Raw genomic sequence first — 72089 nt, 5'->3', positions numbered from 1 at the left:
GAAGCGCTACATTCATGCACCTAACTGAATCCGTGGGGATGTGGTCAGGGATGGTGGGTGGCATCTGGTTTCATTAATGCTAGTGTTGTGTCAGGGACCAAGCAGTAAGGCAACACGACGCAGGATTTGGTTAAAGAAAACGGGGTTTTTATTTACCCAAAAGCCCAAAGAAAACATTATAAACCAAAATTCTCTAACAACTAGGCCTATAGAAGAGGTCAACAGAAAATACCTCAAATAAACTTAACATCACCTTAACAGGCATTAACTCAACAAAATGACCTGCTACAATGAGCGATGCTAGCCACCCCGCACACAGACTGTTCAGCCTCCTGCCCTCTGGGAGAAGGTACTGGAGCCTCTGTGCTGGCACCACCAGACTCAAAGACAGCCTTATACACCAGGCTGTAAGGAAACTAAACGCCCTACCCTCAGCTACATCCAGGATGTCAGAACACTGATACTGCCCCTCCCCCCCCCCAAAAAAAGGACTGTTTGCACTATTACAACTCTAACCATACAGACTGCTGCTACTTACTTACAGATACACTGTGAACTCTGATACTTATACTTATTGCATTGTGTATTTAGCATTAGCAAATGTCTGCATCTGCTGTGCACTTTATTACTTTGTGTTACTCAGTGTTAGATAGGTCTGTCTTATCTGTTGTGCCTGTGCACTTATCGTCTACTTTAGTGTTAGGAAATGTCTTTTCTTATCTGTTGTGCCTGTGCACTTTACCTCTTCACTGTGGGATAGGGAGAAACGTTTTTTCAATTCCTTTAAATGTCTGGTACATGTGGAGAGGTCGACAACAAAACTGCCTTTGACTTTGACAGACCAAGGAAAATATATAGTGGCTCGGCCAAACCAAGTAGAAACCAAGGGGTAAATAAGATTAGCAGCATACACAAAGAAAGGACTCTGACAAAACCCAAATCCCCCTTTGACATGGAGGCCGGTGGTTTGTCCCAATCCGTCCCAATTGGCTGCTTGGAGTATTCATGAGTCCTCAGTGCTCAGCCACACCTTTTGCTGAACCAGGAAGTAACCTCCCCATTGACCACGGTAACTCAAGACAAAGCAAGTAATTAACACAAACAAATACTTATGTTAACTGTGCTAAAATGTTTGAAGATAAACGAAGTAATGTCCGATTACAATCAAATAAAGAGTTTAGCATTCGAACCAAATGTGTGCTGTAAATTGGCATGTTTTACTGCAGCTGAACTGAAGTGAATCTACTGAAGGTGAGGGTGCAGTGTAATTGTTTTACCCTGTGTGGCTGTGACCGTCACATGTTGCCATATAAACAGTATGTGGACATGTAAAGTAAAAACCAAGGGTAGCTGGTTTCGAGTCCTGATCAGACCAAAAACACAGAGTGTGGACTGGTAAATAGAGAGGTGCCATTCCCTCCTGGGCACTGCCAAGGTGTATTGAGCAATGTACCTAACCCCCAACTGCTCCCTGGTGCCTGAACACTGGCCCCCTTTGCGCTGACACCTATCCAATAGTGCATGTCTAAAGGTCCGGTTTTTTGCATATGTTTTGGTCAGATTTGTTGGTCAAATAACAGAAGGACTACGTTTCCCCTCGGGAGTTAATACGTGACCTCAATCTCATTTGTAATCGTCTTGGTTGTTCTTATATAGAGTACAAGACAAGGGGAAAAGGCTATTTAAATTATGAATTTCAACATATTGATTGATTCTTATTGTAGTTTTCAGTAACATGTTGGGAGAATTCATTACAATTTTGAACAACTCTTCGATAACTCCAGACAGTATTTGTTCGTAGTTGTTAAAAAGTCATTAGCAGAAGTAAAATAATAAGTACCAAGTTGCCGAAAAGTGGGTATCTCCAAAATAATAAGTTCCCCTTATTTTTATACAAATCATCAGAATTAAATAGCAGGATAACTTATTTGTGCATGCCTTCTAGAACGAATCATAGAAGTGTTTTCTGATTTGATGCTCCTATCAACAGGACAACAGCTGGATGAGAATGTTTAAAGCGTGACCAACCACAAATGTGAACCAAATTAACACTTTCACAGTGTCTTTTCACTTCAAACCGCAAAATATCTCATTCATTATTCTGTTCTTCTCAGCTCCACCCGTTGGTTTCACTACTGGTTCCGACAGCAAACACAGCAATGTGTGAAACCACAATAATAACTTCGGGTTCTCATATACAATCTAGGATACTGTCTTTCTTATTTTTATGACAGTTTCTTTTTATACACGTTTCATTGTTTTGTCAAATATATATATATTTTTTTGTAGCACATATTGAGTTCATTTTCAGGTTCATATTTGTATTTTGTGTCTCTCCTGGGACATGTCTCCTTGCTTTAATGTTCAAAAAGCTCTATTTTTGTCATACTGCCTGTGCTGCAGCACATCTTTTCACCCTCCGTCTAAAACCAGAGCCCAGTCTTCTCTGATTGGTTAGCTATGTTGTGATTGGTCAACCCCTTAGAGATGTCCCGCCCCTTAGCCCATCACGTACAATGTGTAGGAGCGCAAGCCAGTAAAAGCGTGAGTGTTACATAATGGTCTCACTATATTCCAAAAGTAAATTAAGTAGTCCGATGTAGGCGTTTCATGCAGGGTGTGGGATTTTAGCCCTTGCAGACCATGTATATGCATAAAAACCTATGTATAAAAGGGCCTCTTTAAAGGTGTCATTTGTTTAAATGTGCCATGCTAGAGGAATCAATAGCAACGTGTTTGTGTTCATAATAAAACTATTATAAGTGATTTGAACTGCTACCACCAAGAAACTGCTCCATCTTAGTCGTGTTCATCTATGAGCTATGGTATTTGGGGATCTTGAACACGTTCTGCTTGGTCGGAGCTTTACAGCATTCAGGCGCATGAATAGCCGTAATATGGGATCCTATTGTTCCTTTGAGGCAGCATCTGATATAACCATGGGTGCATCAGGGTTACTGCTGCATGTTCCAGCTGCTCCTCGCTCAGTCAAGGCTCCTTCGAGTTTCAATGTCCACTGGAAACGTTTCATAAGCAGAGCATCTGTGCCGCAGCCACATTTATAATCACACTATGGGTTGTGTTGCTAACATTTTTCTGCATAAACAAACATTTGCAGGTCGTTCTGATGTGGTAGCAGGTTTGGAAACAGATGCTTTGTTGCTTCTAACCTTGCATGTCATCATACTAAACATCAACAAAGTCCATCTCACAGCACAGGTGCTGCCATTCATGTATTTTTTGAGGATGTTCTGATCGTACACAACTGAAGCACCGACTAGGCAGACGTAGTGGCACAATGTGAGGCAAAGAGACGGAAAAAGGAGGTAAAAAAACATGAACAATGAAAGCTCTTGTTGTATTTTGACTGTATCTCTGGAGGCCCAAACAAATCCTAGGGGAATTTATTCTTCTGAACCAAAGTGAATCCATGGTGTAACCTCGCCAACTAGTGATAAGACAAGTTGTTTGTGTTGATGAGATTGAAGCTTTTGCCAGAGCTGTGTAAAGAAGCTTGTTCTGGTTTTAATTAATACCAGTGGACCTCCAAAGGCCTCTGAGTGATAAGTCACAGAAGACAGGCGCTCACTCATCCATAGAGTTACAGAGGTCTGCACGTACGAGATAATTGTAACGGTGTTTTGGTAGACTACACAGTGCTGTATACAAGTTGTTGGTGTTTTCTTTTAATCATTGTTACACGGTTATCTTTTGATTAATAGTACAATGGAGTACTTATTGTTGGTAATTAGTGCTAAGGCCAAACCATTTAGCAGTCGAGCTCTGCCTCTGGTCCTTGTTGGATCCATGTGGTCTCTTTACCGACAAATGTGCTACTTCCAACACGTTCCATTAACCTAGTCTTATTGAGATTAATGTTGTTGTGATGTTTATTACCTGTCCCATTTTACGGGCTCAGAGTGGACCACAGAGGAGGGGCAGTTTGGAAAGCAGTGCTAGATTTTACAAAGTCTGAAAGAAGTGTTGAGAGGCTGTTCGGTTGTTAACCCTGATACTGACCCTGACACCCACCGTCTAACAGCCAAGCCATGTTTCTACATTTCTCCATCAGTGAAAAGCCCAGTGGCAGAAGGAATACTTAGTTAGATTGCTCCTTTGTGTCCAGCTGTGCAATATTGTCTTGGCTGACTTTGGCTTAGATCAGTCGGCATTGCTCCAGGACAATGTTTAAGAGTCGGTGTAATGAGTGTCTGATCAGTTTTTCATTTTCTCTCCTTCTACAGTTGGACACCCAAATTGTACTTCTAATTTGAATTTTTTTCAGTGACTGATTAGAAACAAGATAATGTAATTGCACCTCTGTTAGAGGGCTGCCTTCTGCTTCTCTGTACAAGAGAAGGATGTGTTAGATTCTGGCAAGTTTCTCTTTAAAAATCTTGTTTCTTACACTTTCTTGCTGAAGCTACACATGCCGAGCTGAGCAGAGATTGCGGATAAATAACTATATTCAGCCTACAGAGAGCTGTGAGGCCTGGGGGCCAGCATGTGCCTTAATAGATGGCTGGTGATGTACATAATATTTCAGTTTTGACAGCAAATCTGTTCTTAAGTTGCTGTGACAGCCACTCAAAATCATGCCAGGGAGCTATCAAATGGAATGGATTATTCCCTGCGTTCCTTGTCTACACACCAAACTGAGCAGGGCATGACACAGTTCCTCTGGCAGTGGTTTGTGGGGTGGCATGCTGCCAAGGAACAAAGGCCCCAGCTTGGCAGGGCCATGTGACAGAACAACAAGAACATCTTTATAGCCTCGGCAAAACTTTCTAAATCGTCCAGGTAAAGAAAAAAACGCTGTGCACAGTCGGAGGCGCCAAGGATCGCGGTCTCGCTCCAATGTAAAAACACAGCTGCTTATTGTGCTCGACGCTGGAGTGAATCATACCAATTAATGTCCTCATGATCCTTCCTTCCTGGCAAATTTCGTTGAATGCCGCCATCGGTTCTCTCTCTCGGAATCACTTACAGTACATCTCCGAATATCAGTGTATCAACATCTGCAGAAAAGACCATGTGTGATCACTAAAAGGCTCTCAGCTTCATGCACTATTTAGATATCTCCCTAAGAGGTCTCCGCTTTTTCTTACCATTCATGGAAATAAACATTCAATTCATGCTGCTTTTCTATGTGTTATTCACGATTTGACTATCGTTGCCGCTACGAGACAATTTCATAAACACATAACAAGACTTCTGTTCAATTCAGTTCATTTTAAAGTTAATTGCCTGCATAAGAAATGTAGTTTGCAGACAGGACTGGCACAAAACATCACTAGACATCGGGACATGAGCAGATAAAAACATGGACCAAATGCGAGTCAGCAACATCAAAAAAAAATAACGTGTTCATAACTTTTTTATTCAAAATGCCTCATACTTGAAAAAGCAAGCAACCGCATTCCCGCATGTTAAAATGAAGCAGTCTGCAAGATTCCTTTAGTGCCATATTAACACCTAAATTGGCACCCAGGGGCTGTCAGAGCAGAATATAGCATTAGCTTTCATCACCACCACCATGTTCCTTAAAGACTTGCATTAAAAATAACTGGCTGTTTTCACCAAGTTCCTCCTGTTAAGTTAGATTAGTGCTTTCAGGAGAAGGCTGCCAAAACAGAAGACACTACTGCTTAGCAAATTCAAATGACACGGTTTTATCACTGTTCCTCTCCTGCAGTGGTGCAGAATTGGCAAACATTAGCCAAAAATGTGATAACGAAAATTAAATATTAAATATCCAAACATGTAGAAAGAGCATAACCCATTGGAAAGGCAGTAGATGAAACCAGCCAACATGAAAGAAAAACCCTGACCCAGATACAGTGACATCTGTCAGTACACAGAACCCCAATATCTTAACCATAATGACCATATCTGACTCATAGTTAAAGTCATTTATTGTCAGTGCTCATGGTATGTTTGAACTTGTAACCATATTCCCCATGTGTTTGTGTCTAAGTGACTAATAGGACAACACTTTTTGAAATTGGTCCAGTGTTGGGCGAGAGTGCTGCATCCTCCAAACTGTAGGCAATGAAATCCTTTTTCTGCACCAGATATCCAATGAAATTGCAGAGGCTGCTTAGAGGCTTGATGATTGTCATGGACAACACTATGATTATAGAAAGAACCCTACAGCGAGATACAACATTTTTTTTTTAAACCATCCTATGGATTCAGTCTGTTTCAAATGTGTTCAACCCTGTCTCACAAAAATATCATTTCTGATGTAGTTTTGCAGACGTTTAGATGGAGGGAAAAAGAACTTCGGGCTCTAACCTCCTTCTGTAGGTCGTCTGCTCACCCATGGGTGATCAGGCCCATTACAGACCTTACATCAGATAGGTTATTAACATGCGGGAGCTATGAGTGGTCATGCAGTCCATACTTTAAGTGCAGGAGAGGGCCGAGCAAGCAGCCCTGAGGGACTCCAATCTTGAGAGTTAGGCTTAAGGACAGCCTGGGTTAGGGGTTAGGGTTCTTCTGGTTCTGTGTTGGGAGAGGGCTATGTTGAGTGCTCAAACTATGTGGCCCATAGGCAAATTGATATAAACTTGACCTGATGTATTATTTAAATAAAACAAGTCTGATCTCTTTTTGTAATAACTTGAAACACATTTTATATCTCACATCTCTGTAAAAGAATATTCTTGTTAATCTCCAATACACTAATTTGAGCCTGTGTGTTTCGCTCTGCATTTCATCTTTACAATCTCCCTCGGCTAACTCCACTTCCTGCCTGTAGTGATAGACAGACGTTTTTAAAGGCTGCTCGAAGGAGTTTCATTTGTTCACATTTTATTTCCCTCTTTTGTACCTCCCTAACTTCCCAGTCTCTTACTTAGTACAAGTACAGTTTGTACTTATTGATGGTACAGATTGTGATTGTCATGACTCTGCAGAAGTTTTCTAATTCAGTGATCATTAAAGTCACTGAAGTGCAAATGCAGGTAAGTAAATGCATCAATGTTACTGAGTCAGAGGTGAACATCTTTTAGCCTCGAGCTTTAGAAAAACGAGATACAATACTATTGTTGGAACAACGTGTAGCAGAAATATATGAAAGACTAGCTGTTTATTACAATAAACGTGGTGTTACATATTCAAATTGAACCTAATCAGAATTGTAACTTTCTGACATCTGTTTCAGCATTTAATAAAAGACTAAATGTGCAGAAAGTGCAGAAACTACAACAGACAACCAAAAGTTGGCCTTTTATACTTACAGTATGTCTGGCTCACAGTTGCATCACCTTTTTGGTAGCTAATTAACACCATAGTCATTTAGAAACATTCAAAATGACAGATAAAGCAAGTGTTGCTAGAGTTAACTAGCTTAGCAAGAGAAGCGGTAACTGCTGTCTGAGCTTCTGTCCGCTAAAAGGCATGGAATTAAAGCATAACCATATTTCTATTTGTTAGATATTCATCGCTCAGTCCGAACACTATCATACTGGGCCTTTCAGTGTGGTAAGATGTTAACCCTGCTTTAAAAAGCCAACAGTCAAGCTAAAACACAAGTGTCTGTGGTACACTTTTGCCATAATAATGAAGCTGTTGCTACAAATAAGCATTATGTACTCTACAGTAACTAAAAATAATCATAGTGTTGGTCCGTGTAAGCCTGGTCCTACCAGACTATTGTACTACATTTCATTGTACAGAGCGTCTGGGCACTCCCCATTGACAAGTGTTCTGTACTTGAAGGCGGGTAACTCTGTTGAAGTTTAAAACTATTGGATCTGCCCAGGGCCACTCTGGATCTGCCATAACCGATCGCTAACGTTTGTTCGTGACGTATGCTCCTTCACCACTAACGCCAAATTCACACTACAAGATTTTTAGCCCAGTCGGCCGCTCAGAGGGATTTTGGAGCTCAGGGACGATTAGAGACAAGTCGGCGTTAAGTTGGCGCTCGGCGTTTGATCGTTATGTGTGAACTGTTCAAAGAGCGAGGTGAGAGACTCCCCGAGGCCCGACAGATATCTAGCAAGCTAAATATCTGGACCTGTTGGCGATGCAAATTTCCGTCTCGTAAACGGCCGTCGCCTTTCAGAACGGTCGTTGCCATTTTGAATGGTCGATGCCATATCCGAGCCACCGATCTTGAATTCGGAATGCTCGTGGAATGTTCATGAAGTTTTCGTAACTTCTCGGAATTCTTAGAATTATGGGTAATCACATTTCTCGAAGAAGACAATCAATATGGCAGCCGAAGAAGGGTCAACTCCAGATCTTGTTCCGTTGGCGGCAGAAGAACAGCCAGGACCTTCTGAGTTGAGTGTAATTTGCAGTTTGAGATCTTTTCCTAAATGCTCTAGCAAAGTAAATATTTACACCAGATAACAATATAAATATTGAAGGTCGTGGCTGTGCTTCTGCCGCCAGCGGAGCAAGACCCGACCCTTCTTCGGTCGCCATGTTGATTGTCTTCTTCGAGAAATGTGATTACCCATAATTCTAAGAATTCCGAGAAGTTACGAAAACTTCACGAACATTCCACGAGCATTCGGAATTCAAGATCGGTCACTCGGATATGGCATCGACCATTCAAAATGGCAACGACCGATCTGAAAGGCGACGACCGTTTACAAGATGGAAATTTGCATCGGCAATTCCAGAAGGGTTGTGCCTGGTAATGGGTGCGCCGACGAGCTACAGCCAATGAGAGCGCAAGACACGGGGTGAGGAAAAGCCTCGGGGAGGAGCTGCACAACTTTCACAAAAAAGAAGCGTTGTCCTACACAACAAGTGTGGCAATCCATTCCTTCACCCATATTCTTTTCCTTTTCCTTTCCTGTGTTTCTTCAGCACAAAGCATCAACTAATTACGGAGGAGGGCGGAGCCATGCAAGGTCCGTGTAGCCATATCAGACAAAACATGTAAAATGTTTCTCATCCGAGGTTGTGTAGTTCTGTGGTTCCATAGGCTATATTTTATAGTTACTCGATTTATGCAGACATTAAGAATTCCTTCAGCTAACTACTTAGTGTACATGTTACCACATTAACTTTTCATGGCTAGGACATGTTCCAGCATCTATTATGGGCAACTGCTGGTTTAGTAGTTGTGGATAATTAATAACAATTAAGACGTTTGTACAGTATAGTGTAATGTTATACTATCACATTGCCTGTTTTTTAACATGAGAAAGATGATGTTGCTTATCACAAAGTTGTTTATGCTCTGAAATATTTGACAAATTGGAAAACAAATAAAGAAAATAAATGGTAATAATCACATGATCAGCTGTAGGGACTTTGGCGTCCCAGTTGTTTCATTTTTAATAGGCTGGTAGTTCATGTTCCTTGTTCCATGTACTTTTAGAGTCATGTGACAAAGTAAAATACAGCTGGTTTTACAACCGGTACTTCTGTGGGTCTTCATTGCTTGCCTGGCATCCACAAGATGATAACAAGACACACGACAAAAAAAGGGTTTAACGAATAACCAAGCATAAAACTAAGCTATGCTAATTGCCGTTTGCCGCTTCATTGTTAGCATTTAGAAATGAAGTCATGCTGTCATTCTCATCAAAGTCTCAGGAAGAACGTGATTAAAAGTGTTACTCAAAAACTCATTGTTTAACATGATCATAATGTTGGATCTAATGATGTTTTCTAAATATTGATCCCCTCCAGGGCAGTGGTGGCGAAGTCCATAGGGGCTTGGCCTGGGAACTGGAAGGTCACCAGTTCAAGTCCCCGAAAGACCTAGTGCCACCGTGGTGTCCCTGAGCAAGACACTGGTTACCTACACTGCTCCCCGGGCGCCGTACATAATGGCAGCCCACTGCTCCTAACACTAGGATGGGTCAAATGCAGAGACCGCATTTTGTTGTCCTAGTACTTGTACTCTGTGCAATGACAATAAAGTTGAATCTTTGAATCTTTCAATCTTTCTATACATGCTTTAATTAGGAACGATATACATTCTCTGGTCTATCAGACACCAACATAAAGATTTCCATTTGTTCTCTTAAAGAAATTATACCAAATGGTGAACAATTGTGCAGGTGATGCTGTGAATCACTTCTTCTTTGCTGTGAATCACCTCTTTCTTTGCTTCAGCTTTACTTGAAGAACAAATTAAAGTTCACCTAGAACTAACAATGCACGACAAGGTTTAATGGGAAGCCTCACTACTCCGAAACTGAAAAAATACAACACATGTATTTGTGCATTGACTCACGGCAAGAATCATGCAATGAAAAGGTTTGTACGTGGAACCACATCGTGAGCGTTCAGACTATTGCAACAACCAACCAGGGACTGTATTTCCTAGGAATGGCAAAACCAGACAGAAAAATCGGAGGAAACTGCTGTAAAACTGATTAGCACTAAAAAGAGTATAATTCAGTCAATAATTTCACATCCTGACACTTATTTTTTGCCATTTTACACTGAATTGCAACACACAGTGTAGTCATCCTATTATAGGACACAGACAACGTAGATTAAAAAACACAAAGCATTAGTCAGTAGCACAGGCGCCGGTTTAATTGGAAGTGTGTGTGTGTGTGTGTGTGTGTGTGTGTGTGTGTGTGTGTCCGTTTAATTAAGAAACAGTCATTTAATTTAGAAATAAAGCTGCTCCTTCTTCATTAGGAAGATGGTAAACAAAGAATAAGTTTCAGGTAATTGCACAAACTTTTTAAACAAACAAAACACAAATAATATTATATATCATTATCTAGATCTGATGAGGGTTCTGTACCATTATTCTTTTTTGTAGCCTGTGGTATTATCATCTCTTAAAGTGTGGTATTCTTCAGAGCTAAGGCCTATCTCGTCCGTCATCTGGGAGCATGGGTTTTTTGGAGTGACCAATCAAATGAGGTAGCCATCGTCCATGCAGACCCTCCGCTAAAGTCTTGTTCGTCTTTCTTCTAGCCCCCTTTGCTATACCGGCAGTGATGGCGGGGGTGGGGGGGGTTAATAACAAGGATTGAAACGCATCCCGGTGTGTTTCAGGCTTACTGTGGGCTAACTAACCACATTAAGTCTGGCTGCAAAAAGGGTTGATGGAATTGTTCCCTTCTATGTCCGTATCGCATAAATTAGGAGAATAACTTTGTGACCCCTCCCAAAAATGCATGTTCCAGAAGCCCGTACCTAATAACATTTGGCAGAGCCACTCACAGCAAGAAAAAAGTGCATTATAATAAGTACGATAATAGATGTATTGCAGGTTGGCAGCACTTTGCCAAATGTACTTGTTAAGATGCCAAGATGCTTTCTTAGCTTCTGTTGTACTTGTTCTCACAGAGAATGGACTGGGTAGGCGTAACAATATAGATGGCTAATCAAAACGGTGCAAATTGTATCGACCTATTCTTTGAAGTTTTTAATGATTTCTATTAATACTTGGATTTGCAGAAGGAAGCGTGTCGAGGCATGAGAGTTCTCTGCAAAGATTGTTCCGACTTTTTGATTTGGAAAATACTATAAAATGATGCAAGAGGTTGCACTTTTTTAAATATGTGAGGAATGGAAGTAACCTCAGTAATACAAAGTTTCCAATTCAAGTTGTTGTTCATTTGTGTATCAGTTTAATTTAATCAGTGTTATTCAAAACAACTTCCTCCGACAAAAGTCTTAAACATCATCTCTCAATCTGCCTTCTATCACCTTCCTTGACATTTACCACAGTGTGACATTCAGGCCTGCTTACATGAGTCATACTTTTTCAAGAATTTGTTGTTTGAGTATTGATGTCTTTTCTTCGCTCTGTCGAATCCGGACTTTTAACACACCATCATGTCACCGGAGATAAACTAGTTAAAGGTGCCATAGAATGTAAAACTGTATTTACCTTGGCATAATTGAATAAGGAGAGTTCGGTACATTGAACTGACACACCGTGAACCTCAAACACCATTGTTTCCTCCTTCACGTGCACATCATGAATATGCATATCACAGCGGTAAAACGGGCGAATTACAACAATCCCTGTGTGTGACGTCACACGCGGTAGTCCAGCCCCAACATTTGCATACACCAGCTACTGGAAACACTAACGCTAACACTCACCACTCCGTAACGTTGCTCTCCAAATCTCGGACCAACCGGCTGTTCTTCAAATTCATCGGTTTCCTCCTCCGATAAAGACTCAAACATGTACGGTTGGATGCCTATAGCCTCCATGGTTCGTCTCTCACAGTTTTACGAACTTCACTTACTTCTGTGGGCTCTGAGGCAGCCATGGATTGCTCCTTGTGAACCAGCCAATCAGAGCAGAGCTCGTCATCATTATTTAAATGAGCCCCCAAATAAGGCAATTCAGCTTGTTTCATTCTAGGACCAAATCATAGGGTTATAAATGGGCCTGTAAAACCGCATCTGGACCTTTTTTGGATCAACCAAAGTGATATACCTTCTTTGTAGACATCAGAGAACAATTTAAAATACCAGATAGATGCTTTCTGTGGCACCTTCAAAGAAGTATGCAGACCAAAACTGACCAGTTTATTTAAGCCTTATTTTGACAATAAAAGATTGATTACATGACAAAACTAATAACTGCTACTCGAGTGTGTCTTATTCTTATTGTGTTTGTATTCATTGTACAATTATCATACAGTTTACACACAGTGGGGTTTCATTTACCTCAAGTTGTGCAATCTCTTCAGTTGTAAGGAATTAGATTTTCCTCCTTTGCACTTTTTGCATGGGATGGGAAGCATCATACAGGAAGTAAGAATGTCGGTTTCTCTTTCTTAGTGTTTTTATTTTTCTACTTTCTCCACTTGTTCCACCTTTGGACAAGTTCACTGTGAGGTGTTACCCACTTGGCTTTTCTTTGCAGCACGGACCCAAAGTGCACCAATAAAACATAAAGTGTTATTCTCGCCAATGGATGTTGTTACACCTCCAACTTTAGAGAACTGGCAGTAACAACAATGAAAGAAGTGCTGTGTGCTGCCAAGCCTAGAGCTCAGAAAACTCTCCGGAATCTCAGTCAAAGCTGTGTTGTATCTCTCCGGGAAGCACTGTACACCTTCAGGTGCATTTCATCCTTCAGATCACTATCCTATTGTTCTTTTGCCCTTACTTCTTTCCTCATTCAGTGTCCTTCAGAAAGTACAAAAAGAGGGAGAATTGATCATTATTACTCATGTTACATTTTGTCAGAGGAGCTACACAGCTTGATAGGATTTAGTATTGTGTTAAATAACAGCAAGTGTAAAGCTTCCAATCCTACACATCATCATAACTGATTTGCATGTGTGTAGGCCCATACGTGGTTTCTTCAAGAATCCCTTAATGATGTGCATCTAGTATTATTAGTTTGCTATTTATATTTTACACATTCGTAAGAAACAGAGAGTAACCCTAACCCTAACCCTTGGCAATGCACAGCAGAGGAACCCAAGAGATGCAATTTGAATGAAGAATCTCAACCATTGCTTTCAGATTCATAACTGAGTCAAACCAAACACACTTCATTCACACAAAATCAGGGATTTTCTTTGGTGTTTCTCATTTATCTGGGAAAAAGTCAAGTGAAAACTGTGCAATGTCAGATCTTGACTCAGGATTAAATAAAGACTTGAACAGTACTATCAAGTTAACATGATTGTGTTTTTTGTACTTTCTGTTTCCGGCGGCTTGTCTTCATTTGTTTTCCCGCCTTTTTTGATATCCTAGCCTAATTAGTTTCACCTGTTCACCATTAGCCCTGCAACCACCTGACCTCCTGTACCCCTACCCTTCATCCCCTCATTAGTCCTGCTTGTAGTCCTGGTTTTTGTTTGGTTTAGACTTTGTTGGATTGTTGTTTTTATCGTGTTCAGAAAGAATGTTCTGTTTGGTTTTTCCTTACCTTCTCTTGACCATGCCACGAAGGATTATCTCTTGTTATAGCCTACTGTATGTTCCTGTCTCCTGCATTTTGGTCCACCCTGCTCCACAGAAGTATGAAATGTAGACCCAGTGATTATTATGCCTCCAATGCATTGAAGCAAATGCTTGTACCATTATTATTTCACACTTAAAAATGCAATTTTGGGTCACAATTCATACATACATGTGTGAAGGCGGTCCAGGCCAAAAAAGACCGTACACATTGTGAATATTTTTGTTGTTGTTGTTAATATTTCTTTAAGAACACACTCAGCAGTACAACTGAAATGTAGCATCTTCAGGCAGCCATGTATTCTGAAAACAGCAATATGACACATGCTGTAATGACTTTTCCAAAACCACACAAAGAAATTGAGAGTTCAGAGGTTTATAAAACACCAGACTCGTTTGTGCTTTCATCAGAAATTGAAATGTGACACTTAAAAGGTTTAGAGGGAAAACATTTGCGAAATGAAGTGACTAAACAATCTTCTTTAAAGATTTTAAAGCTGGTTGAGACACTTCCGATCTGACTGATAATTCCTTTGAAATGTACATGGTCCCCTCAACATTTGAATGTTAAGCATCAGAGTTCAGATTCAGATATGTAAAAGATCCAGCCCCGGGTTGACCTACAGTGTCTTCTTCCAGGACACTTCCTCAGGTCTTCAAACGCTCGTACGTGCAGAATGTTTTCATTATTCATTTCCCCACCTTAGTTACCCGTGGGTGCGGCTGGATTATCGGCAGTGGCAGCCTCATATCGCTGCTGACCTTGAACTGTCATTTCTTTCAAACACAACCCCCCCACCCCCCACCCCCCCACTCGTTCAAACCTCTCCACAACCAATAAGATACGAAATGACCTTAATTAATGGCATTTCACCTCCTCTGCATTTCCCATCAGTCTCTGTGAATACCCCCCGGAGCGCTCCTGTGCCCAGAAACATTAAATATTCATATCTCCATCATTTTAATATTTAAGTCAATCAAATGGATTGCACTAGATAGAACTAACAGCAATTATCTTTACAGAGATAGGGAGATTTATTTAGTGTGATGAGTGACAGTTGGGGAAACATGAGGCTGGATGTCTGCGGCTCTCACTCTTCTCTCATTTTTTCGGTCTACGACAATGACTCTTTGAAGTGTTCCCTTGGCTTTAAACAAAACGCTTGGCACATGTGATGAGCAGTTTTGAAAAAGAGATATCAACTCTTAACAAAAAGTGTCACGAACCCTTTCACAGTTGCTGACAACATGGGAATTACAAACAGTTTTGCTATCAGAAGATTGTTGTGGATGAAATGGCTTAAAGAGCAGAAGTGGGAGACAATGAGCTTCACATTCAAAGGGTTCGTTGGACTTCTGCACATATCACAATTCAAAGCCACACATTTCAATTATATGCACTTCTTTTCCTGTGACAGGATGTGAGATATCTCCATTGGGAAGAAATCTTGTTCAATTTTAGCAGGTGACCCTGAAAAAGAATGGGCTCTTTCAATTATTCAGTATACTGAGTCATTATATTGCTTATCAGTATCAAATGTATTTAGTATCGGAACTGACTGCTTCACTTTCTTGTGGTAATAAATCAAGGATATAGACGATATATGCTGGATTAAATGAGGATCATGCAGTGAGGATCCTAGGAGCCTTACTGTTCATTACAGAAGCCCAGAGGGGCAAGTGGGATTTTCCAAGTCTGAACTTAATTGTTTTTGTTTCCTCGTCTGTGTATTGGAAAAGGTCAAAATGTGTTCTCGGGTTATTTAAATGAAAGGTTAAATACCATGGTATATATTAATATATTGAGACAATATTGTAGGTTTGATAATTGGTGCTTTCACAACATACTCCCACTATTACGTAATATGACTAAGGTGTAAAGTCAGATTAAAAAACAATCAGTTACATTCAGAAAAAAACTACATTACTGGGCTGGAGAAAGGGAAAAGACACTTTTGCAAAATTAACGAGATTTAAAATCTTTACAACAGCTTCAATGTTTCACAATATCAATATAACGTTAATAATAATAAGGAATTGCATTTATTTTTGCACTTTACATTACATATTTCATATTTTAGACATGTAATAACTCAATCCTGTGGACAACACCAACAGGAGCAATTTGGGTTGAAGTCCAGTTCACTTTTTTTTTTTGCTTCTTTGAAAAGACTTGCTTTTTTGTGTTGTTGTAATAACCATTTCGGTCACTAGAGGCAGTAGTGCGCCACTTTCCATTTCTCAAGACGATCAAAAACGTTCATAATTTCAGTCCTACATTCATGATAGAATTCACAACGAGGGTAATTATCTCCTTAAAATGAGGTCACATGATATATGTTTCAAACATGCATAAAAAGTTCTACTAGCTCTGATGTGTAACGTAAGCATTCATGTGAATAAGCATTTGACTGAACGCTGTTTCAAAATCACACTTAACTGTCTGTTGCACCATAGACATGTATAATGTGTAATGCTCTACCACACATTACCTACTATAATATTAAGTACATATTCTCTCTAACTCTCTGTCAGAGGTGGAAGAAGTACTCTTAGTCTTTTCCAAAAGTAATAGTAGGGTGCAAGTGAAAGCCCTGCAGTCGAGATTGTAATTAATTAAAAGTAAAACAGCATTAGCATTGGAATATACTTGAAGTACCAAAGTGCATTAATGTTTTCATCGTTAAATGTTGCTCTTGGGGCATGTGTGGTTTATTTGAACTACTTTATTTACTACTTGGTAGTTTAACACTTAATAATATATGAGAATGTATAAGTTGATTCATATCTTGTATGCATAGCCTAAATCTGCAAAGTAAATACTAACGAAATACGTAAAATATATTTAGTGGAGTACAAGTATAAAGTAGCATTATCTGGAAGTACAAATACCTCAACTAGTAACACTTGATTGCATGTACTTGCATTTGACCACTGCTCTCATAAAGGCTGTGTCTGAAGAATGCAATATGTTGTCTCATTCTTCATCTTACACAAATATGTGTTGATGTTTTTATTTGATTTTTAAAAGCCTCCTTCTTCTCTAATGCATCACTTTTTTCCATTATCCCCCCCATCTGCTATTGATCAGCAGCAGCAGCAGCTGCAAATCAGAACAGAATGGTACAAAATCCCCTGCATCAATTTACCCCCAACACACTGTAAAACTAAGATGAGACCGTTTGGTTATTGTGAAAAATAATCAGGTTTTGCTAATTTTCAGAATGTCCTCCTGAGATGTTCTCTTTATATGTCCTGTAATATTATATACACCTCGTGAAAAAAGACCCTATAAATAAAATTCCCCCTTGGTTTCTGCTTTTAATATCGACATATATCCGGGAGATCAAGTGTGCGCTCCCCTCCAGCATAGGAATGGCAGGTGCCCATAGGCTGGTGGCGCATTACTGTGCAGCGATGGGTGTTTTTTTTTTCACGCGTCACCAGTGGGCGCTTCTTCCTGCGTACAAAGAGAGCAGAGCCCGGGGATGCGCACAATGTGAGTGTCTCTCCGCTCAGAGGCTGTCCTCTCTGCTTCTTGCCAACATCTTGTGGAGTGTAATACGAGGAGCGTACCGGGTGCAGCGCGGATCATCCTCAACTCACTGACTCTGTGTGGGATTTACCGAGGCAGGGGCTGCAGTCAGTCCCATCCTCAAGGAGCGAGAGGCGCACTTACAGACGGAGCAGAATTAAGAGCAGAGCGCAAACCGGAGCATCAGCATCTCCTCTGGCTTCTGAGAGGACCAGAGTTACTGAGAGAAATGGCATCTGCTCACTAGAGTCACCAAAAAAAAAACTGACACTGGAATACAATCAAAGCAGTTTAATGAAGAGGAAAAAATAGACCAAGTAAGTATGCTTTTTTAAGTTCCCTATATTTTTATTGTAATGAACTTTGTTTGAAAATTAGTTGCAAATTCAAGTTGATTTGCATAATTAAATAAGCATATGTCCCTGTGGTTTTATCTTATGATCTACAATGGGAGAAAGGGCACTGAGACAGCGTGTGCATGCGGATAGTGGGCACATGAATGCTGCTGATAAATTCATTTCTACTCAAGTCTCAAATGGTTTGCATGGTCCCACTGGGAATTCTACTGTTGTGGCTCATTTCCCTCATCTAGGACAAAGTCCATATGGTGCCGCTCTGCTCAGTCACACAGTGAAAGAGCACCAGGAGGGAGGACTGGAGGAAAAGCTCTCTGTAACTTGTTTTAAGGCAATTATTTCTGCGGATGAATAGTCTATGTTTTAGGATTTCTCCCCAATTTGTGATTCTATGTCATAATTTTCTGATATTTCGAGTTTTTGAAGTCAATCTCCAACGGTGAAGTTGCAGCCTGTAGTGTTATTTAAGACATTAAAGCAATAGCTCAGCTCCATTAGTGTAATTTTGCCTGGAAAAGCAAATACGTTGGCCATCAGTGGTCTCTACACTTTGTTTCCCCTCCCCACCCAGACCGCAAAAAGGACAGACCCGGCAACAGAAGAAAAAAATAAAAATGCTTCAAAGTACCCCACTATTCAGCATGGTAATCACTCTCCCCCTGATCATGTTTATTTATAGATCCCTCACACATATTTTTGAGCAAATGAGAGGTGAAACGTGTCTTTGAAGACCTGCAGTAAATTATTCTATGAGGCTGTGCGGGGATGAGTTTGTGGCACCATTTGCTACAGAAAGCCCTTTTGATTTGAACCAGAGTGGCAATTACACCGCACAGCCAGATTCCTTTTCAACAGAGGTTGCGAAATGGATTGAATATCTAAAAAAAAAGAAATGTAAAAGAGCCTGCGTGAGTGTCTCCTGCTCCTCGTGCTTGACCTCCAGTCATGCCTGTGTCTGGGATGAGGATCCAGGGGATGTGCCTGGCTGATGATAGGGGGTTGAGAAATGGATCGCTGCTCCCCTCTCCTTTAAGTGCACTTACTCTCCTGCCCCTGCGTTAGGCAGCAGCTGAGGGATGCAGCCGTGTTTAACATAGGAGGAATCCACTGGGGGCGTCCGGCTGTCTTCCAGGGATTATTTTTTCCGCATGAAAATACACAGCTGTCTGCAGAGAGTCCTGCAGAGATGCTTATCCCTACATGTTTAGAATGTATCCAAAAAGAAGGTAAAGGTGAACAGTTTCTTGCTCTGTGTGAAGACCTTTACATTTGAGCCTAATGTTACGGCTCAGTAGAGCTGTCATCCACCGATGGAAAGCTCCTTGATTCGCGTCATAAGTAAAAGTAATATGAGCATTATGATAACTTCTATATGAAAAAGTGCTTAGAGGGGACTGGAAAAGCGCTATGTAAAAGCAGAACACTGAACGTACCTGCTTCTCACCGGAGTGAAATTTCACAAGCAGTTTATTCCACATCTATTCATCGCCGTGTGCTGTCCCCCAGCATACAGCCTTGACCTTAGTCACAGTTCAAATCATGCTATCCTATTCATACATGCGTCAGAAACATGTGTGAAGTGGCTACTTGCTTTTCTTTAGCTTGCCTGGAACATGTAGGAAACATCAGGAGAGATTATGCATACAGCTCTTTCATCAATGTTAATGTAACAGCTGGTTGAGTAGGGGGGTGTGCAATTACATGAGAAGCATTTTTGTTTTAAATGAGCCGTGGAAACATCTTATTCTCACCTAAGATAATGCAAAGCGATGACGCAACCAATACCCAACCATACTTTTCTTTTCACAGTTTTGCTGCACTGGTGAAACGCAGATATTAAGCCCTTTGTTTAGTTCCTAATCACCTCGCTTATTTTTTTCAAATCCACCCCTGCTCAGGTCTGTCGTTACTCTGAGTAAATTAGGCGGCATCAGTGCACAGTTGATTGTGAATTCTTCATTCATTGGCGAAAGCACAGAGCAGCTGTGTATTCAGATGGAGTCGGTCCCCGGGTGGCGGATCCTCGTCTCCCAGGTTCTCTTGCTGAGTGATTTAATGGAGATGGCATCAGAAAGTCATAAAGACAAGAAGTTAGTGGGAATGAATGCATCACATGCTGTAGTAAATTCATACCCTTTGTGCCACTGCTGTGCAATTTTGACAGTTTTTCTTGTGTGTGCAGGATCTCATATATCTTGATCTCCCAACTCTGTTTTGTGATCTGAATACCAAAACCTTGAGCCTGCACACCCTGTGATACAAACTGTCCTCGCCTCCCTCTCTTATTGGATTCTTTTTGCAATTACGCTGCCCTCCGGGGGCTTTAAATGGATGCCTTTAACCACCTTTCCTATCAATTATGTGCCAAACAACAGCCCCGCTAACCAAGAAGTCATCTCATTTACTCTGGAATGCGTTTAGCCAATGACATCCATTAGGTTTAGCTTCTGCGGAGGTGAAAGTGGGATGCCTCATTACATTTGGCAGAGCAATCTTTTGCTCATCATTTCGAGGGAGAAAGAAAATGCCATCTCACCTTCATCGTCCCACGAATCCCCGGAGGGAGTGGTTTTCTCTGCGTCCGGAGTTTTGTTGGGAGGGATTTTTGCTAAAGCTTCGGCTTATAGTTCCTCAAGGTTTGACACTGGTGCAGCTTTTTTGAAGGTCAGAAGTGATACAATTCTCTGAGCTCTGAAATGGATTTTGGAGCATCATGAGACTGTTAAGCTCTCCTGCGAGAGCCACTGAAAAGCTGTCCGCCGAAACTATAATTTTTTAAGGCAAGGGTGACCGTTCTTACACAATGATTTGGGGAAAAAATGGCATTCCTTTTGGCCTTTTAATGAACCATTAATGCTGACACGAATCAGCTACGATGGAAAACGCTCACAAATGAAAATGTCACTGCATGTTTTACAGGCTGCAGAATGAAGCTGTGCTTAGGGGCAAACATCCATCATATCAGCAGAGACACTGTGCTATGAACTGTGTAACAGCCAACTTGCAAAGAAAGTATTTCCAGGAGATTTTCTTCTCAGGATCTTGAGGCTTCTTGGAGTGATTTGGGATGACGAAGTCGGATCCCAGCAGAAACGAATGGCAGTTAATACTCCTCTCAAACTGAAAAATGCAGCACACATTTTTCTTTTTTCTGCTCTGGTAGAATTTCTATGCGTGTAATCCAATGTGATGGGGATTTAGAGTGGCAAAACGCCCCCGAAATTTTGAAAGACACCAGGAAATCCACTCTGAATCTCACTGTGCCTGCAATTACACCAGATGAGGAACAATTACCGGCGCCATGAGGGTCAAATACTCTCCATTAAGTTGTGATCAGGCAAATGTAGATTAAACTGTGTCTGCTCAGCACCACCAAGCTGCTTAGCACTCCTCCATACGGTTATCTAGTCATTCTTTCCACGTCAAACCACAGCCACAATCCTACAGTTACAAGTTTGTGAAACAACTGAGTGGTTTAATATTTTTCAAGAATTCTAAAGATAGCCCTCTCTTAATGCGCATAACAGAGTTGTGTTGTAAGGGGTCGGGATGAATTCTTAATCCTGAGAGGCGTATCAGTTTCTACTTATTGTGATGTAGGTCAGGGCTTGAGCAAAGCCCCTCCTGGGCCACTGATACCACAGTTACAATCTTATGGCTCTTCGTTTGACCTCCTTATATGGAAAGTTTAATGGCCATTTAGGTCATTGATCACCAGTTGGATTGGATATCTGATACAGCTATTCGTGGATGATGTGTCTTTGGGTGTAGGTCCAATTGACAATAATAGGTGATGGGGAGTGGGAGATATCTGCAAGGATTAAGATCTCCTACCATGAACTTAAATCACGATATATTGAAATTGCAGTATAACGATTGCAATGTATGTTTTTAGATAGAACAAGCAAATTAGTGACGGCCTAATACAACCGGGGATATTAAAGTGGCACTCCAACAATTAAATATCATCTTTCCACAATGTGAGGGAACAATCATTTTGAAAATCAGTTTGGATCGTCCTCATATGGGCCAAGCTTCAAAACCACTGCATACTACATTTCCCATAATGCGACCATAGCATACTTTCTACTCCACACCAACAGCCCGTAATGCATGAATTTATTTAGTTTCGTGTATTTGCCGTGCCTCTGGAGCCTCATTTATACGAAAAGCTAACGCTGCTGGATCATGGACAAAAATACTCATCATTATCCATGATTTTTCCATCTGTTGTGTTGAATGAAAAATGCTTAAATTAAACAGCAAACAAGCCTGAAAGAATAAGTAACTGCAATGTAATCACTTTCCTGTACTGTGTTACATACAGTAGGTCGTATGCATGTAAACGGTCTATCTATCTAACATTTGGCTTGCGCCTCAACGTATTGTACGGGATTGGCTAAGGGGGCGGGAAATCTCTAAGCTGTTGACAAACCCCAACAGAGTCGGGCAGCTAACCAATCAGAGCTGACTCTGCTCTGGTTTCAGACAGAGGGTGAAAAGGGGTGCTGCAGCACAGGCAGTATGAGAAAAATAAAGAGCTTTTTGAACATTAAAGCATGGAGACATGTCCCAGGAGAGGAATAAAACACAAATATGTAGCTGAAAACGAGCAAAATAGGGCCCTTTGATTTCAAAATTGAGCACGTTAAACTATGTGAATCTCACAGTGCATTGTCTTTATAACGGCCTAAATTGTAAACCGATGTCAGTGTGTAAAATTGTTGCAGAGCCCATGTAAACTTTGGTGGAATTAAAGGTTTACCAAGCACAGTAAATATTGTTATTTCAGCCCACATTTAGGGCACACAATGAAACCCATCCTCGTGTTTTAGTATGTGACATTATGTGTGCATACTAAAACAAATACAATCAGTTTGCTTACATAAAGCCGCCGACTAAAGTCTTTGTTAAAGTGTGAAGTGGCATTTTGTAGATTGCTGGAACACAGACTGCCGGCTCCTATTAATGGTTAAATATGAACACTATCTTTTGAGGTCAATCCCTCCTCTTCCTCACTTCCCTTTTAAAGCTGCACATTGAGCTTGTTAGGCGAGATGAAAAACATACCCATTTAGCAGCTGTTTCTTCTTCTCTGCAACTTTTTGAAAACACATCATCCTCAGGTTCCTGTCTGCTGTTCCCTTCTCAAGATTCACTTTGTCTTCATTTATAATATCTCCCGAATAATAAGAACCTATTATGTTACTAAGCAGTGCTATAATAATGTGTTTTTCCTAATGAATGCATGTTGTATTTGGATCAAAATGTCATATTTTAATCACATCCATAATTACTTTCCCTTCAGATTAAAATTCTTGTATTCAAGGGAGCGCATTCCAGTCGACAGCAATTGGATGAGAGTCTTATTAGCCCTCGGCAACTAAAGATGATGTTTCCATGGAAACAAATTGTTCTGCTATCAATCACCGGATGCCTTGCAGGTAAGATATTTTAACACTTATTATATTTCACTCTGACTGCACTTGTTTGTGTCAGGACAACATCTCTCCTAATAAATGTGTGTTTCCTGTTCCATATACATTACCATATCATGTCGCTTTTTTTCACAAACAGAAAACAAGTCGGTGAGATTAAAGGCTTCAAATTAGAAATCAACTCTGAGGAATAATTCAAGATCCTTAAATGTGATGGAAATGTAAAGAAAACTGCTGAAAAGACCAACCTTAATTATATTTAATATATCAGACACCCCTTTAGCAGCCTGGCTATTTATACACTCTTTGATCCTCTCACATTTTTCATAATGTATGACAGTATGGGCTCAAGCATCACCATCTACAATGAAAACTGAATGATACTGAAAATAACGGATCAAAGCCTGTCCGGTGGCGCCATCACATCCTAAAAAATACATATTCTGGTTGTTTTTTGAGAGCATTACTCATCGTTGTTGTCTAAAATTAGCTTTGAGATATATTAAAAGTCTTGCCCCAGATCCTATTTCCGCATCCAGTGACTAGTGTGTAACAATGACTAGGAAAAGGATGAATGGCGACTTTAAAATACCAAACTCTGGAGCCCATTACCGACTAAACTCGAATTAATTTCTAATATATAACACTTTACAGCAAAGGTTAAGAGCTGGCTGAAAGCAAACTATAGCTGTACTTATTTCTACTAATTAAGTTTTAATTACCATGGTGTATTTGCATTTTAATGACTCTGCAAACTGTATATTTTAATGGCACTTTTCAAGCAAAAGCCCAACTAGGGACAGGTTAAAAAATTAGCATCAGCTATAAATTCCCAGGGCCGCACATCAGTGTCATTGTCTGCATTTGCACTATGTTAAATTACATTGACCTATAAATAAAATGGGTTTAATTTAAAGAGCAGTTCTGTCTGAGTAGTAGCAGTGTTTATGAATGACAGAGTTTCATTCATTAGTGAGTAGAGAATCAGAACTGAAAATAAATAAAGTTTCCCAAAACAAAAAGGCTTCACTGATTAAGTAACAGTCATTAAATAAGCAGCGTTCGGGCATGATGTCCTTCACTGCTCCCGTCCTACTGAGATTTTTACGGCACGCTGTCAGGCATGACCGGGGAGTCCGATCCCATTCCTGTTTATGGCCTGTCCAGATCATTATCGGGATCCATGCGATGAATCCAGTCCTCTGCATTTTGGACACAATCCACTTGCCGCTGTGGCTTATTCTGCCCTTGCGTGGCCGCCTGGGATTCGAGCGGTAGAAGCACAGACACTCCAGCAGAATGTCAACCCTTGTTCAAGTGACATTGTAAATCCCAATGAATGTTATTCAAATTGGCTCATGGGTAATTCACGCCCCGGTACTCAAGGGACGCAGATCCAAGCGGGCTCACCTTCCTAGCGGACGAGTGTTTTGAACAGGGCTTTAAAGTGCAGTTCTTATTCAGTGTTGTGATGGAAACCCTTGAAAATCACTACGCCTGATAATAACAATCATAGTGATGTCTGAAGTGACATGTTGCCTGGCTCTATATTCTAGGAGATAACAAAATACAATTACACCTTACATGTGAGGTGGCATGGCATCCTCTCCGGATTCACACGACAGACATTTCAATTATTTTCTGCTTTGATTTCAGCACGTCTATTCACTCTGTTTCAACCTTTTATTTGAGGACAGTGACAGATAGAGATTAGGCTACACTAATATTACAGTTATTGTACTTTTATTAGAATAGCTGCGTCCGATTTGTGTTATCCCAATATTTCCGATAACTCCAGAGCATTATTTAGCTCACACTCTATCCAAACCAACTTACAATGAGTGGGTTCGACCATGAGGAAACAAAAGCAAGTATCCTGCAGGTGCAAGAAGCCAAAGCAATTTAGGCTCTACTGCATTAGCTTCAATTAAACCAAAACCTTCCTAAGTGTGCAGAAGAGAGATTTTCTATCCTACTATTTTCTTATGGGCCAAGGTGCCGTAGAAGCAGGTGGGTTTTCAGTCTACGACAAAAGATGTGTAGTCTTTCTGCTGCACTGAAGTAGGTTCCACCATTTTGGATCACATGGGTAATTCACGCCCAGTAAAGACCAAATGTAAAAGTCTTCATTTATTTTTGTGTGTTTTTTTTTCAAAATTCATGGCATAATCATTTATACCATAATGTTTTTAATGTTAGTGTTTCAGATTGCCCCAAATGTTTACTGTTGTTTGGTTTTCACCCGCTGTAATTGAAAATGGAGCCCAATGTTCTCCATTTTTCTGATCAACCAAACCAACATTGTCACAGGATCTCGTTTTTATAGTGAAATATGTTTTGATTCCTTCACATACTACCACCGGTTACAACCACGTGTAGAACTGCTAGCCACATGCTGCAATCTGTTAGCAGTAGGATATTAATTAGGCCTACTCCGGCCGTCTGTTGGCTCTGCTTTCATTTAGTACCAGATTGTGTTCCACATCCTTTCCTTTTAAGCTGCTGGCAGATGAGTGCATCCTTATGGCCTCAATTAACCGGTGCATTGGAAGTATGACATAGATGTTCTGAAAATAGATTGTTCTGCTTTATTTATCATCCCTGTCACTTGCAGGGAGCAGTTAATTACTGAGGAAGTATGTGAAAAAGGGCTTTCTGCATCAGTAGTCAATTTTTTGTAGACTTAAGAACCCATCTTAAGTCCTCAACTATTATTATCTATCATTATGGCAAGTCATTTAGGGCTGCAAGTAACAATTTCTGTCTCAATCTCCAGAAGAGTTTTCTTATTTAATAGGTAAAAAATGTCCATCGCAGCTCCTTAAAGTCTAATGTGATGTCTTTAAACGTATTCATTTGTCTGTCCAAAACCCAGGTATTCAGTATAAAACAGCAGGATACTCTCCATATTTGAGGCTCTAAAAACTGAATTTTGATGAGTTTTGCATCAACAAAAACTTGAACAATAATCAAAATATTTGGCCATGATTTCACAATCATAGGACAATTAGTCAGTTAATTGTTGTGAGCTTTGTTCAACTGCCTTAAACTCTTTTAACACCATTATCCGGCTGAATATTCAGACATAAACCATTAAAAGACATGTTGGCATTACTTTAATTTATACATTGGAGCTTTAAAGCAGGAAGATTATTTACATTTTGGACAGTAGGAACAATATGATGATTAATCACCATTCTCATTGGTTTTTACTTAACTATTCCCACCTTCAAGTTCAAATAAAAAAAGGAATATATATATATATATATGGCAACATGAATAACTAACAAGAGTAAATGGGATTTGGTCATTTTAATGCAAGATAAGTGAAGGGTTCGGATTGTCCTATTGCATTCATTTGCTTGTCTTTTGAAAGACGTGTAGTATAATGACAAAATAATACACTCTGAGTTGCTGTAGGTTTAACAATGTGTCCTCACAACGTCTTCTCCATTATTTTCTCTTAAGGTCAAAAAGACAATTTCTCTGGCTTGTACTACCACTGACTTTCTCCCCCTCTCCCCAGCCTGTACAGAGGATGTCATATTTCAAGGGCCAAGATGGAGGACGGAGCCAAGTGACCTCATTTTGCCGATCGACTCCCCGGACCAGCAGGCTACCATCACGTGCGAGGCAGAGGGGAGCCCTCCTCCGCAGTACAGGTAAATTACCACATCAAAGTTACAATTCCCCACAAGCCTCAAGCCTCTACCTGCTTTGGCTCCACATCCGTTTCACAGGGTGGAAATCCATTGCTGCTTAATTGCTTGTGAATCTTCATTGCTTGCTTCTACGGAAATCAAAGAGTGTACCGATAGCGTTGATAGCGATTGATTTGTTTAAGAACAACTGGACATAAATGCTCGAGAGATTGTGCACCATCTAATGAAAAGTCAGGCATCAAAGAGCTAAATTGAGCATCCATTTCTAATTGAAAGAAAAGCTTATCTATCTCAGTTAGGGCTATGATGTAGCGTTGGAGTCGTGAAGGCGCCACTGGGTTTGATGAATATGCCAACACCTCAGATGTGAGTGAGGTTAACTTTATTAATGATGAGATTTAAGCCACAGAATGGCTTAAGCCGATGATTTGTAATACGGTGAGCGGCTTAAGAAAATCATTAGGAGAGAAAAGTGGATTCAAGCGACTCATTTGCACCACAGATCCTTTGATATCTCCCCAGCTATTCCCCCGACGGGGCAGAGAGACTGCCTGAAAATGGCAGCTGGCCGTGTTCTTTTTTTTTTGTATGTGTGGTGGATTGTGTTTCGGAGCTTGGTCAGCACCATGTAGATGCCCAGCAAGCAGGGGAGAGAGGCAATAACCTTGTGAGTGACATTCTGTTAAATGCTTACATTTCCTATAATGCATCTGCTCTGAAAACATGGTCCAGGCACAGCAGCAGGGGGTATCATTATACTTGTTGTGCAACCGGAGCTATCTCAGGAGAGTCAGCCGAAACCATCACTTGCATTATTTTACTCGCAACCTAAAGAATATTCTCTTTCAGGCTCTTTGCGCAGCAGAAGGCAGCAAAGAAAAGAAAATAACCACAGATAAATGGACCTAATGCTATATACTTAGCCTAGCATCCACAAACAGGGAAACAGCATAAGATATTGATCCTTTTTCCATCCCTCCTCTGTTGATCTTTCTATTTTTCCCCATTATATATTAAAGGAGTTTTTCCTTAGCTGACTTTAGGGTCTAAAGAGTTTGTGAGTCATACTGCAGGTTTTAAGTTCCTTGAGACTAAATATGTGATTTGTCACATTTGAAATAAGAAGCACAAACGTAATTCCCATACGACTGCATTGTCATTAACGTTTTAAAGGAAATACATGTTGTCCCTTTCTCAATCGTTCCAGACTATGTGTCACAAATAATCAAAGTCTGTGTTTGTGTCCATTGATCAAGTCGACAGTAACAAAAAAAATGACAGTCTGTAAAAACGTAGTACATGTTACGCTAACCCTAACCCTAATTCTCTAAGGCATGATATTTTGCAAAACCCACTTAAGTCATTTAAATTTTGCCTTTTTTACTGTTTAGTTTATTGCCAGGTACTTTTACTCATACAAGGAATTTGATTTGTTGTCTGGTGGTGCGAACATAAACCATCTAAGAAAATAAATTGTAAAACTAGGTTAAAAATATAACGTGCGGTGGACCCAGGTTCGAATCCGGCCTGAGTCCCCTTGCCGCGCATCTTTCCCTCTGTCTACCTGTTTCTGAACTGCAGTTGTTGCCCAAACAATTTATATATATATATAAAAGAAATATTTTGAAGAAACTATTTAGCATTTAAAAAGAAAATGCTTCAGACAAAAATTTACAACCAATTTTCATTTAAATATACAAAGAACCTTAAAAGCTAAAAGTATTCAGAAAGATTGGCTAACATGTTGGAAATGTTACTTAACAAGAACCATTGTCAAACGTGAAGTTGAATTTGTTGTTGAGTTGATGCCACATAGTTTACGACTAAAAAACAACCTTTGAGTTCAGATTTCAAATAATGTGATGCAGTGAAATGAAGCTGTTGTTTCACTTCACCCCACTCGAGTGCACATTGTGTGACTCCTATAAAAAATGTTCCATTTGTAATGTGTTCTAAGAGCTGTAGCAATGGGACTCCACTAACTTTCCAACATTCTGGAGCACTCATCTTTCATCTAGGTCAACTCACTGTATGGGGTCATTGCTATCAGTTATGAATAGAAAAATCTGAAAGCAGGTTTAAAAGGAAGAAGTGAGTGAGCAAACTCTCGACACTAATGATTGACATTTCTGGTAATGCTTTTAAAAGACACTACATTTTTACCCTTAATCTCACTTTGAGGAAAGAGTCATATTTTTCTGCTTTATTTGGGTTGCATCAGTTTTCCTGACGCTGATCGTCCTTGACTTGTTTCACTCCGGGCGAGGAGAGGACATTTTCATCCAGATGATAAAATAGAGAGAATAAATATCCTAGGCAATTCATTTCCCCAACGCTGAAATTAAAACCTCAAAATGTCGTGAGCTGACTGAAAAAAAATGCCTGTAGGAATTTGTAATGCTGTGACTTTCACCACACTCAAACTATGGGCCTAGACCCTGCAAATGAACAGTATTTGTATAATTAGATATGCCAAACGAGAGGGTATTACATTCAGAGCTCCACACTTAATTTCCTCAGTTACTGTAGCTATTAAGAAAAAAATCATCCATTTCGTTTAATATCCATAGAAAAAATTGGGTCACACAATATTGAATTTGTCAGAGAAGATGACGTTAACCCTTTGGTGCCAAAAAAAGCGTTGAGGACATCAGTTCTCTGGCAGTAGGATGTTTAACCGCAAAGTATCCTACAGTGATAATGGATAGAATATAAAATGATTAACCAGATTTAATCTGAATTAACAGGACGATGGCTTAAAATACTGAATGTATTGGATGTTTAGCAGAGCTGCAATGATCTAAAATGTAGAAATACATGATTAAGGCTGGTGTTAATCTACATGTTCTCATCGTCTGCAAACCTTGTGAACATAACCAGACACATTAGTTTAACAGAGCTCGAGTCTAACTAGTGGATCTCACCTCAAAGCCCGTTGATTCCCACTGAAGACGTAAATATTAAAACAAGTAAATAAGAATAAAACGCTGAGTGAGTTCCTTTAACAGCTGGCTGTTTTTTAGCAAACGTATCACAAACAGGGGTAAATGGCGCCTTTTTTCGGGAGCTATTTCAGCAGCGGATTAATACAAATGGGATGCTCAAGTGAGTATTAACATCAGGAGGATGGTGTATGTGGGTTGAGTCAAAATAAACTACAGTGCTCATATTCAAAGTAATAATCACCAGTGTTACCTTGTGACTCATTAATGTGGCTTTAACATTATGGCTCGAGCACGGATTTGTTTGCAATCAGAACGCAATACCATCCCAAACAACTGGCTCATGCTTTGCCTGATGTGAAAAATAACTAAGAACATGTCTAGGTTAACTAGTCAGCTGCGAATATGGTTTGACCCCCAAAAAAAGTGCAATTCAATGGATTATTGTGTTCAGGTGTTCTTAATAACATACTAAAAGTCTACCCAAACCTGACCACGACAAAGATAATCGTGGTAGGGTTAGGTTACCTGATGTGCAGTCAGAAACGGTGTGCTCATGTGCTCAAACTGCTTTATATATATGTGTTATTTTATTGCCGTTGTTTGCTGGAAAAGGATATTTTGTTCATTTAATAAACACTTGTATATCCTCCGCAATAACCCAATGAAAGCCCATTAGCAATACACACTGCTGGTTCTCCATAATGAACATAGGGGGTGGACAGACTGTTTGCTGTTCTTCTCTGTGATATTTCTTAACAATGACAGAATAGCTTGATCACGATTGGCATTTGTTTACAACTTTTGGACCGCTCATGAATACAGCGTGAACACAAAGGGAACGCTAGAGAAATGCAACGACGGTATCAAATTAGTCGCTGAATTGGAACCAAGCAAACAAATGAGCTGATCTGAATCTGAAGATGAAAAGCCCTTAGATGCAGCAGGATTTGACAGGAAAAAGAATGTGTAAACGCACCCTGCTTTAAATCGTTATCAGTAACTGTGTCAGAGACTGTCAAAGACTTTAAAGGCTTTACAGACTGTTGCTCAACAATCACGCATGGAAAAATCCATCATGCAAAAAACCCCGGCAGATCGGGATGTGATGCAGACATTTTGGAAGATGCAGGGAACCGCTAACTACAGGAGAGTGTAAACAGCCACAATGTTAAAAAGTAACTCATCATCATTTAATTGCTCCTGTGATACTGAACACTATGGAACAGTGTTATAGAGGTGGATGAGTAATTCAACAGGCTGTCTGACAGGTTTGAAAATCCCATCCAGTTGGTTTTAATATTATAGAGAAGGGAGAGAAAATGAGAATATAATGTTGTCAATTGTGGTTACGCTCATATCCCTTTCACTGGTTAGCTTCATATGGTCTGGATTTGTATCCAACACTTGGATGCTCCCCTGCACCTCGCCCACTCGCTGACACCATGAATATATGAACAGGAACCCTGACAGTTCTTCAGTTGACAAATAGTCCGTTGTAGCGCCAGAGCACACTCCAGGGCTCAGAGCCGTGCTTTATGAATACACCTGTCACTGTGTTTACTATGAATCTGCTGTAACACAGGATCAAGGGCACAGCAGTGATTGGAAAGCGGGGAATAAAAAAATACTCTGGCTGGTGTCTGCTATCATGTAATGTGACTTCAGGCAGATGTATGACTCTACCTTTTGTTTACGGGTCGGTTCAGGGTAACAGGGACATAAATAGAAATGGGACGGCATTATTGGAAGATTGGTCGTTATGAAAGAGCCAGATATCACAGCTGAATGTAGAAATTGTTTAAAGTCATGTCGATTTTTATGTTGTGAGGGTTTACTCCTCCTTTTACAGGTTGAGAAAAATTCTATGATTCTTGGGCTCATGAGATCAATTCAAAACCAAAGGGATAAACTGGAAGAAGGCAAGTACACACAAGCTTGGTCAGAGGCCTTATGCTTCAAACTATGACGGTACCTCTCTAGAGTCAATTTCTGCTCATTACATGCATTGGGGTCTTTCAGAATTAACATTGGTTTGTAATGAAATGTACACTTTCCAGCTTGTTTGATGCATATCATCTTTTAAAAATAAACGTACAATGTTTACTTGTTTTTTAAGTTTACTTATGCAACACAACTTGGTTAGGTTAGGCAAAAAAACATCTTTACAAGGCTTCAGAAGAAAGGTTTCGGATGACGATTAGTGTTGAGTAGGGTCAAATTGTGGTTTAATCCAAACAGGATGATAGGGTTAGGGTAAGTGTATGTTACATAGAATAACTGTTTGTGACTTGCAGAGGTAAGGTGGGATGAAGGTTAGGGTTAGGGTTAAGTTAACGCTTGGTTTCTATAAAGTCGGTGCGTTGGTATCGTAGTCCAAGCCACCCTGACCAAGCCTCTTTGAGTATGGAGTGAGATAGGCTTGGATATATGGTCTTTGAATTATTTACTCTGTCTGCTCTTGACGAATGTGCTTGTATTTATTAATTTGACTTTTACAATGAATAAAAGCATCATATTTCCAGACTATAAATTGTAATTGTAACTGGTGTTAAATCTGCTGTTCACATGTACTGTATTTATGCTGTTATGTCAGTAATTGCTAAAGACTTTTAAGCTGGAACACAGACGCACAAACCCACACACACACACACTCTGGTGGGTTTAGGAATATTTATTGTCTAACATTTGGCTTAAAAGCCAAATGGACATCAATTTATTAAAACTGAACAGCAATAACCTACTGAACATAATTGTCGAGAGTACCCCGGTCAGCAGTTGAATTTCCATTATCAGCTCAAAGAACTGTGTGTGCGTGGGTGTGTGTGTGGTCACTGCCGTCTCTGTGGGTGTCTGGCCTCAAGGAAAGGCAGGTGAGCCAGTGCTGCAGTACAGTCCCCAGTCTATTTGATGAGTACACCTCATGCAAAATTGATGTGAACCTCAAGGTCACAGGGAGTTCATTCAGAGCACGCTCAGATCAGCCCGCGCCTGCAGCACCGCAGCACACTGTTCTCCCGGATCTACTGTAAGCTCCTCCGCCTGATGTGGTGTTAGATGGAGTATATGATTCGGTTTTAGCTGTGCTGACAGTACGACCTCCGCTCTGCCTGAGTCACCTTCTGTTACTTACTGATGCAGTTTGTGTTTGAGAGACGGAATTATACAGGAGACAAAAAGTAGAGACAATCTTGCAACCAACAGAGACCTAAAATTGGGGAAAGGTACCTTACTCACTTGTTACCTTCCAGCTCCCTTTATTGGGTCGCACACATCTTTGAACTCAACATTTCTTTTACATATTTTGGCAAATTTTTGTGTTGCCAAAATCAAAAACACAGGGGGAAAAAATGGCCACAATAGCCTCTGATCCCCCTAGCAAAGCGTACCCATCTTTAAACACAACCTGTATTTAGATTTTCTTAAAAGTTTCATGCATGTCTTGCTTTGTTGTGATGCTATCAAGGTCACAAAATCTCTCCACAGTCATGCACCCCCTTGCTCAGACCGCACCCATCTTCGATCTTGAGTTTCATATTGATTCACACCTGTATGTTTTGTTGGCTGCGTTTGGCATGGACGAAACACTATCATGGTCACAAAATCCTCCCATAGACACACACACACACACATGCGCTGACGCACAGGTGAAAACAAGGTGAAAACAATAACAGCATGGCTGGCTCTCTCTGCGGGAAGACTTTGCTATGATTGATTATGCTCATTACCAGTAGGCTGCACACAGGTAGAAAACTTGCTTATTGGTTTTAGTTTTTCAAGCGGAATTTACTCAAAATGAAATTAGTAGGGTTTTGTAATGTTTTTTTTTTTTAGTTTGTGACCCCTTAAAACCAAGCAATGTCTAGTTGTGACCCCCCCATCATGGGATTAGGGGCTTTATATGGACATTAGTTGCGAGCAAGATAGATGTTCTTTCTTAGATAGAGGTTTCTAGAAGCCCTCTTATTTATTTTTTTGCAGTTTTCCCTTTCCTGTAGTGCGTTATATAGGTTTTAGTGCATGTAAACAGTCTGCAAAGGCTAAAAGAGTTTCTCTCCCACACCTTCCCCCCTCCCCACCCCCCCCTGCCTGACATGCTTTGATTTGACTCCTTTGTTTACTTCTGTAACAAAGTGACATCACTTTTTAACACCTGTGCTTCTACTGGCTAGCGCTCCAACACATCGTACGTGATAGACCAAGGGGCGGGACATCTATAAGAGGTTGACCAATCACAACAGAGCCAGCCAGCTAACCAATCAGAGCAGTGCATTTAAATAATTGCACAAAGTGATGTGCACTCAGTCTAGTATTAAAGATAATTGAATATGTACTAATGTTTTTACAGCCATTAATAAGAACAACATTATGTTTGCTTTGGAGAATCCCTCTGTGGCATTACACTTTCATTTATTAGACTCCTATAGACCTATAAACATTTACTTGACTTGATGGTTTACGATGCTTCATTATTGACTTATTACCATGTATAATCACAGATGACTCACACATGCTGTTGGCTTATTCATCACGAAGGCAGTCATTCACAAAGTAGGGCTGCAGAAGAAATAACAGTGCTGTGTTTTCATGGTGGAAAAACATGTCCACCTGTTTGAAGAGGAACCGGCACATTTGAACATATGCTCACAATTCAAACAGTCTGCCAAAACGCCGTAAAAAGAAGCTTGCATTTCTCACTAGCGTTTCAGTTTAGTCCCTTTGGTATAAAGGGATTACAGCCAGCTGCATTTCTAAAGATGCTTTGTTCTGTACAGTGTGTTGTTCTGATGTTTCTTCATGTTTTCTGAGTGTGAAGGCTCACATCTCCTCACACCTGTCAATGTCACAATGTGGGAAATTACTAGAGCGGCTTTTTTTATTTTGTTCTCGACTTGCTGCTAATGGCAAGGAGGGACATACAGGAGCTGCCATTAACATGTAGATTACATAGGGTAAAACAATAAATATCACCAGGAAGTTTCTCCATTGAATTACGCACATCAAGACAATTGCATTACAAGTTTAATGAAAATGTATGGTAATATATGCAAATTAGACATTATATTATGTGCTGATTTGCATACATTTGCCAAAATAAGAAATCTGAACATCTGAAGCCAGGTTCAAAATGATTCTTTCATTTTGATGATATCGATCCAAAGGTTTTTACAGAGGGAATTTTGGATAGTGTTTGGATGTTTTTTTTATCACATCATACATATGGAAATACTCTCAGCAGCCATAAATATAACATCTATTTTGACATGTTTTTTGGAATAAATCAGTCTATGAATGATATATGAACATCCCCTTATGGAAAAACAACTCCAGAATATAGAAAGCAATGAAATTGGGGTGTGTTCTAGAGAGTTCTGGCTCAGCATATGATCAAATTCCATAAAATAATCACTTATTTTTATTTCGGTAAATGAGGCATTATGTATTTTGGTACATGTAGGAGAAACTTGAAGACAACAGTAGACAATGTTAGTAAAATATAAATGTGTATTTTTGTGAAGTGTTTATATAACATAAGCCCAAACTCTCAAGAAGAGATGCTTTAGCTTGTAGTGGTGCCTTAATGCTAACCACTGTTGCACACAGTTCCCCCGTCCTCTAATAGCAGAGGCTGTCTCAGGTGTTTGTGCAGAGAGAGTAGGTAGGTGGTCTACTGATTGTGTCCGTGGTGCAGAGACACCATCACACCCGACCAGCTGTCTACACCAATGCTGTGTGATCTATACAGGCTGCCCACCTTCCTCTCCCATTAGGCTCAATCATGCTGGGTGGCTGAAAGTCTAACTAGCTTCCCATCCCTTTCCATTTAACCTCCTCCTCTCTCACACACACAATAATCCTCACTTTTAGCACAGACAGAGAGAGGGAAAAGGCAGGAGTACAATGACTTAAAATGTAATCCGTAAATTGGTGTTTTAATAAAAATGTTTTTGTTTGTATTCTTAGAAACATGAGAAGTAGATAACTCAAATCATTGTTGGAACAGTGACACAATCAGTCAGATTAAGCAACCGGCGGTGAATTTTAGATGAATAATGCAAGCTGCAAGATGAAAGAAAACATCGTCTTTTGTAGTCTGTCAGGCAGGAGACTGGGGCGAGCTATGACGGGCTCTAAACCAGCATGAAGTATCATTCTAACAGCCTGTTAGTTTGCCCGGGAGAGGAAGAAATTATATTGATTTTTTTTACTTCCTTTATCGTTGGAAATGTCATTTCACAAAGGCACATATTCTTTCACAAATTATATAAGAAACTGGAAAGGTTGTTTGTATCTGACTGGGTGTACTGAGATAAAGTTCTATTCCCTTCCATGTTGTATACATATCACTCTGTGAAATATGTTACTGCCAAGCCGACAGACTGTAGATTTCAGTGAATAATGTATAAACTGTTTCCTTTTGTTCAGCAGGAACATTATTCAACTGTTTTGTCTCTGTTGGAAGCGTGTGATTAATAGTCGTCACTTTCTGAACTGCGCTCGCATGACAAAGCGTCTTGTGACCTTTCCGTGAAGGAAATGGTCTGTTGACAATGCAATATGAAGGTGTCAGAAAGCAATAAGTCAGAAACACAAAAGCACAAACATGAACTAATTAGAAAGCACTCAGTGATATCTCTGCCGACGCTGCACGCTCCTCCAGATTTGAAATTGTAATTCAACAAAATGTTAAGGATTTTTTAATATGGATCTGATTTGCAGCAAAATTTGCATAGAAATATAAAATCATGGGATGCAATTGGCTTTTGTTTTCATTTCTTATTCAAGTAGCAGGATTTATGAATAGATTTAGGGACTTGGGCTACGCTAGTTGCTCTGTGAGGCTGTACTTTGGCAAACTTGTGCCTTGAGCTAAAAGCTAACGCCTGCATGCTAACATGCTCATACTGGGAATGCAAACTGTATGTATATTGTTTAGCTCGTTAACAAGTTCTGTGTTCAAGCTTTACATTTGTTTTCACTACATTTATTTGACAGCTTTTCATATAAAGAATTGCAAACCTATAATAAGCATATAAATACAATGCATTGGTATACAGCACAATAAAACACCCAACAGTTTATGAAGACATTAAAATGATTTAGAACTATAATGTAAAATGTCAGGGCCACTTTGACTAGATAGCGAAAGTTTGGGAATCCCTAAAGGTATTCATCCTGAGAGGGACATACATGTTTGTACTGTTTGTCATTCATGCAGTAACACTAAAAACTACAAATCGGAATATCATGGTTGCCCCTGTAGATGTTAGGACTTGATCATTTAAACATTTGAAATATTTTTACGGATTAGCAAATCCCTCGGAAAGTATCTTTTGAGCACTATTCATATCTCAACCAAACTTTGTGGTAATCCATCCATCAGTTTCTTAGATATTCCCGTCTAACAGATCAACATTGCAATGCCTTTAGGGTGTCTACAAAAAGCAACAATTTTGCAAAAGCTTCTTCTCACTAAACTATGACACATTATTTTGTGGAAAACAAAAACAATTCTTTAGCCCGAGGCATAACTTTCCACAAAGTGTCAATGGAAACAGTTTGCACATATTCTGCTACTTACAAACTTGACAAAAGACATGACCTTCCAAGTAAAAGTAAATAAAACTGAGATTAAATAATACTTACTTGTGCAAGTGGGAGAAAAATCAATACTTACCAATGCAGATTTGCTCAGTTTTGGAATTTTGCCTACATTGGTAAAAAACAAAATACTTAAATGGATGGAAATGTTAAAAACAGTGAGTGATTCCTGTTTACAATATCAAGAAATGTGGTTTTTCTTCCTAACGTGCTAAAAGGGTTACATACTACATTCAGATTTCTCTTTCACCAATACAGGAACCTTCTCTCATTACTCACCTTTCGTCTTCACAGCACGATTTGACCGATTGAATCGATTTCTGTGATAAACACTGTGAGTGTGCTTCTCCAGGGGGCTCAGCTACTGATTGTGTTTGCGTTTTTCCAGATGGTCACTAAACGGAACACTCATTGATCTGGGGAATGACTACCGGCGTCACATGTCTGGGGGCAGCCTGATCATTAGCAAGCTGGACAAGGACCAAGACATCGGGGTATACCAGTGCACAGCCTTCAACACGTGGGGGTCCATCCTCAGTCGCAGAGCCAGCCTGCAATTTGCATGTAAGTGATTTTATAACATGTTTCTTGACACGGCTTTTGAGAACATCCTGGCGTCTCTTTGTATCTGCTGACGTGTTGTTGCCCAAGCTTTTTTTTCCTACTCTTCGTTTACTAGTCTGATTTCTCATTTAGATTGCTTGAGAATAGATTTTCGTGGGGGAAATGTTGATGGAATGAAATATCAGAATCAACAACCCATGTTGGGTGAGGCAGCTTCTGACTGCCTCTGAACTCCATTGATTCTCATTAGTGGATCCGACTCTGACAGCGTCTATGCTTGGTCCAAAATTGACTCATATTTTGCCAAATGATACACCAGCCAGCCCCTGTGATCCAGACTTTGAACGAGACAAACTCAAATAATGCTTGAGAAGTGTTTGCATCTTTGTAATCACCATCCACCTCTCCATGAATAATAGATACGGCAGATTGTGAGTGGATCAGAAAGGCTGTGTGCTGCTCTGTCAGCCTGCTGTTTCAAAGGCAAAAGGCCTGGGAGGAATGAGATGCTGAGGAGCAGGCTCCTACCTATCACACCAGCACTGTACAAGCACATCTCCTCTCTTGATCAAGCCTACTGACTATTGATCATGTCCCAAGGATAGAGAGCATTTCACTTCCTCTCAGGAGATGGACTGCCATTACCCCTATAGCTAGTAATGAATCTCACTTGTGGAGACTGGGTGAAGAGCAGAGCTGCTTGACATTTATTGTCTTGCCTAATGCGCAGTGAGGGAGGTCTAGGAGATCAGCATGGCTGATACTCTGCTTTTCTTTGTAATGAGGCCATGCCCTAACATAGAAATGTCTTTGCTGCTTTGTTTGCCTTCAAAATTCAGCTGCTTCAACTATATGCTCTTGTCTTATCACAGCTAACAATAAAACACGGGAAATATTGCGTAGAATGATCGCCACCAAAAATGGATACCTGCATATAGATGCTAATATTCATCAGCAGCACAGTCCACATGTTGATGTTTAATCAAAAACTAAATTGTTGGTATAGGTTATTGCACAAAAGCCACCATGTGATTGGTCAATCCTACTCGGACTACAATCTTGACTCTTCAGAAACAAAAATCTAGTCCTGTTGCCTCCAGATTATGCTTCCATGTGCAGATATTTGATTGTAGATATTCGACTAACGTCACATGTATGAACAAACATAATCTTGGCTTTGGAAAATCAGGTTTCAACTAATGTTTAAAAATGTGTTTTTATTTGGCTTTTAGGCCACAGTGGACTTTTGTGTGTAGTACCAAGATTAGCCACTTGGGTTGCTAGTTCCAACACAGTTTCGAGCTCTCTCAAAGAGACAGTGTGTAGGATTGTGCGGCATCTAGCGTTGCAGTTGCAGAATTCAACCAACCGAATACTCCCTCTGATCCTTCCCTTTACACGACTGTGAAAAAGACCAGCCCATTACAAAATAGTTCCCGCTTTTTTTTCAAACACGTCAAGTTAAGGAAAAGCCTTATCTAGAGCCATTGCACATTTTCAATTAACAACCAGTGTTGAATGTGTCTCTCGGAAGGACAAACCTACAAAAAAAGGACAGATCAGCTGACTCAATATGCAGTTAACCTCAGCTCTAGGAAGCACTTAAGCATCTTTCAGCTCACTGTATGGCTTGGCTCTCATCAGTGTCATCTCAAGCCACAGTTGGCAGCTTAGTGATGATACCTGCATCTGCACCAAACAACACAATGATGCACTAAGTCACTAACTGGTGGATATAGTCAAACTTTTTAGGAGCCAAAGATATGTGAAGAATTGAACAGTTGGTGGAGACCAAACTTAGAGCTAAAACAGAGTTCTTATTCGACTTAGATTTGTCAAATTGCCATAGCCTACGTTTTCCTTTTGCATGTGATATTAGGCAACTGCGTGCACACACCATTGGTGCCTTAACAGCTTTGATCTGCTCCTCATTTGTTGCCAAAAAACAAATTCTTTGTAATTACTTTATTACAGCAACGATAGCCAACGATTCAACACCAAAAGCCCCAGGTATTTAATCAACCATGTTCACAGTATACGGTTGAAACATACACTGAGACAGCTGTTTTGTTTTGCCCCTGGAACAGGTGAAAGTGCCTTTGTTCCGGAACACTGCTGGAAACAATATACAAAGGGGAATGTCTACATGGTGACGCCATTGCCCAGACCAATTATCTTCCAGCTATAATGGCTGCTCTCTGTGTTCTCTAGGCCAGTCATTCTTTCGTGGCAGAGAGAATGATTCTGCTTGCAAAGGAATCACTGCAGCTACAGTGAGTTTGGCCTCTAGCGCTCAGAGTTACAGTGTGTGGTCAGTTCACTCCAGTGAAGCCCATTATTCCTCTGCTCAGAGGCCAGAGTAGACAGAAGTGTATCCCCTCCAGCACTGAGCCCAGCTACATCTCCGAACCTCTTCAGTACCGTTTGGCACGATATTGGGAAAGGGGTCATCCTTTCCTTGACCGCAAAGTCATTTTAAGTACGGTAGCTCTTTGATTCACCTCCTGCTGTTTCCTGTTATAATTATCAACTGCTGTTGCGTTCTCTTTTTATACAAATCTCACTTTAGCTATACTTCTTAGAATCATAAACGTCTTTGGGAGATGGACTCCATATTTACTAAGGCAGCCTGGTGAGATCAGAAGGACATTGCCTCTGTGTGTATTTTGAAGTCTGCCGGCTCCTCCTGTGGCCTCCTTGGTGTCCTGCCGTGACTTGGCTCTCTTTGAATCCACTGCGGTCATCGGAGAGCTGCTCATTAATCTTACCAACACTCTGTCCCACTTCCCTCCATAATCTTCCTCCTCCTAATTTCCCTTATCGGTCACACTGACTTTCTTTTGTTTGTGTTTGGAAGGCTTACTCTAGGCTGTTAGCCAGAGGGTGCAGACAGAGTACAGAGCGGAATGCGGCAGCTTCCCTCCATCAGTCACAAAGCCAGGGTCGGTTTATCATCCCAGGTTTGGGTTTTGTCTGCCAGCAACCGCTCATTCATTTGCAAGGGGATGGATTGTGCTGAGAGTATTGATGGGGGAGCTAATGCTTTTAAGTGCGAGATTACACCACATTTAATAATGATGTTACTTATTGCTGCTGGCACTGCAAACTGTCATTTGTCATGCACACTCCCCGGTGTTTTCTCAATCCAAAACGCCTCCCCGCTCCCCACTGCTTATTTTATCCAATTCAACCTAATCTTTTTTCCTGTGCTAAGTTGTTGTGGTGCTGGGTAAACATCACAACATCAGGTCCATCTATTTCATCAGCACCCAAGATGACTTTGAAAGTGTCAGAGGCTGTCTTGAGGTGTTCCGGAGCAATCAATGATGCCCTAATAAAATCCCAACGCTCAAAATGTAACATCAAAAACAAGCCTCAGTCAATCTGTAAAGGGAGTTTGGGCCTCCCTCAGAACTAACCTTTTCAAAGAAACTTAAGAATACATTTTTAAAAAATGCCTTTCTGGCTGTCTGACACTCTGCTATGGATGATTTCTTTTATTCCTCGGCTCCAGTCTAATTTCGATTTTTTTTTTTTACTCATCAGATCTTGATAACTTCAAAACTCAAACAGTGAGGAGCGCTGTGAACGTCCGCGAGGGCCAAGGAGTGGTTCTGTTATGTGGACCTCCTACATATTCTGGAGGTAAGTTTTTCCCTCTCTGGGTATGCAGCTTTTTGAGCCCTTTTATTCTTAATCATGATTCATGAACTATATAATTCCCTTCACTCGTTTCACATGGCAACCTTTGATGAGGGATTACTTCCTCACTCCCTACTAAATCTGTTTTTACACCCATTATAAATACACATGCGGCCTATAATCTTCCCCTTATATAATTTATGTTGAACTACTGTGCAAATCCTTCCGTGGGTGTTTCTTTCCTTGTTCTGTATATGTTTTAATTGCAGCAGTGTGTTTCCCAATTAGTCTTCAAATGTGCGTATTGAGTTTCTTGCTGTGAGTTGGATGAGATCATACCTATTTCAGATCTATGGCCAGAAGCCAGTTAGCTTAGCATAGCCTGTCCATATCTGCACAGCAGTGTGTGTACTACTTCCACTTATTTTTAAACAAGATATTCTTAGTAAACTCTAAAGTAACGTTAACAGCCTTTTATAAAATAACCAGTTATTTTACATAAAGTGTCGATAAAAAGGTGCTATAGGCAAGATTAGCCACCTGCAGACACAGCCCAGTAATCTGTTTCTGTAACTAGGAAGCTAACGCAGCAACGGGTTAGCTTAGCGTAGCCTGACAATCTGCATACCATTGTGTGTTCTACTTCGTAGTTGAAAAAGAGTGATTCAAAACATTTTATGTATACGTTTATAACCTTTCAAGTTACATGAACAGCCCTTTAAAAGTAGAGCCCTTTTGTTTCACATTTAGTTTTATTATATTGATTGTCGAGAGGTGCTATTGGCGAGCTTAGCAACCTTCAGCGTTAGCCCAGTTAGCCAAACCAGCTGCTGGCTGTATCCATATAATTATGCACCTCAACACGTTAAAAAAAATAATGTTTTATTGTTCAAATGAGAAGCTAAAAATGTAATCTTTAAATAAGAAGCCGTGAATAGCAGATAAAGACGCAGAGTTGGTATGGACAATGGCTGCTGCCTAGCTTGTCTCCCTCTTGATACTGTAGCTTGCATATTGAAACAACCCATTCCTTCAAAAGAGAACAGTTTGTAGTGCTGAGCATTGTACAGCTGGTCTAAGGGATAATGGGTCAGAGGACTCTGTGGGAAATACAGTTTGACAGCTTTCCTCTGACATGGGCTTGTATGCGGTTGGCTGCTGTAGCCGTAGCGCTATTGTGTTTTTCTTACACTTTCAGAAGTGAATGAAAAGTAAAGCAGTGCGAGCCCCGCTGTCCCTTTCTTCCTTCGCTCGCCCTGTCACTCCCCCTCTGGGTCTCCTCTCCATCTCTTCCCTTTTCCCGAATATTTTCTCTCTTGTAAATTGAAAGCTTGACTTTTTCGCATAACCTTGAACTTCACTGTACCTTATTCAACACCTCTTGTAAAAATAATCACTTCTGGTTCTCGTTTTGTTAACTCTTTTCTTCCCTCCACATTCATGTTCACATCACTCCCAAATGCGAAATTAAAAGCAATTGTGTCGCCTTAGTGCTCCTTTGTAGAAATGTGTTTACTCCAAGGTTTTTTTAGCACATGGGTCACTTTTGTTCTGTTGCAAAAAAGCCCCTGTGTTGTGTTTTCTTTTGACTTATTGCTTACAGTTCTATCACTGCTCATTAGCTACATAGTTCAGATGGAGGATATGCTGACTCCTAACTTTGTGGTTCCTGCTTGCCTAATCAGAAGGAGCTTTGTATCTGCATCACTGCTCCCAGCTCGGTTGTCCATCCCATCCAAAGCCGTCCCTAGAGGGACATTGGATGTGATTGACAGTCATTGCATTCACCTTTGACCCAGAGCCCCTCACCTCCGAAGTGGTAGATTACACTGAGCATCTCCTCGCTCTTGCAAATCTGTGCAGTGTGCATTTTTCAAAATGACACAGTAATTCATCATGGCAGGTTTTCTCTTTTCTTATGGTGGACCTGCAGCTTGTGAAGGCACATCACAGCACGTTCGTAATTCCATACGTCAATCCTTTCAACACTCAATCCATCCGTCCATTCGTTTGTGCCTCCCATGAACCAGACCATGTCACTCAGAGATCCGGTGAATGCAGGCCATGTGTCAGGGGAGGGCCACTGACGCGCTGTAATCCATTTTGTTTCGCTCCCTTTCCTTGAGTCTCCCATTGCTTCTGCACCGATAGATACTGCATTTGCCATGCCTTGGTATCTCTTCCCAAGGATACTGAGATAAGGGAGTGATATGCTTAGAGTTTTTAGGCCACACTTGGGTATCTTCTTTCGGTTCAGCTGTCCCAGCTATAGAGGGTAAAAGATCTAAAACTCTTATGTGTGGTATCAGTTTTAAAGCAATGACAGCAGAATATCTCAACTCTAAGTTAAATTGTATTTCTTTCCATTCCAGAGCTGACATTTGCATGGATCTTCAATGAATACCCGTACTTTGTCCAGCAAGACAACAGGCGATTCATTTCTCAAGAGACCGGGAGTCTGTACATCGCTAAAGTGGAGACCTCGGATGTTGGCAACTACACCTGTGTGGTTAACAACACCGTCTCAAGGGAGAAGGTGCTCAGCTCTCCAACACCACTGGTCCTCAGAAGTGACGGTAAATGACATAAAATATGAAGAATCCATTTAAGATTTTGGAACAGGATACAAGTTTAGAAGTGTTCTGGTTTTTGTGGTTCGAGTTGTATTGACCAATTACATTTTAGTAGGCTTTGGTTGAATACAGGCAGCTTATATTGAGGGCAAAATAGGTGGAACACTGACTGAAATGCAATGTCTGAACCAATCAGCTTTTCTATCAGAGTGTATTTACCACTATTCAGCTTTTTATTAGCTTGAAATTATTTTGGGAAAATGAGTCATAAATGAACTTGCTTATCAGACTGCAAAGTCCTGACCTTCAAAAATGTGGAGCCGCTGGGATCTGATATTGCATTTTTATTTTAGTATATTTCCAATCATGGTTCAAAAGTGGTCATTACTTAGGCAAGTAGCTGTAAGTTACGTCTGAGGTTAACCCTGGGCTGTTAATTATTTCCTGTTCACAGACTTCTAGCTTACAATTTATTATAAAAACCTATGATTTAAATTGTGTTGGTCTCATGTAAATTAAACTACAGGCCTGCATTCATGTGCTATTAACAAGATAGGATGGTGCCACTCACAAACATATCTTGCTTCAATATGAAAAGAACAACATGATATAATGGCAAACACAGAGAATGAGTGTTAATCAGCAACAGCTCAGTATTTTATAGTCACAGTTATCAATGCAGATGACAGAATCAATGGTAATTGGTTTTCAGTCTCATTTACATTAGCTGAATATGGCATTACTAATTGAGGAACCCTAACCCTAACTTGAAAATAGCTCTCTCTTAAATTGTGATTCCAACATTGGTCGAGTTAATCGCTCAGCCTGATGTATTACAGTTGTTGCATTTAATATATTTCAACAACATGGTAGGACCTGCTTCTCTACCAGGCAAGTCTTTTCCGTGACGTGTTCCCTGAATCTTTTATCAGCCACCTCAGATTTTTTTCCTCCTCTTCAGCAGCCCTTTGAGGGTCACTTTTGCTCTGCATGCATAAAGACTTCTGTGTTAGCTGTCCCACTCTGTTACCGCTCTCGCTTTGATCCAACATGTGTATAATCTGTGCCGTTAATCATTGATATAAAAAGCTTGTCTTCTGTTGTCTCACTTTTGTAGGAGTAATGGGGGAATATGAACCCAAAATAGAAGTTCATTTCCCTGATTCGGTTCCAGCTGCGAAGGAATCGTTGGTGAAACTAGAATGCTTCGCTCTGGGAAAGTAAGTGAATCTCATTGTGTGTGCGACATAAGCTGTAGGCTCATTCATGCATGAATAAGCGCTACTCAAGATGATTTAAGGATGCACAAGCGTAACATTACTCATTCTCAGATTCATCGATTCTTACAAGATTGAAGGCCGCAGCATGACACGACAAGGGAGGGATCAAAGTTCCTTTAAGAGCTTCTTAATCAGAGAAATCACAGTTTGATTTTTGGAGAACAATAACTGACAAGACACTCACTTTGATCACTGTGACTGACAGTTGCCATCATGGGAATGTTTTTGATTGTCTCTTGCAGCCCTGTCCCTGAAATAAGCTGGAGGAGAACCAGCGGCATCCCGTTCCCCAGCAAAGTGAAAATGAAGAATTCAAACGCCGTCCTTGAAATCCCCAATTTCCAGCAGGAAGATGCTGGGACATACGAATGTATGGCAGAGAATCGGCGAGGCAAAAACGCTGCACGGGGTCGTATCTCATTCCATGGTGAGTGAACCATTTTAAATTGATGCAGGGAGAATGAATGTGCGTGTGTACGTACAGGAAACAAGCATGTCACCAGCGGCTTTAATCTCATTTGTTTGACAGAAAACCTATTTGTCTGCAACGTGCGGGGCATAATGTTACCATGAAATTACAGTACATGCAATAGATCCACGCTAGATGAAGTAAAAAGTGAATATTAGATTACAGGCCGTGAATTTCCAGTCAATATTCAAATCTATTTACCAGCATGTGTTCCTCATTAGGCTGATAATCCACTTTGAAGGCTGCATGAATGGCTTCATGATTTCTGATACCACTCTTGACTAATCCTACTGCTGGTATAATTAAAACACATGTTTGAAAAGGTAATCCTCTCATTTATTCCAAGCTAAACCTCACTGGCTCCAGACAATGACGGACACGGCTCTGTCCATCGAAGAAAACCTCTTTTGGGAGTGCAAGGCCAATGGAAAGCCCAAACCGTCCTACAGCTGGCTGAAGAATGGGGAGCAAGTGATGGCTGAGGTATGGAGATATGAGACTATATACAAATTGGTGAAAAGTGAAGGAAATCAATGTGAGGCAACATAATGATGCATATATTTCCATTCCAAATAGTAACACTGAATCAAAAATGTACAGAAGCTGTTTAAAATATGCATGGTACATCAACCATGTACTGGTAAACGCATGTCCTGAATCAAAACATGCAGTTAATAGCTAGAATCAACCTCTCATCCTTGTTCCACTTAGTAGGGAGAAATACTGTTCATGCAATTTGAGGAGTGCTCCACATTTTAGCATTGCTATCATAATGGTGCAGACAGATTTAGAAGAGGCAGAGGCTGTCTGACATTTAAGGCCCATTCACACCTGCTATTAACATATTATCTGTATATTTTATGCGGATTATGACATCTAATTCCCAAGCCTTTGCACTCGCACTTAACAACATTTATGTCAATTCTAGCGGTCTGATTTGTATATGCATTCATTTTAAAGAGGACATTTTATGCTCATTTTCAGGTTCATTATTGTACTCTCTCTCCCACTTTCCTGTCACTCTCCACTGTCCTATCCGATTAAAGGCAAAAAGCCCCCAAAAAATATCTTCCACTATCCACTTTTCACCCTCTGTCTGAAACCAGAGCCCAGTCTGCTCTGATTGGTTAGCTGGCCGGCTCTGTTGTGATTGGTCAACCGCTTAGAGATGTCCCACCCCTTAGCCTATCATCGAAAATGTGTTGGAGCATGAGCCAATAGAAGCGCAAGTGTTACATAGTGATGTCACTATGTCAAGGATGTCCAAACTACGGTCCGGGGGCCAAACGCGGCCCAAAGGCCATTTTGAATCAGCCCAATCTGAGGCTTGTGTTTTAAGGAATGAGCTGCCAACAAAATAAACGAAACGTTAAAGAGAGACGGGATGCAGGCTGTTTTTTTCTGAAAGCGTTTTCAAGTATCGCGCATTATTCACCTACATTTGATTTGTTTTGCTAACTTATAACTTCACTAATGAGGCGATATTCACCTCTATAAGTGGCCCAGCTCTCCGTATATTTTTCTGTATGTGGCCCTCGGTGAAAAAAGTTTGGACACCCCTGCCCTATGTTAAGTAAGTTCAATGGAGGCGTTTCAGGCAGGTTGGGGGGGGGGAGGGGGGACGACAGTGTGTGGGAGAGAAACAGATTTTAGCCTACAATCTGTATCATTGTACAGATTCTGTACGAATCTGTACATTTGTAAGTCATCAAGTTATTGAAGTTCATTTTTTAATTTATTTATCTTTTTCATTATGTATATGTTTGGATTCAAGGCATACGATAAGGCGTGTTGATTTGATGTATTTTTCTTATACTGCCTGTAGAGAAATGTGTACCCATGTTTGACAATCATAAACGATCCGGCTGTAAAATACAAAAGTCACTTTGGGTGAAAAATGGCTTTCTGTCTCTTCAGAGAACTGAAACTTTACACCTCCATCTTTTTTAATCACAATTTATTTAGACATCACCCCACTAGACCCACAAAAAAACGATGTATGGCTGTCACAACCCCTGATCACCCTTATGTGTAGAATTGCTGTACTGCTTCATTAAATTAGCCACTGAAGCAAAAACGTGCAAATAATTTAATATCTGTTGAAGTGTTCCTCTAAGTTAGATTAAATCCCTGTGAAGGTTAGCCTTATTTATGCATAAGGTGACTTAGTATGTCACTAATAAGCTCCAACTCTCTCTTCATGTGTCTGTAATTAAGATATCAGGGTAAGAAGCCACCCCCAACTGCAGCCTTTCGGATCTCTGACTAGCTCATTGGGCCAAAATCAATCATCAAGTCATCATCGGAGCTGTCATGATAGTTTTTCCAACTGAACGACCACGGAAAATAAATTGCTTTTTAATATGCTGCTGGTGCTGTTGTCAACATTGCTTCTTGTCTGTGTATCTAAGATGTAGGTTAGCAGTTTCCACCAGTGCCACATCATCTCTTCCCCTATTCCAAGATGAACACTGCCACAATGCTCTTTTCTCTCTTCCTCCTCTCCTGCTGTCCCCCTCTCTTCATGGTGCAACAGTAATTGCTGCATCGCTTTTGGTCATAATAAGCTCGCCGGATATGCAGATGATGTCTCTTTTCCCTCCTCAGGGCCAGGTACAAATCGAAAACGGGGCCCTCTCCATAGCCGCGTTAAACCTGTCCAATTCAGGGATGTATCAGTGTGTGGCTGAAAACAAACATGGCATTATTTATTCCGGTGCCCAACTAATGGTGTTAGGTAAGATTGCATCCTTCCCTCTGCTTTTATCCTGCTTATCTGTCTGTGTGTTTGATCATCTCCTAAGATAAAAACCAGGATCCTGCTATAGCTCTCCTCAGCAATCAGTATGCAGACTCATTTGATGTCACCATGGGCTCTGCCGGCAGAAAATATGAATCTGATAGAGTGTCTCATTTTACTTTTGCTCGTTTCATCATATTGATTTGGATACTACAAACGCATTACTCTGTGGCGTTGTGCATGCTTTCTCATGTAGATGGGGGTATTGATTTATTTGCAAAGCTTTGATGACTTCCAACGGACTGGCTCGATGACAAATCCATTTCTGTCCTGATACATGTGATGACACTTGGGGGTCCAAATGATGGCTGACAAAATGTGATGATGAGTGTGGGCAGCAGCCAAAAGCCGTGCAGGTTGGAAGCATGCTGAGGGTGGATTATGTGATAAAGCATTGAAGGGTGGGGTGGCAGGAGGGTCCATATAGCCTTGAGCCAAAAAGGCATTTCTGCTGAGTTCATGCTGAGGTTTTGAGCCGCTCTCACTAAGAGCTGAAGGGGAGTCGATGTCGATACGGCACGGCTGATCTGCACAGGTACAGGTTGCCTATATGTTTTAATCTTACGCCTTTCTCTGCCCCCCCAACACACAGCTTCACCTCCCAGTTTCTCCAAAAGTCCATTAAGGGCCCTTCTAAAAGCCCGTTCAGGAAGCGAAGTCACTCTCGAATGCAAGCCCGAGGCTTCGCCCCCAGCAATTAGCCTGTGGAAGAAAGGGAATGAGATCCTGCAGAGAAGCGAAAGGTAGGATAAAAGTCCAAGTGCAAATCCGTCAGCTTTTATTCACTTTCACAGCAAAATGACTTGTTTGAATAGTATATTTGGGTTTTGTGCCGATGCATAAAAGGAAAGGCTAATGAGGAGAATGAGAGCAGAGCACCCACCAAGAAAATTGCAAATGGCTAATGTGCTGCGCGCACCCTCGTGTGCAAATAGCTTGGTTTGAGGGATGACGATGCCAGCTGGTCATATCAACACTGCATGCATGGAATGTTTGAGACCATAAAAGATTAGCAAATGGAGCCATGCTGAAGATAAAAGCTTTTAAATAGAGACAAAGAGACATCACTCTAGACTAAAAAGTCTGTGCAGACATTATGCTGCCAATGAGCAAACTTTAGACTCCACTTAAGTGGTTGAAAGTGGTGCTCCATTTGCTTTGTGGTTGAGCTACTAAAAATATTTCACACAATAGCCAAGGACCAATTAAAAGGTGAAGAAATCCAAAGATATCAGAGGCAAGAAATTACATATATGAGCAATCCGCAAGCAGTGTGTTCATCATTGGGGGAAGAAGAAAAGCGCTGACTAAACCCTGCTGCGAGTCAGCGCACGCACATCGAGAATTCGTAACACAAACAAACACACAAGCAGGCAGGGCACACTGAATAAGAACAACAGAAACACAGACATCCCAGCCCACAGAAGAAATTCGCAACTTTGAATCACGCCTGCTTATACAAAAGGAGGTCTGAAAGGAACAATATAAGCAAAGCGTCTTGTCAAAACAACACTGAGGCTCCAGATGGGAAGCTGCATCTATAGCTGCAGAGAATTGGTAAAATTGCCAAGCTGACTGACATTTAACACACTGTATGTGAAGCCCACATGTTTCAAGGTGCACACTGGATGTATGCAGACACTGGATGAGAAGTGTTTTCTCTTTTAGGCAGTCACGCTGTAAATCGGAGCATTGCTTATATAATTGTTAACACAGTGACTGCCAAAACAACATACTGTATATCTGCTCTATTTAACATTATGAAACAGTGGCAGTGATCATGTGACCTTTCTACTAAGCACTATGAAACAGAGCTAATTGGTTATGTCTCAGCAATAAAAAATAATTGGTCAAGATGCGGAAAATATCGTGGCTTCATTCAGAATAAGAAAATGATTTAGTACTTTTTATGTTTTGACTTCTGTTTCAAGAGGGACTCAAACACGGTTACCTGGGGGAAGCCCACTAATTATGATGTTGCACCTTGCCAAACACAAACAAGTTCCAAGCATACACTTTTGAGCTCTTGGTAGTGAACCACCACTTTAATATAACTGCTAATAATGCTGTTTTTAGGAGCTGGCTATTTCCAAGGAGAGCATTGCATTATGATATGTATTGATATTATAGATATTCACAATCCAGTACATGGTCATTTTAATAGCTCTGCTGAATTCAGCTGTTTATTTGTTTGCTTTTTGTCTTGATCATTCTTTGTTGGTCTCTTAATAAATGCAGTTTACTTTCTTGCCCGACAATAATTGCATTCTACCATATATAATACAGATATATTGGGTTCCCTGCATGAAAGCTTCCTCACTGACCCTAGCAACATAAATCCTGTGAAGCACACTTTATGTATTCATTGAGTTATTCAGTGTTGCTGTTTGTAAAATATTTCTTCATTTAGTAATGTGTCCCTGAGTTTAGCCCGCCACTGAGTGAGGGTAATGGGTCACCCTGCCTGCTGCGTCAAAGAATTTCATTTTCCTGAGCTTTAGAGGGGGGCTTTAAAGTAGCATTAGGGTCACAGTTCTTCAGAGGCTTTCAATTTTTGTCAAGAAAATACACAAAGAATAAAAAAAAGAGACTGGCACAAAATAATACACACAGATGCAATACAAAGCTCAGCATTTCAGTCTGACTGTACGCTCTGCACCTTGGTAAAACACTGAAAATGTGTTCCGCCTTCTGCAGGATTACTTTGCTTCCCAACGGGACTTTGAAAATCGCCAATGTTACCAGACGGGATGCAGCCATCTACACTTGCATGGCTAAGAATCAGTTTGGGACAGCAAGCACGAGTGGGAGGCTGCTCATCACCGGTGAGTCTTTCCCCATCAACATTTCACGCTTCTCCACACCCAGCCCTTTGTTGATGTAACCATGTTATTTTCTGCTTTCTATTGAAGCTGATTCAGACTGATAACAATGGTAGATTTTCCTTTCAAGGTTGATGGAAACAATGGGTTCTTGATTTCAAACTGAAAGAACAAAGGCAGCTTCATGTTGATAACAACCAACAATTGGGTCTAAAAGGTAAAACTAAAAGCATTGTAAGTAGGTTTCCTTATTAACTGTCTATTTCCACCAAAATACAACTCCTGACCACATCAGCTTGGACAATATCTCCAAATTGAGTAGCACTTTTAAGAAGAAATATGTATATAGCACTTGCAAAATCGATATTCGGCAAGAAGTTGGCTAACACAATCAATTTGCTAGCACCCATAAAGCTAACAAATTAGCACCCTTTATCTTGTTGGTTTAAGCTAGTATTTTTTCAGGGGGGGGGGGGTTAGATTATTTCTATGAATGGTCATCCAGTTGTTGCTGGTTGCCAGGAAATAGCTCTCAACAAAGAAATAGTCCAACATAGGCTCTGTAGCCTGCCGTTGGCCCTATCTACAATCTTGTTGCCGGGCTAAGTTAGCAGGCTTCTGGCAGAAGTTTTAAAAAGAGCCTACAGAAGTGATCTAACTCAAGAAAAGAAATATGCCTATTCCAAAACTTTCTTTAACTTTTAGAATGCATTTGAAAGCAGCATACATTCCATTATGCTTAAGCAAGTGGTCTTACATTGTAAACAAGAATGGAGTCTAAAGGTCTTGAGAAAAGTAAGCAGTTCACATTTAGATGACCTGGAAAAGAAATATCAACATTGTATTTCAGCCTGTAAAGAAATCCAACGCCTTACAGCCTCACTGTACCTAGTTGAACAGACATGATTGGACAATTCTTTACGAGGTCGGAGTCGAGCAAACGTTTCCATCTAGTTATTCAAAACTAAAGGTCAACGGTTTCTCGTCAATCTTTGACTTGATAATGTCCTCATTTATAGTCATGTATATTGCATGTGTAATGTTAAAAACCAAGGTTATTATCAAATGATTATCATTTTGCAAAACAACATTTGAATAAGCAGTAAAATATTATCCTTGATTTAGTTAAAGGTCGTGCCACCACATTTATACATTGGGTGACATAACACGTCCACCTCGCGTTGAATCTGTTGTGTGCGTAGCCACCTGACCTATTTTTCTCATTAGCTTCTATTCTTCTTATACACTGACAGCTGAACCATTTAATGTCATGGAATTTAATTACTGTGACCTTTCCTCAACACACAACGAGGCCTCCAATCCACCGAAGCCACCGGTGGGAATGCGCTCCCATCTCTGTTATCCCGCTTCAAACATTTTCCAGTCAAATTGATCCCCGAACATAAAGTGTGAACCTGATATGTCATAAAATATTGCTAATGGACAGGCCTGGAATTTAAGTGCTTATTAAAAATCAGGAAAAGCACACATCCGTGGGTAATTTAATGATGGTGACTTGATTTAGCCATGAATTGAAGTGAGATTGCAGTTGCCCGGGTCACGCCGGTGTTAAAGGTTCCCGTGGCAGCCATATTAACATGCGTACACTGTCGTCTGTTGTCTGGCCAGAGCCCACCAGGATCACCATGAGGCCCACTAACATGGAGATTATTGTTGGCGAGAGCATCGTGTTACCCTGCCAGATTGCCTGCGATCCAGCTCTGGATGTTTCCTTCTCGTGGGCATTTAACGGCCAGCTCATCGACTTCCAGCGAGACAGCGATCATTTCGAAAGAGTGGGCGGGGTGAGTCATCACAAACATTAAACACAGCTTCATTCGGGCTATTTTGGGAGTAATTGGGACACACTGCATTTTGTGCAAGGCTATGCTCTACTGCCCTGCTGAGGTCTTCTTAGACACCAAGCAGTAATTTGTTATGCCGTGACTCGTCCATTAGAAAAGTTTCACAGTGGTCAGCAGTGGATAGAATATAAAAAAATGACATATATTTAAGTTCAATTCCTTCAAACCCTGTCCTGTTAAAGCATTAAACAATGGTACTGTTGGGTCAGTAATAAGGATCTTTACCTTTTGAATTGACTGCACGAGCTGCCACTATTAAAGATGTCATTTCAGTCGAAAGAGTCTTCATTTATTACGTCTCTATTCTTTTCATCGCTTAAACTTCCAGTTCTCCTATATCAAGGGAGAACATGTTCTTATCACCTTCCTCTGCTTTAATTTAATTTGCATACCTATTTGTGAATTGTAAGCCCCGAAATAATTGAGTAATGAGCCAGCTGGCAGCAGGCATGGCACCAGAAAATGTCCATCTGAAATCCTCATTCTCTGATATAATTACAAATGATAACTCTTTGTTGGATATTTTCTTCCTTTTGATGAAGGTTAAAGTAAATTGTTCAGAGCTTGTTACGCTTGAAATTACTTTGAACACGGTGCCATTTATCATCCAAGGTCAGCAGTCCAATGCCTGCCATTCACGTGTTGAAGGTTGCCCTCATGTGTTGTGGACATGCCAAATCCATATCTTCATGAACGCAAACGGCAATTACTAACGACATTGAACTGTGCTTAGAAATATAATGAGATATAGTTTTTATAGAATCTATTTCCCCCCGTCCAGAGAGATTACCAGCCCCCCACTCAACAGCTTCTGATGAATTAATTAACATAATTAAAGCAAATCTGCCTCATCACTTCCTTCCTGCCAAGCCAGGACGCCTTGCTTTCGAGCATAAGCTCCCAGGTTGGCCAGGTGGCGGCTGACATTAGAGAGAGAATCAGACATGGCAGAGCGGCGTGTAAAACCTGTCAGGCGAATGCAAAGAAGATGAAAGGAAAGTTGGGAAGAGAAAAGAGAGTAGGAGAGGTAGTCTCTTTAGCCCGTGGCTGCAAAGAAGTGCCATTCGACTCGGCTCCGCTTTGTCAGGTGGTGCAGGTGGAGGTGGAGAACCACAGGCGTTCCTTCCCAGTTGCTGCAGTTGGGAGCGATGATCACTAGCCGGGGTGATGAAATCTGCTCTGACAGCAGAAAGGCTTACCTGGCGCATCCCCAGGTGACTCCTTTAAAGAAGAACAGTCTTCTTTTCACAGGCTGACATGTTTTGTGAAAGATCACTTCATTGTCGGGCTTCAGTAGGTGGATTTCCTCGTGAGGTCAAAATGGGTTAATGTGTTAAAATATCCAGCAAAGGACCAAAACCAACATTCCATTCATCCTACCAAAAGCTGCTTATACAGGGTCTATGTATTATTTAAAACAGTTAAAAACAGTACCCAGTCAAGTGATACCAATACCAATAGTCTTAATATTTAATACCTTGTTTATTCTCTATTCAATGAAGTTAAAGTAAGTAAAGAAGTTCTTGACCTCTGAGGGTGACTGGAGAAGACTGTATACTACATGCAAGAGTGTTAATGCAGATTGTATGTCTTAGAGGAGCAGACAATTCCATTATGAGAATGTAGTCGTTTATGTGGGACTTGATAGGCTGTCTTTGGTTGCCAAGCTAAAAGATATTGCTATAAGTGGAAATGTTTTAAAGTGGTATTTAGTTTGGATCAATTAGGATTGGCAACAAAAGGTTGATCTCAATTATTACTTTTGTATTTGACAACCCAACAGGGGTCTTGTTTGTGTATTCAAAGCCTGACAATGCTTTTGTTTTAGTGCTGTTGAGCTCCATCGTCAAAAACTTCAGTTTACATCTGTCAAACTGGGTGACATGTTTCTGCTTGGGCACTGCAGTTTTTTGAGGTCACTATAACACATACACTTTACGACTGATGTCCAGAGCTGAAAATAGTCCACCTCAAAGAAAGCAAACAATGGTTTAACTACAGTATCCGTCTGTTATAGGACATTATTAAGACTTGAAAAAAGTAATTAAGTACATAGTTTGTTTAAAAGAATACCTTAAATTGATGTCTAAATCAATGAGCTTGGGGCTGAGTAGCACAAACAGGGTAGGACAGATATTAAGTATTAAATAGAAGTTCAAAAGCACTGTTTGTTTTTAGTCTTTTCATGAGATTTACTTGCAATATATTGTTCTGCTTTGCATCCATAAATAATACAAATGTCCCTAAACAGAAGAAATAGATACTAATATTATTCCTGATGTTTAATTATGTTCTCTCTTGGCCAGCACATGCATCCAACGTATGTAAAGTAATATTTGCTTGGTGTTATACTCGTATCTTGCTTGAGCATATGGTTATTACAGAACAATTAGGATTGTCTTTCCAATTAAATGTGTTTGATTTGTGTGTCCTAGCTAGTAGCAGTTTGTAGGGGGTTGGGGGAGTGCTGGTTGGTCAGGTAGCGCCTGAAGGACAGCCAAAATGTTTATTTGTGCAGAGTACATCTGCCATGTCTGTTGTTGGTGTTTGGAGAGATGCAAACAGCAGTGGCCTGGAGACTGTGTGATTGTGGAAAGCATAATGAATGTTTCAAAGGTCCTAGAGCCAAATTCTATGTGATGAAATAACACTGCATCTCTTACTTAGCCTTATTTTTTTTTCTTACCAGAGTATATCAGGGGATCTAATGGTTCGTAACATCCAGCTGAACCACGGAGGAAAATATGTCTGTGTTATTGACACTGATGTGGAGAGCCTGTCCACTTCTGCCATCTTAGTTGTGAAAGGTAAGAGAACCACTTGAATTAAAAGCATATTTTCTTCGAGCCTTGTGTATTTTTCCGTAAAATGATTTGACATAGAAGCATCTGTTCAAGTAATCAAAGAGAGAGAAGTTTTGTGAGAGAGTGTGGATAAACCTTGAGGCTTTCACTTAAAATACAGTGTGGCAAATAGATGAATGCTACCTCCGCCAGTTATGTCAGCTCCTGTTAACCTTATAGAAGTGCTGCTGGATTAAAAAATAATGACACACACTAACACTGACATGTGCGAGTAGCTTTGTTGATATGAGTTTGGTGTATCTGGCTCACTGTGCACTGGGCTTATCTCCGGTGATTTACATTGGTATTCATGCCCTTAACAAACTGTGATAGTGGTCCCAGGTGCTTTGAGACGGCAATGTTTATCACAGAAAATGACTATAATTGGCTCATTTACACATCAACAAAATATCATGGAAAGCATTTAAATAATTGAGCAGTTGAGCAAACAACAGCAACATAGTAAAGCCCTAGCGCTTAACAGTCACAGACACTCGCTTCTCTCTTCCCCCCTCTCTGTATTCTTTTATTGTTCTCTCTAGTGTCTTCTCCCATCCAGCCCCTCTTTCCTTTTCTCATAAATGATCCCATCCAGTGTCTCTTTCCATTGCTGGCGATCCCGGTAATCACTTTGTAACGCCGCACATCACACTCCCAGTGAATGAAAAGTCCCCGCATGCACACACCAAGGACGTAGCCCTTAATTAAAGCTAGCCTTGATACGTAACAAGGTGCACACGTCTTAGTAGGTTTGATGAGGGGAGGCTTCTTGGAATGTGTGATCATCTGAAATTCACCCCCCTCTTTATTGTATGAATGATTCAGGTCCGCCAGGTCCTCCAGACAGGGTGTCGGTGGAGGAGATCACAGACAGCACTGCCCAGCTTTCCTGGACTCCCGGAAGGGACAATGGCAGCCCCATCACCGGCTACATCATCCAGGCCAGGACTCCTTTTACTGTGGGCTGGCAGGTTGTTGACACAGGTACCATGAAACGCTGTCCCTGTGTAGTATTTATCAGGGTTCTCGTAGATGTAAGGTGCTTAGAACGCCTCGGGGAAATATGTATTATTTATTCATCGTTCAATTTGAATCCGGTTGTGCGACAATATGGTTTTTTTTCAAACTCATTTCCTGTTCAAAGTGCCGGAGGTGGTCAACGGTAACATGCTGACAGCCACGGTGGCGGGTCTGAACGCCTGGGTGGAGTACGAGTTCAGGGTGGTGGCCCGCAATACCGTGGGCCTCGGAGAGCCAAGTCCATCCTCGGCCAAGACCAGGACAGAGGATACCCGTATGTGAAATATTACACTTCATGCACACACACATAGATAGAAGGATAAAGATTGTAGTGATTTTAAAATGATGACTTACTATTAAAATATCAGACTCTGCCCTTGATTTTCCTATGAGTTAAATGATATGTTCAACCATAGAACTCGACTTGTTTGTAATGGTAGGTTTACATGGATATCACACTGCCAAGTTTCCAATTTCCTGCTGAGAATAAAAGTTGGCAATGGACATGAGAACTCATCATGTGGATGGCTGTTCCTTTACAAATCAACCTCATTGGATAAAATGGATTGACTTTGGGAGCATTCTTCTTGACGTATTTACTGGTCTTCACAAACTTTGCCTGAAGGGTATTTTTACTGAAGTTCGCGAGACAAGTCCACAGCCCTTATATCTGACGTTTATTGAGCAATCTTGGAGCTGAGTTGCACAGGAAAGCCTTTTGTTGAGCTTTTTGCCATGTGGGGAGGTAGCTTGTATAAATGGTTTAGCTCAATTAATGGGTTTTCAAGGGTTGGTCACTTCCTTCTTGTTTTGCCTCCATTTGTCAGGGTAAGTGGTAAATGGACTGCACTTATGTTGTGCTTTTCTTTACAATTGGCCTCTTATACACACAGACACACATTCCAATAGGGATGGGGCTGCCTTGCAAACCCCTTAGCCTGGCTATCATAAGCAATTTGGGATTCAGAGTCTCGCCCAAGGGCACTTTCATGTGTAGACATGATGAGTCAGGGGTCAAACTGCCAATTCTGTGAAAAGTAGACAAGCCAAGCCTTAGTGTGAGAGAGCTTGAAAACATTTGTGTTAGGAGCCAAGGGAAGACTCTAAAAAGGATGAATATATAATTCCCAGGACTCAGGAATGAAGTTTGTATAGAATCCCGAGTTCTCTGTTCCTAACCTCCTACGCCAATAGCCATCATTACATGGGAGGGATATCAGATAGAATGCTTCAACACCCATGTGCTGGTACGACACATTAAATGTGATGCTCCACTTATTATAGGATACTCCCCCCACCCCACCTACACCTTCAGCATTTTCATCACACTGCAGTACACAAAGAGCTGAGTAGGAATGGGAATGAAGTGGGTTGAGTTGAGTGCCATTTGCAAAACACTACGTATCTGGCTTCGTGTTTATGCATGGTGACATTTGGACAATATCACTTTTTCTCTGAAGTGCACATCCCTGTGTGTGACACGAGTCAGGGGTTTGTGGGCTGAAAAATAGAAAACAGTATCTGCAGCAGGCAGCCTTGTCATAAGGCTACAAGTGTAGTTGAGGCTTGTCGTGGAGCTTTGTAAACTGCATTCTAATTGCTCTCCTCTGGGCTTTACCTCTCAGTTCCTGATACAGCTCCCACTGATGTCGGAGGTGGAGGCGGCACAAAGTCTGAATTAGTGATAACATGGGAGGTAAGTCATCTGTCACATTTTACTGTTCTATCCATCGCTGGGTAATGGTTTTGCTTAATTGTGCAGAATTGAACAGAGCAATTTTATGGCCAACATTATAGCAAGACACCTCTCCTCCGGGCTCAGCCACAGAGTGCAAGAGAGCACTTGCACTGAAGAGTTTTGCACTTTAGCCACAATTACATGGCCATGCAGGAGGATAAGATAAGGCAGAAGGTGATTGCTGAGTGTTCTGGGTGGTAAACGCAGAGAACGGGGCTGTGTCTAATCCCACAAGACCTTGTCGAGGTGCAGCGCAGAGACGGGCCTGTCTGTTTCTCTGTCTGTATGCGTTTTAATATCACTATAGTTTTGTGTTTTGCTCCCAGCCTGTTCCCGAGGAACTGCAGAACGGAGAGGGCTTTGGGTACATCATCGCCTTCAGACCCGTTGGCACAGACACGTGGACCCGGGCGGTTATCTCCACACCCGGCGTGTCTCGTTACGACTTCCGCAACGACACCATCCCAGCCTTCTCGCCATTTGACGTGAAAGTGGGGGCGTTCAACAACCGAGGGGAGGGGCCCTTCAGCTCTATCGCCACTGTGTTCTCGGCAGAGGAAGGTAAGCGAAGACTTCACAGCTATAATCTCTCTCCTTACAACTATGACCTTGAATCGTAGTGATGAGGAGATATTTCTTTTTCCAGTGCGGTTATTTCCCTCCCCCTCTAAGCTAGGAATGTCAACTTGATATTAGTTATCATGCTGGTAGATTACAGGAAATCCTAGCCGACACTTACCACACAGCGCTGTCAGGGAGGTATTCTGTTAATTGAATTTGCTGGGCAGATAGTTTTCCCTTATGTCATTCATAGATCCCATTAAAAAAAGGGGGGGGGGGGGTGCCTTTCCTCTCATTGCTGAAAGTGTGTGTGATGGTGTTGGATGATTCTCTTGGATTCTTACCCACACTCTTTATTTCACAGTCCCCTGTGTGGCTCCTATGAGGGTTAGGACTCGGAGTGTGTCTGCGGTGCAAATTGAAGTGATCTGGGAAGCTCTTCCTGCTATATCGGAAAGAGTGCTCGGATATGAGGTACGTTGGAAAACACTTTTTTAAAAACATGATAATTGTCCTTCTCCTTGCTGCTTGACTATCAGATCAATACCATTCTTCCTTGAAATTATCTTTCTTGTTCTTACTGGTTATATTCTTCTCATTGTGCTCTACAAGGATTTTGTTTCAAATGTAATAATATCATGAAGTGACCTCGAAACGGTGCTGCATCAACAGCAAAACCCACAAGAGGAAAACACACTCAAAAAACTCATCCTGTTAAGAATGCAAAGAGGCTTTGCTGCACCTCCCCCCCCCCCCCCACCATCTCCCACCAGTGCTCTTTCAATATCTGTCACCTCTGGCCCTCCGCTCAAAGCTCTCCTGTTGCCATGGCTGTGTCCACATTGTCCTTTCAGAAAAGAGCTTGTTTCTCCCAACGCGGTCTTAAAGTGGATTTAAGCTTCTGAATCTCAATAGGCCACCAACACTATGGAGCTGTGCATCGTGCATACATATCACTCAGCCTTTCAGTTCCCGTTTAGTGTAATCATCACAATTACAGCGTACGTTACCGTTAACCTAATCTTAGTGCTTTTCATATAGAACTTCAATTGAAAAGAAATTGGAAATACAATAATTGAATGCAACGGAATAGTATCCCTTCGGGTGGACTTCATATTTCAATTTAATTATTGCTTGTGTCACTTAATAGTAGACATATCGAATATTGAAGTTGACCAAAAGCGAGTGGAAAATTTGTTTGTTTGGTTTATCAAATATCGCTTTACCTGCAACCCTTAATTGGTAGCCTGAAGGAAAGCAAACTCTGTTTCTTATATTTCATTCACCCAGACCAAAGCACAAGCTGACTTTGTTTTGATGAACAAAACAGGCCCATCATCATGTACCTTCCTTTCTGGGTCAGTTATCATATGACCCATGAATGCCCTTTTCCTATGGTGGTTGGGAGGTGGTGCATTAGTAATTGAGACCATAAAAAATGCAGTGCTCATCATTACTCACTGCCTTCCCTTCAATTCCCTTCTGTAATATATACAGTGTTTCATATTTCATGATTGAATATGAATACAAAAAATTCAACTCAATTCACTGCAATTTTTTTTATTTTTCGTCAAACAGGTCATGTACTGGGAAGACGACACCAAGCCAGACACCATTGGCAAAGTGCGCATATCTGGAAACTACACACTGGTTAACATTACGGGGCTGAAAGCAAACACAGTGTACTACCTCTGTGTGGCCGCATTCAATACGGGCGGCCCCGGGCCACAGTCTGCGTCCATCAACACCACCACAAAGAAACCACGTGAGTCCTCCACCGACAGCCATTGAAATCACTTCCAAATGGTCCTCTTTCATGAACCATGTCAGCGTCTCGGATTCATTTGCACTGTCCTCGACATGACAGGCGTAGCATTCCTTCAGCTTCGTCTGTTCTGCTCATAGAGTTCAAGGCGACAAGAGATCTTTACGTTTACTTTTGGAAAGAAAAAAGTGATCAATTTGTTGAGTGGAACATTGCTGCAGTTCAAACTGGAAACGTGATGTACATGTACAAGATGTACAATCTTTAAAAAGCTGCTGTGCATAGATTCCTCAAATGTAGGGATAAGAGCTTCCCACTTTCTGCAATCTGGGTGAATAAGTAACCATGGTGATTCATGACAGCAGGATAGTGAAGTTTAGGATAGAACATAGAAATGTATGGTGGCCTAAGACTGACCCACCGGTTATAGATTGTAGTTCTAAGCCTAACATTGACTTTAGTCATGCGCCATTCTCCTCCGTTTACGCGATCTCTGCTACTATTCTGTGAGGGCACTGCTTACAGCACAAGACGATTGTGATTGGTGTAAAGCTATACCTCACTCTAGAAACTCAATAAAGGTTTAATGAATGTATATCCCTAACCCTAACCCAAGCCAAATGCATAAAACATAATGAGAGTGGGGCAGTTGGACCTTTCTTCCCCAAACCAGATTTTGCCCAATTTGTACTGAAAGCTTTTAACCCGACCAAACAAGAAAACAAATGTGGAAGTGCAGCGTTTAGAAAATAGATTGAACAGGTATGCAGTGCCAATAGGTTTTTGCCTTGACATACTAATAGTGTAAACAGTTGGAAAGCAGGACTGCGAGGTCTCTAGCAGCTCGCTTAAATACCGTAATGAGTTAGCCAGTAACGTTATATACAAAACAAGGATGGACTGCAAAGACCAATACAGAAATTCACTGCCAAACTGAAAACCCAACTAAATAATTAAACACAATGCTAACTTAGCCCATCTTTTCTGTTTTTGGTTGTGGTTACCTTGCTCTTTAATGCTTTGCATGTTGTCAACTTGCTTTTGTTTATTTGCATTTGTTATCTAAGTTAAAGTGTGTTGTATTCTCAGGGCCGCTATTGAATTCAGTCTGTCTTTATTAGGCTCTCTGCCGCAGCCTGAAAGTATTATGCAAACTGAGGGTTATGAAGTGTAGCTAATGTAAAGAAGAACAAATTTGTAAAATGTTCTACCAACACGCATTGATCTGAACAATGACCAGTGAAAACAGTTATGCTGCAGGATATTCTGTCATATGTTTGTAACGTTTATTCTTTTTCTAGCTCCAGATCGGGCTCCTCTCAACATACAATGGACCATGATTGGCTCCACCCTCACGATGCACTGGGATCCTGTAGTTGCTTTGGAGACAGAGTCAAAGGTCACTGGATACTTGGTGGGTCTCAGTTCACTGCAGGTCTCTAAATGTATCTCCTGAATCTCCTGGATGACTGCTTTTTGCATTAGCTACATTTTCTGTGTCACCCTCTCTTGGCTCAGGTCCTGCTGAAAAGACACCACAACAATGACATCAGCGCCATCTCCACCAACAAGACCACCGTGGAGCTAAGCCTCTCTGCTAACGACAACTATCTCATTCAGATCAAGGCCATGAGTGAGGGCGGTGAAGGTGTGGGCAGTGAACCCATCCACATCCATAAATTAAGTGAGTTGACTGACGTGTTCTCCATTTCACATCGTTTCCCTTTTGATGACTGATAAAACTGTGGATTCAATAAATCAGAGAGAACATTTAATTTGGCTCCATCGCATCCCTTTCCAGCCATGTGTAATAGACTTATTTCGAGTACAAGAAAAGCGACCTTTTTAGAAATGCGTGCGCGGAGTCATCCATCTCTGCCATTGGGTTATTATTCCTTGTTGACTGGCTGCACAGCGCTGATGCATATAAAGCAGTTCCGCGCTCCCATCCCGCTGCTGTGCAAAAATTGTAAGGCGGCTCAGTTTGCTGCTCCGCTCTTTGATACGATACCAACTTTATCTTCCCACGACGCTTAAAAAGCCCTTTCCTGTTGAAAGTCAGTAATAATGTAGATATGGAATACATTCACAGTTAGCCTTTTGATTTATGATGACCTGTCAGAAATGTTGGGGATAGCACAGTGGAGTTTTAGTCTTCTGATTTGAGGGGTATTTCTGCTTTTTCACGAGGTGCTCTGCTGGTTTTTGGTTGCAGGCATGGGAGCGCGAGGCTCAAGAGCGACTCGCCTCAGCCCATTGTACGTCTCTGCAGTCCTCATCGGCGCACTGCTCTGCTCCGCCTGGTGATGTCTAATCGGAGCCTACTGAGCGCCCTCCCTCCCCCTCCATCCCTTCTGTCAGCCCGTCCACTGGACTGGCACAAGGCCCGGACTTCAGTGGCAGAACTGGGAAAGACTGGACAGCACTGGACTCTGCCAATCTCTTAAAGGGACCACGCCAATTTGTTTTAAAGGGCCATCACATAGAGACGTGAAGAAGAAGAAGTTGCGTGCATGATATCTTTCAGTATTTCTTACAGCGTCGTAAGTGCCACCGTGCTCTAGGTTTCATTTTAGAAGTTATGATGTCTACATGACTTATCTTCTTAGTATCTTTGTAGATACTAATGCCTTAAAACCCATTGTACACAGAAACTCCATACCAAAGTAGGTGACAGGCTGCTCGTTTGATGGTTTCTTTAACCCTAAATACTCACAAGAATTTGTCAACAGACGATTAATCTATATTAATTGGGTTCATCCTTATCTTACTGTTCAAAATTCTTAAACTTAACCTGTTCCATTGACAGAACATCAGCTAATACCCTTATCACATGCAGCTTTTGCCAAAAGAAACATCCATTTCAGGCTTAAGACATTTCCAGGCGTTGACATATATATGAAAGATGCATAGCAAATTGATCAACTGTGCCTCAAACCCTCTTATCTCTGCATACTGAGATAATATTAGGTCTGTTCGAGAGCCATGCAGTCTCCTGAGCTTAAGGCCCTCTCCACTGTACCCTGATAGATCTTGGCATTTTGCCATCTCGTGCTCCTCTAAATAATAAATGCCTATCACACTCCGCACCGTCTGTCTGGCTAAAACGCTGGGATTGCAGGACATAGAGACCTGCGGTGTTACTATGTCAAGCATGTCCCAAGTGAACTGTTCCTCCTCTGCATTTAGACAACCTGTGTTCTAGATACTTATATCATATCATGGAACATGTACCATCTATACCCCAGATGACCAGCTGACCCAGTGCACAATAGACTGAAAGGATTACAGTGCCTTCACTAGAGCTCACTAGTCACTCACCCACTCACTCCTTTCTTCTTTTCCTAGGAGAAATATTCATGTTTGCAGAAGAGGCAGTGTTTGCTTTTCTTTCTGAAAAGTTAGTTCAGAAGGACAGAAAACTCAGAATGTACATGGAGCCCATAATTAGAAAGAGTCTGTTGAGTACATTTTCATCGAGACAACACAAAAAGGGTTGGCGCTTTAGGAAAGCTGCGATGGATTGAGGTATATGGCAGAAATTTTCGTCTAAGTATTTATGGGCTATGGTATAATAAATGTTTGACTCCATCCGAAAGATAAATTATGGGATATTAAGGCATCAGAATAATTGATGTGGATACCGCAGTGAGAGCGTTCTGACTGGAAATGGAGCAAAAGACATAGTTGTCATTTTACCCCAACCCCATCACCGCCTATTGGACACATACCAGACTGAAGACTAACTAAAGAGCATTGCTGCGCTGCTGATTGAGCTACTTTTCACTCCCTTTTATCATGTGGATGAGTCTCTCAAAAGCCACCCAAGTAAGAGCCAAGGTGTGATTACCGGGGTCCGGAAAATGTTCACGAGGATGTGACAGGATCAAGTCAGCTGAACTGCTACGCATTACTGTGCCTTTGCCGAACATGGGGCTGTGTACGGTCATTAGCTTGGAGTCTGTCGTCGTCTGTTTTTTGCACTCTCTTTTCCCCCACTTCCTCAAAGTCGAATGAAAGCACAAGGAATTGATGCAAGGTGACTGGATGTCCTCGCTGAGCCGTCTGAACAGGTGTGCAGACCCAAGAGGCCTCGTAAAAAGTCCAAACGGCCGGCGTAATCAGGCTGTCCTATCTGCTCCTTGAATGGTTTCATAAAGCTCTGTGCTCTTTGATTAGACTGCTGCAGACCAGTCAATGGGATATTGATTTTCCTGCCCCATTATTACAGCTGTCACAATCCAGCTGCTTGACTGACTGATGCCCGCGTTCCTATTGCACTCGTTCTGTTGTGTTACTGTCAATGATGTATCAGCACTATCCCTATCAGACATTTTTCAAAAGGCATTCTCTTTTTTGTTGTGTTTTGGTTTGATTTGACTAGACATTTTACTGTATTAGCTCAGTTTTCATTGTTTATACAAGTATTTTGTAGTGTAGTGGTAGATTGTGTGATTTTGAATTGGAGCAGTGACCTCAAACTGATCGGCTGGTTTATTAATTTTTTAAGTTAAATATCAAAATACTACTGTGTCAGTCTTTCCAACAGCGTCAAAGCCTTAGAAGGACCGTTGTCTGTGATTTATTGTGGTCTGTTGGCAGCAATGAAATAAGAATTATTCAATAATGTTTAATTACCTGAAAATAATGATGCATTTCCTTTGCATGATACAGCACGGCTCTACCCAATTCGAGTTCACCTTTCGGTTTTTCCATTAGCCAAAGTTGTATAGCGTGTACGTATGAGGTTTTTGGTACAACCTCGCCTGTGAGTTCAAAGTGAGCTGATTGGATACTAAAAAGTGCTTTTTTAAAATCCATGAAACTCGTTTGGTCAGAACAAATAACCACTAGTTTGACACAAGACGTCTTGCGCTAACACAACATTTTGAAGTGGCCACGTGTCCCCCACTTTTAGATTTTCTTAAACCAAGATTTTTCTTTGAAATGGTCGGCTAGACTACGGCTTAGTTTTGTTCTCGAAGGACAGCCATGTCTCTACAGCAGCTTTGGATAGCGTCTTTGCTTTCAGGTAACAGATTAAGGTAAATGGCCTCAATTCATCTCAAATCCCCCATAAACCCCCATATGTTACTCTACAATTCTGAAAGGGAAGCGTTTGGGGTGGTGTCTATTGGCCACTAAATCCCACAAACTGGTCCTCTTAGTAGAATAGCAGTAAACCTCTTCGGCAAAATAGGTTGATTTGAATGGAATTGCAGCAGTCAGCGGATGCACATTTTGACTTTGGGTTAATCTGTGTGCCATTAACCATTAGCTAGCCCGGATTATTTGAAATAGAGAAAGCTGTCTTTTCTGCTGTGTGGCTATTCACATTTAACCCACCCTCTGTCAGAATATATCCAGCTCCACAAAGAACTAAGACTTAGGAAAAGTTGTGAAACAGGGTGAAAAATACAATATCTATAGAATAAAATGTGGGTACGAAATTATCAACCAAGCTAATGAGCATCAGTGAAGCAAGCTAACTATCTTTGGGAGTTTATTTTAATGATAGGGATCGAAGACTGCCCGGCGTGTTCCCCACTCTCACGTTTTACCGTTAGCTCAGCAGCTACAGTACCTAGCGTGCTCGCTCTGTGCGTAGTGCCCTAGCAAAGCCCATTTGAAAAAGACGTGCAGGTTATTATCATCGCTGTGACACTTTCTGTTGTGACCGGGCCGCAAATGAGCTTGCGTGTGCAAATACTTGATGCGAGTGATGTTAATATTTTCGTCAATATCCAAATAAGGTGGCAGATTCCTATTCACAGTGTTAAAATATGTAATCGTTTCACTAAACTCTCATCTTTTTTCCATAGCTGCGATTCAGCCTAATGTTTCATACCTCTGCTCTCGCTCGCACAGAAAAACAAAACCATTGTTTCTGGCCTTGTGCTTTAATAAATACTACAAAGTAAAATCTAGGAAGTGATCAGAGCCATCAGCTTGAAAGGTTATTGATCACAGAACAACAACTTATCTATTTATATCCACAAGGTCTGTTTGGTTAGATTGGTTTCTGTGTTGAGCGTACCTGGCGCAGTGTAAATAGCTTGCATATATTTTTTAAACATGGCCATCAAAGACAACCTTTCTGCTTTTATATAGTGTGTTTTCCGACCTTAATACTGCTGTATTAATCAATGATCTCTGTGAGATACTGACATGTAGAGTGGCATTTTCATATTGAAAAGTAACTGTTTTGTCTTGTATACTAAAATTGTGCATGTTGATCATTGTTTGTGAATTTGTGTTGGATTTTTTTTTTCTAAAACTATAACTTAATAAAAATGTTTATTCCAGCCAATGGGATGTCTGCCTGTGTCTGCCTTTCCACCCCACCTGTTTTGGTTTATCCTGTCTATTTAAGATTTGGATTTATTTACAAGAACTGTGCTTACCATGTTGAGCACAACAACATACATGTTCTTTTTACAGGTCAAAATCTTAACATGATTCTGGGTAGAAATGACACTCAGTTTGAATCACTCCTACCAACATGTTAAAGCAGTAGTGCATTAGAGGACCTATAGATCTATAGACCCCCGCTGTTGAATTATTCATGACAGGTAATTGCCAGGGCTTTAGAGATATCAAGAGAAATCCGATGTGCAAATGAGATGTATTAACTTTACCAGTAATGTTGACATCATAGAAATACTTGATTGAAGTAAAGGTGCCAGGTTATGTAATCCGAGGCAGAAGCAGCAGAAGGCCTCTGTTTGTGTGGCGCACACATCATTGGAAATGCAAGGCGTTTGAGGGGGCAAGATCTACACAGGATTACTTTTATTCCAAAGCAGTTTGTAGAGTGAAAGGAGTGTTTCAGAACATAATCGCCCGATTCATCAAAGGACTGCTTTGCACTGCCTTCTCCAATGTGCATTTTACCCATCATTAGCCCCACACAGGCACAGTATCTGTGAAGAATAGATGTTTCTCTATTTCTGACCAGAGGTCCTCTGTAAGTCTCTTTGGCTTTCACCCCTTGTTGGCTTCCTTGTTCAGTTTTACGGTATCTTTGAAGATCAATGATGCATGCAAACCGCTGAATGTCCTGTTAATGAGAAAAATATGAAAGCATTTTTTTCTTTAAAGCCCAGTGTTCTTGCGCTTGTTGTTTATACATGTTTAGCAAAGTGTTATGTCCTTCAGTGCGGGGAAATTGTTTTTAAAATACGATGACAAGCACAACAGGAGGGCTGTTTCATAAGCTCCACTTTATACTCATGTAAAAGGATATCAAAAAGAAAGAACACTTAACATTTTGGCTTACAAAAGCAGTAATTGCTTTGTGTTGCAGTGTCAGCATTATCTGCATATTGTTGGTTATTAACAGAACAGATTAAGCCGGTTAAAGCTGAGATCTTTGTGAATAAAGGTTGCTTTATACTTTCGTATTTATTCCTAACACAATGTAATGTATGTAATGTAGCAAACCTAAAATCCAAGCTGGAAGAAATACTCACATTTCAAACATCCATATAAAGTTCTGCTGTGCTGTGCAAGGTGATTATAAGATTCAATACACATGTGCATTTAGAGTGTCGAAATAATGCCTTTATTCATTTTCAAAAACATTTCTGAAACGTTACATTTTTATAAAATATAGAAAGCTTGACCTTCCTCCCAGGGTATCGCAAGTCATTTAAAAGGGTTTGGAAGATTGATCAAGATGGGAGAAAAATCAAAGCATTCGCGCTTTGTCGCAAAGGCCAACGACGTTTCACGAACTAAAGGTTCTAAAGAAAGTCACTTTTATGAAGAAATCAAATTACTATTTTCAGGTATGCATTTATTCATGCTCAGGAGTGTTTTCACCCAAGGCTAATGTCACCATTAAAATCAAAGTGTAGCTTAGCATCAGCACTTGAAGCAGAAAAGCTTATTTTTCATCTGGATTTTTACAAATTAGCTTGAAGTTGTTTAAGATGTGATGACCCCTCCGCTCCACTGGGGGTCTCTTGGTGTTCTGAGCTTCATGCGCTTTGTTTGTCTTGCAGTATCCAGGTCGTCAGCCAAATGAGCCACACCTGGGCCGGGCGCGGTTCAGGATATACTAAAGCTCAACCACTTTCCACGCACTCTTCGTTCTGACACACTGTTGGGTTGGTTTTCTTTGCTGCACATTTGCACGCTCCCTTCCCGGGTAACATGAATGATTACTGGTTTTTATTTCTCTGAATTACAACATCTGGTCTTCCAACTTCGCTGCAGCCTTTGAACTGATTAGAAACATTTGAAAAGAGTCATGCTAGCTCATTCCAGGCTTTATGCTAGGCTAAACTAACCATCCACTAGATCCAGCTTCATATTTATTGGACAGAAATGGGAGCAGTATCAATGTCCTATAATTCTTAGCAAGAAAGCTAATATGTCTAGTATGTCTGAAATACAGGCCTATTTTAACTATCAATGTGTACTATTGAGTCCTACTTTGTTCTATTATAGCATTTCAAATACAGTGCACAAAAAGGATGAAATGTATGTTTAGGAAGCTCGTGGTGATGCTTTTTGTTATCACCAGTACTGCTAACCTCCATAGGACTTTCATTGGCAGCTTTATTGTGAGTTAATAAGAACTATAATATGTGAGAATTAAAATCAGCATGTTTTTGAACCTCAATTTTGGGATCAGATCGCATTAGAGTTATTATTTCAAACAGACCAGATATGATTCTTTTTGGACCAATGTTGCATACCAGTGATTAGGGAGGAAATGCTTTCGTTCAAACCAACATGCATTTTATAATATTAGCAATGAAAGTATATAATATAAAGTTAGAGGATGAGAGGCAGGGTAATCAGAGCCACACACCTGGAGCAGATCTCCACAACAAGAGTAGCATGTGTGTTAGATGATTTAGAGTTTGGGTAAATAAAACCCTTTTTGTCTGATACACTCTTTGATTGCTGCACTATCACTCATTCCTGTTAACATATTCATTAACCAATTGGATCTGAGTGAAACCTTGAAATGTGTGTGAACAGATTATTTTATGATTGCAAACAAATATTATCTTTTAATATTAGGATCGTCGAAAGTGGTTGGATGTGGGGAGGTAAAGAGGCGTGTTGCCCTTGGTCTCTTCCTGAAGTTACATTTTTATGATTAATATCAGTTTTATGTTTGTGTCATCATGTAAAAAATGGCTTGAGAATTGTATCAAAACCCCCCAAAAACCATGGCTTGATACACCACGACGATACTTAGAGGTGTCAGAACATTTTTTGGGAAGTCAAAAGGAGCTAAAAATGTAGAATTTAAGAAATATCTCTGGGCAACACTGAGTAGTCTTAAGGTGCAGATGAAAGGATCTGTCACAATGAGTTTGCTATTCATGTATTTCTTTATCCCTTGGCTTTTAGAAATGCTCCATCAGTGTTCACTAATTAGGAGGGTGCCTTTTTTTCGAGACGACATGGGAGGGGACACAAGAGGGAGGTTTAGAAATTAATCACTGAGGTTTTATTAATGAGGGGGTATCTGCCCTGTGTGGCCACAGAACGATATGAGAATGAGCGATCTGACGCGAGCTCCATCCATCACTCCGGGAATTGTGTGGGAACACCAGCGGAGCAAAGCTTTTAGAGGAAACCTTTAACGTGGGCACAAGATGAGAAAAAAAAACTGTCGTCTGAAATATGCACCTCAAAAATATTGTTAAAAGGCAAATGTAGTGCATTCAGTTTGAAAGGACCAAGATTAATTTCTCTTCTAAGAGCTCCTGAATGGCATCGCCTCCTTGTGCTATTTACACCCCCAATGAGCACTCAGTCTTCAGAAAGCTCTGCCAAATATTTTCTTCCTCGTGTTTTGTTTTTTTCACTAAAAAATCAACTGGCTTAATGACATTTAATGTTGTATTCAGAATTCATTAGCAAGTTCTAAACCTGCAGAAGCAACTACAGCGAAATGAGGGATCCACACCTGGCATGAGGATAAAAGAAATGTGCATTTTATCGAATTTTGATATTTCAACTACGCTTTAAGTTAAATAAAAACTTTAAAAGAGGAAGAGTTGTAACCATCTAGCAGCTCTGTGAGCCTATACTTGTTACACTACTTTGCTTTTGGCTGAATGCTAACACCAGCATGCTAACATTAGCACAATTGTTGTGTTTCATACTGATATTCAGCAAGTCTATCATGATCCCCAAACTATTTTAGCCTGTTATCTAGCATTCTCTAATTAGCGCTGAACAAATGTTGTCCACAGGCTGACTGGCATCTGCTAGTGGCATTAGATCAGAATATTTCATATTTACACAAAGTCATAAGAATTCAATCTAGAATTTGTGAAGTACTCAACAAACAGCTTTTGTTCAACAATTCCCATTTATAAATCTGTATGTAGGCTATAAGCTTGAGACAAAAACAAAACAATAATACAAAGTGTTTGCTTTTGTATGAAATAAATAGAAAATGAAATCAACCTGAATTAAAAAAAGAGCGGAGGTGTTGTGTGGATATTTTGAAGAGGAGGATCACTGGTGTATTTTTTGGGGTGAAGGAATGCATTAGTAAAAACTGTGAAGAATCCACTTCACTGCGCCATGGATTTTATGTTTTTCGTCTACATCTTCAATAAATATTGTAAGTGTTGTCCCAAACTATATTTTATTACACTCAAGAAGTGGCACATACCTCAACATTTGAAATGTAAAAAAGATCTTAACATGTCAGTGACGTGTTCCTGCCCAATCCAGTGTGGTCAATGTGCTTTGACTCAC

The 72089-nt window shown here is 40.7% G+C and overlaps 1 protein-coding gene across 1 annotated transcript; it reads left to right on the top strand.

The window, feature by feature from the left end:
- Positions 1 to 17400: 17400 nt before the first annotated feature.
- cntn3b (contactin 3b) lies at positions 17401 to 67602 on the top strand. The gene is made up of 23 exons (XM_063909793.1): positions 17401 to 17727; positions 23075 to 23210; positions 26731 to 26866; positions 37799 to 37974; positions 41521 to 41619; positions 43989 to 44192; positions 45307 to 45409; positions 45712 to 45896; positions 46285 to 46421; positions 48546 to 48675; positions 49331 to 49481; positions 51436 to 51563; positions 53190 to 53365; positions 56115 to 56232; positions 57094 to 57252; positions 57413 to 57562; positions 58914 to 58984; positions 59353 to 59587; positions 59952 to 60061; positions 61166 to 61352; positions 62654 to 62766; positions 62871 to 63036; positions 63568 to 67602. The coding sequence occupies exons 2-23, from the start codon at positions 23156 to 23158 to the stop codon at positions 63657 to 63659; spliced, it is 3081 nt and encodes a 1026-aa protein (XP_063765863.1). The 5' UTR covers positions 17401 to 17727; positions 23075 to 23155; the 3' UTR covers positions 63660 to 67602.
- Positions 67603 to 72089: the final 4487 nt, after the last annotated feature.

The sequence above is a fragment of the Eleginops maclovinus genome, chromosome 20, assembly GCF_036324505.1.
Source record: "Eleginops maclovinus isolate JMC-PN-2008 ecotype Puerto Natales chromosome 20, JC_Emac_rtc_rv5, whole genome shotgun sequence".
Lineage (NCBI taxonomy): Eukaryota > Metazoa > Chordata > Actinopteri > Perciformes > Eleginopidae > Eleginops > Eleginops maclovinus.
The sequence above is the reverse complement of the archived record's forward strand: the minus strand, read 5'-3'. Positions and strand labels throughout refer to the sequence as shown.

Bases quoted from the DNA above. Each gene is read 5' to 3' on its own strand.
- cntn3b (XM_063909793.1), top strand. From the start codon at position 23,156: ATGATGTTTCCATGGAAACAAATTGTTCTGCTATCAATCACCGGATGC. The intron at 37,975-41,520 runs GTAAGTGATTTT...TTTACTCATCAG, and splicing joins AGCCAGCCTGCAATTTGCAT to ATCTTGATAACTTCAAAACT. The intron at 44,193-45,306 runs GTAAATGACATA...TCACTTTTGTAG, and splicing joins ACTGGTCCTCAGAAGTGACG to GAGTAATGGGGGAATATGAA.